Here is a 72,089-nt window from a genome sequence, read left to right as displayed (position 1 = left end):
ACTTCAGAACTATCTGTGTGCGTCTCCTGGACACACAACATATGTCAATAACACCCATATAGCAGATTCCATATGCAATTATGATACACATATTTTGACAGAACAATGAGTTTCTGCAGATCATGACCTTTCATATGATACTATGCAAGGCACGTTTGGTATGAAATACCACAGCCATATACCAGTGATTAATATGGGTGCTACTTTTAGGTACAGTGTGTCACAGTATGTCTGTAATAAGAAGGGCAAGTAATAAGAAAGGAACTATATCCCAACAATCTCCACTAGCATATAGTTTATAAGCAGTAACTGCAAGCAAGTGTAAGTTACAGCAGACTTCACTTGTGTTGGGGGCTGGTTCAGCCAGCCCCAGATTGTACACATTTTGATAACTCACAGAAGGTATGTTCTAGTTGTTATAGCGTTATGCCAGATGCCAAAGAGTTAAATTACAATTCAAAACAGGCTGTGCTCCAGAACAGAGGAGGAAGCCTAGCAGTTAACTACAGGGTACCAGAATACTCTCACATCCTGATGACTGATTTTTATAAAACTCTTTCTACAAATGAATTTAATGAAAATTTACCTATCCATAAATCTAGGGGCATTTACAAATTACTTCAATTTGTAATTGTAAATAACAGTCACAACTGATACCATTGGACCCTAAAGCAGACACTCTTCTTCTTTAACCACCTCCACCCTTTCCACACCCTTCAAAACCCTGGAAAATACATGTCAATGGACTCTGTGAGAAAGAATGAATACTAGTGCCAAGAACTGCTCCCTGAAGCTCCCTTGAAAACTCCCTGCCATGAGTCTCTACCATTTTAAAATAAGTTTCTCACCGAGTGATTACATGAGAAGAAGGGAGTGCGTGGTGCTTCCTGGGGGCACCTGTTCTTAGTGTGCGAGAGCCTTCTCTTTGTCTGCCAGGAGTCAGTACCCTGATATCCCCAGCCATATGCAGTACAAGTACTCCCCACACAGGTTCCACTACCCCTCATGCAGGTTAATGATAAACTGTATCTTCTGAACATCCCCCTGAAGTATTCAGACTCTTAACCACAGAAAGCTCACAGAATTACCAGATCCACTATTCCCAAAGGAACAGTACACCACAACTTACCCAGTGCATTGTTACCACATAGCACTTAGATACAATTTGTAGTGAAAAGAAGAATACAATTATTTCACAAAGAACAGAGATTCAAATGATAGCAAGTAGGATTAATAGAAACAAAAAGTATAAAATAAAGTCATAACATGCATTTGGGAGCTTAAACTTAACCACAAGATGCCCTCTTGTTTAATAAGGAATTACTTACACACACTCCTTATCACAGTGTTTTTCAACCAGGATAGCTGAGATCCTCCTTTCTTGAGACAAAGTCTGCTGGCAACTTATCTCCTCCAGATGAAGGATGCCTGTGTGTCCTTCTTCACCCTTCAATATAGTAGATTGGTCCTTTGTTCTTTACCTGTAAACAGGGCTCACTCCTCCACAGCTCATTTCTTCCTTCTATTTTTTTTCTCTGGAAGTCCCTGCAATCTTAGCATTTAACTCAGTATGCAAATCAACTTCCATTGTAAGACACAGAATACACAACGACCAGCTAGGAAGATGTGTCCCCCCAGCTCCAAAGTGTCATATAAGGCTTCTACTGAAAGCCGCTGTCATGCTGGTCATCATAAAGGGGTCACCTGCTGTGACATTACCCAAGGTACAATCTGGACCAATGAACAGCTGTGTCCCCTCAGTTCTCCAGCCTGGGGTACATTTGTGATGCATTGCTGTGAGAGTTACCACTCCTGGTTTGCTCACACAGAGCTTCCAGCATGTAAGTTACACCAAGTTATATTGCATGAGTGCTATAGCCAGCCATTCTTGAATGAAAATGCAGGGCAACATCAGCAAATTTGCAGTTCCAGACTTTCCCCAAAAATGTACCTCTTGTACTGCCCAGCTCTCTCGTGAACAATACAAGCTCATATAAAGTCTGTCATTTTATTAACAGAAAATGATATGCACAAATACAGTTATCTCAAATGCAGTTTCCCAAACATTTCAATCCAAACACACTGGTTTAGATAAAACAATAAAACAAACTTAAACTCTATCTTTCTGTAGTTAATAAGTGGCTACAAGTTATGTGGCATAAAAGTCAGAATTGGTTACAAGAAAATAAAAGTAAAACACAACTAATGCCTAACTTAACAAGCTAAATTTCAGAGTAGCAGCCGTGTTAGTCTGTATCCGCAAAAAGAACAGGAGTACTTGTGGCACCTTAGAGACTAACAAATTTATTAGAGCATAAGCTTTCGTAAACTACAGCCCACTTCTTTGGATGCATATATGATGTAGTCCATGAAAGCTTATGCTCTAATAAATTTGTTAGTCTCTAAGGTGCCACAAGTACTCCTGTTCTTTTAACAAGCTAAGTAAATTTAAAGCAATCTCTCTCTCCAGCAGGCTTATTGGCTCAATTTCTTTGACAGAGCCCTTCCCCCTGTCCAATACTGCTTCCTTTGTTCTTCAAGTGTTGTTGATGCCATTGGTAGAGAGAAATGGAGAGATAATTTGGGGCAGCTGCTCTCCCTTCTTATAGTTCTTTCTTTTCTTCAAGAATCATCTTCAGCCGGGGTTCAGGAGACAGAGAATCTGTGATAGGAACCCCAAGATGTTTCTTTATCAAGATGTAGATTTTTTCGGCTCCACCTTTTTTCCTGCCCAAAAGTGGCTGGTTATCCAGGTGATGGACCCTTTGATTTTGTTGCCACCTGGCTGAGGCATCAGCTTTCCTTTTGTCTCTGAGGAACTGATTTGTAGCTGCACTCCAGACTTGGAACTTGTCTTAATAATACCATACAGAGGAATCTTCTAGCTTTATGTGCAATGTTGCCACACATACTTTACCAGGACAATAATGATCAGCAAATTGTGAGTTTTCAAATGATACTGCACAAGGCATACTTTGTGGAAAAATTTTCATAGTCTTGTAAAAGGAGTGAACATGAAGGTAAATGCAGGTGTGACAGTCTGTACCTCTTAGTCCTTAAGAACATAATTTCATATATCTCTCTCTATATATATACTTACATATTATCTGTCTATGCATTTGGCAAATATGTGACACAAACTTTCAGTAGAAACTTTAAATGACACTCTTTGAACTAAAATGTAAATATCAGATACCAGGGTATTTCCGTAGCCTTTGCTCTCTGCCGGTTGGCATCAAAGTGTCCTTGGGTTACAGGTTGTCAGAACCAAATCCATTTAGAACTTCACAGTTCAGAATCCACACCCTGAATTGCACCAAGAAATGGAGTTAGGAGCCTTCCACATGCACACACTTGCCATTCCATGTGACTTATTGATAATGGTGAGCTGTTGTAGACCTCCTGAATATAATTGTGGAGAAGTGGGAATCTTCTGATATATATTTATTAAAAATTGTGTGATTCTATTCCCCCTCACCATATATTGTTACCTTCTAGATGTAGAGGGATAACTATGAGGAACTATCAGCCTGTGAACTGAGTTATAGACTCAGACTATTCAAAGACCTGTGTATCAATCAACTTTATAAGTGTTAAAAGTGTCTGTATGGGCAATAGGGGTGTTACAGGAGCTGCCGGAAGGATCTATCATCAGGAGTTAATGGAAATCCTGAGGCTGGTAACCAATCTGAAGAAACATTCCTCCCTTGGGGGAAATTACATATTCTGGTTTGACTTGGTAGGAGAACTCTGGCAAGCAAAGAACTGGACTATATACAGTGACCACCCAGATATGGTGATAGTGGTTACTCTTACCTGATCCAATCACAGTCATCAGGAGGGATGGACCCTGTGGAAAGGATCTGAATGACTTTGAAATTCACAGGGGTCTCTCTGAGATAAGTCAGACATGCATACAAGCTGTTTGTTGTTTTCAAGATGTGTTTTCTCTGTACTTTTTTTTTCCTGAATAAATAATACTTTGATTTATGAGGGCTGGCTAAGTTGTCATTGTCCCGAGAGAGAGTACAGAGCTGCAGGTGCTCAACTGAACTCAGATATGTTAGGATAACACTGGTCTACAATTTTTGAGAAGTCGTCTGCTTCAGAGATAAAATGTGCTATTTATTATGTATTTTGATGTGCTGAATTCAAATATGACAATTAAAACAACTGATTGGCTACTGTTTCTAAGATATTTAAGTTTTTACATTTTATGTCTATGTATATTGTGTAGATAGTAGAGTGTTAATCATAAATTGTAAACCTAAGTCTTTTCATGTGTTTATGGTTGCTTTACATGATAATATTTCATAGACTTTAAGGTCAGAAGGGACCATTGTGATCATCTGGTCTGACCCCCTGCATGCTGCAGGCCGCAAGACCCTTCCCTGGACTCTGCCGTTGAAGTCCCCAATCCTGTGTTTTAGTGACTTCAATCGGCTGAGACCCTCCTGCTAGTGATCCCTGCCCCATGCTGCGGAGGAAGGCGAAAAACCTCCAGAGGCTCAGCCAATCTACCCTGGAGGAAAATTCCTTCCCGACCCCAAATATGGCGATCAGTAATACCCCGAGCATATAGGCAAGAGTCTCTAGCCTGACCCCTGTTGGCCATTATGCTATTCATGTACCATTGCTTGGTTTTCCTCGGCTACTATGTTTTACCATTAAACCATTCCCTCCATAAACTTATCCAACTTAATCTTAAAACCAGACAGGTCCGTCGCCCCCACCGTTTCCCTCGGAAGGCCGTTCCAATATTTCACCCCTCTGACGGTCAGAAACCTTCGTCTAATTTCAAGCCTGAACTTCCCCCCGGCCAGTTTGTATCCATTCGTTCTCGTGTCCACATTAGTACTAAGCTGGAATAATTCTTCTCCCTCCCTTGTATTAACCCCTCTGATATATTTGAAGATAGCGATCATATCCCCCCTCAGCCTTCGCTTTGTCAGACTAAACAACCCAAGCTCCTCTAATCTCTTTTCATACGACAGGTTTTCCATTCCTCTGATCATCTTAGTCGCCCTTCTCTGCACCCGTTCCAGTTTGAGTTCATCTTTTTTAAACATTGGAGACCAGAACTGCACACAGTACTCCAAATGAGGTCTCACCAGCGCCTTATACAACGGAAGCAGGACCTCCCTATCCCTACTAGATATACCTCGCCTAATACATCTCAAGACTGCATTGGCTTTTTTCACCGCCACGTCACATTGTCGACTCATAGTCATCCTGCGGTCCACAAGGACCCCTAGGTCCTTCTCCTCTTCCGTTACTTCTAACCAATGCGTCCCCATCTTGTAACTAAAATTTTTATTAGTCATCCCCAAGTGCATCACCTTACACTTTTCACTATTAAATTTCATCCTATTTCTGACACTCCAATTCACAAGCTCATTCAAGTCTCCCTGCAGAATATCCCTATCCTCCTCCGAGTTTGCAACTCCTCCCACCTTCGTATCATCCGCAAACTTTATCAGCCCACTCTTGCAATCGGTCCCGAGGTCAGTTATAAATAGATTAAATAAAATGGGTCCCAAAACCGAACCTTGAGGCACTCCACTAGTAACCTCCCTCCAACCCGACAATTCCCCCTTTAATACGACCCGCTGCATTCTCCCCATTAACCAATTCCTTATCCACCTCTGGATTTTTATATCGATCCCCATGTTTTTCATTTTAACCAATAATTCCTCATGGGGTACTGTATCAAACGCTTTACTGAAATCCAGGTATATTAGGTCCACCGCATTTCCTTTATCTAATAAGTCAGTTACTTTCTCAAAGAAGGAGATCAGATTAGTTTGGCACGATCTGCCCTTCGTAAAACCATGCTGTAATTTATCGCATTTACCATTAACCTCAAGGTCCTCAACTAGTTTCTCTTTCAGAATGTTCTCCAGCACCTTGCACACCACTGATGTTAAACTAACAGGCCTATAGTTACCCGGGTCACTTTTTTTCCCTTTCTTGAAAATAGGAACCACATTGGCTATTCTCCAGTCTAACGGGACCACCCCCGAGTTTACAGATTCATTAAATATAGTCGCTAACGGGCCTGCTATTTCCCGCGCCAATTCCTTCAATATTCTCGGATGAAGATCGTCCAGTCCACCCGACTTAGTCCCATTAAGGCGTACTAGTTTTGTTTCTACCTCGGATGCGGTAATCCCCCATCCTGTATGCCCCTCTGTAACGATGCTAGTATCCCTAATACCTTCATTGGCCTCATTAAACACCGATGCAAAATATTCATTGAGATATTGCGCCATGCCTAGATTATCTTTAATCTCCTCTCCGGCTATAGTCTTCAGCGGTCCCACTTCTTCTTTCTTTGCTTTCTTCCTATTTATATGGCTGTAAAACTTCTTACTATTGCTTTTAATTCCCCTCGCTAAGTCCAACTCTTCCCGGCCTTTGGCCTTTCTCACTCTATCTCTACATTCTCTGACTTCACTAAGGTAAGTTTCCCTACTGATCCGTCCCCTCTTCCACTCTTTGTACGCTTTCTGTTTTTTCCTAATCGCCCCTTTGAGTCGGTCGCTCATCCAGCTCGGTCTAAATCTCTTGCTTAGTAATCTTTTTCCCTTTTTGGGGATACAGGCCTCCGACAGCTCATGCATCTTTAACTTACAGTAATCCCAGGCTTCTTCTGCCTTTAGATCCCTTAATACGTTTGCCCAATCCACTTCCCTTACCAGTCCCCTTAATTTGTTAAAATTGGCCTTTTTAAAATTATAAACCCTAGTCTTTGACTTAATTCTGGTAGTCCTTCCATTTAGTTTAAACCGAATTAGCTCATGATCACTGGAGCCCAAGTTGTCCCCCACTACCACTTCCTCAACAAGTTCCTCACTACTTACCAGAATCAAATCTAAAATGGCCTCCCCCCTCGTCGGCTCAGCTACCACTTGATAAAGGAATTGATCAGCAAGCACATCTAGGAACATCTGAGCCCTATTATTGCTACTAGCGTTTGTTCCCCAATCTATATCTGGGAAGTTAAAGTCCCCCATAATTACACAGTTTCTATTAGTATTTACCTCCCTTAACACATTAAATAGTTCCTTATCCATATCCTGGGTCGATCCCGGCGGTCTATAGCACACCCCAAGCACTATCCCCGGAGAGGCTCTAGTAGTCCTTTTACCCAGCTTGAGTATCGCCCAGACGGACTCCGTGTTATCAATTCCATCCACTATTATTTCTTTACAGCTTAATTCACTATTGACATACAATGCCACCCCCCCACCTTTACCTTTATCCCGGTCTTTCCTAAACAGCGCATACCCCTCCATACCTGCGTTCCAGTCGTGACTGCCATTCCACCACGTTTCAGTTATTCCTACGATGTCTGGTTTCAATTCTCGGACCAAGACCTCCAATTCCTCCATTTTATTACCTAGGCTTCTCGCATTGGTGTACAAACACCCTAATGTATGTCGTTTAGCCTGTCTCCCGTTAGTAGCACTGTATGTTGCGGGCCTCTTTGTGTCCATCCCCCCTGTCCTTCCTATGTCCCATCTCATCTCCCCGGCTATGTCTCCTCTAATTACCCTCAGCTTTTCAATACTGGAAACTGGCGTGGAGATTAACTGTGCATCTCCCAACCATCTCCCCAAACTTCCTAGTTTAAAGCTCTTTTTATAAGATGAGCCAGCCTCCCTCCCAGAATTCTATTTCCTTCCCTACTCAGGTGAAGCCCATCCCGCGAGAACAGGTGCCTGTCCCCGAAAGCCTCCCAGTGGCCATACATCCCAAAGCCCTCCTTATAGCACCACTCCCTTAGCCAACTATTTATCCTCACAATCCTATCAGCCCTTTGCTGCCCTTCCCTCGGAACAGGCAGAATCCCACTAAAGATAACCTGAGCCTCTATCTCCTTGAGAGTCTTCCCCAGCCTGGCATATTTCACCTGTCCTGTTTATGTAACACTTTAAAAATCAGCAAAAGGGTTATATAAATAAAATTGATTATGAAACAAAGGGTAAAAAACTATTATGTACATAGTTTAGTCCTATTCAGTGTCTACTCGGCGCTTCTTGGCGTGTCTCTTATATTCATTAAATGGAGCATCTCTTGCATCATAGTCTGCAAGCATTGATGGGCTCCATTTGCCCTGATAGCGTTTCTCCATTGTTGCAATGTCCTGGTGAAATCGCTCGCTGTGCTCGTCGCTCACTGCTCCGCAGTTCGGTGGAAAAAAATCTAGATGAGAGTACAAAAAATATATCTTTAGTGACATGTTGCAACCAAGGCTTTTGTAGGCCTTGAAGAGGTTTTCCACCAACAACCTGTAGATGTCTGCCTTGTTGTTTCCGAGAAAATGTATTGCCACTAACAGGAAGGCTTTCCATGCCGTCTTTTCCTTGCCACGCATTGCATGGTCAAATGCATCACCTCAAAGAAGTTCACGAATCTGAGGACCAACAAAGACACCTTCCTTTATCTTAGCTTCACTTAACCTTGGAAATTTTCCACGGAGGTACTTGAAAACTGCTTGTGTTTTGTCAATGGCCTTGACAAAGTTCTTCATCAGACCCAGCTTGATGTATAAGGGTGGTAACAAAATCTTCCTTGATTCAACAAGTGGTGGATGCTGAACACTTTTCTTCCCAGGCTCCAATGACTGTCGGAGTGGCCAATCTTTCTTGATGTAGTGGGAATCTCTTGCACGACTATCCCATTCGCAGAGAAAACAGCAGTATTTTGTGTATCCAGTCTGCAGACCAAGCAAGAGAGCAACAACCTTCAAATCACCACAAAGCTGCCACTGATGTTGGTCATAGTTTATGCACCTCAAAAATTGTTTCATGTTGTCATAGGTTTCCTTCATGTGGACTGCATGACCAACTGGAATTGATGGCAAAACATTGCCATTATGCAGTAAAACAGCTTTAAGCCTCGTCGTCGATGAATCAATGAACAGTCTCCACTCATCTGGATCGTGAACGATGTTGAGGGCTGCCATCACACCATCAATGTTGTTGCAGGCTACAAGATCACCTTCCATGAAGAAGAATGGGACAAGATCCTTTTGACGATCACGGAACATGGAAACCCTAACATCACCTGCCAGGAGATTCCACTGCTGTAGTCTGGAGCCCAACAGCTCTGCCTTACTCTTGGGTAGTTCCAACTCCCTGACAAGGTCATTCAGTTCACCTTGTGTTATGAGGTGTGGTTCAGAAGAGGAGGATGGGAGAAAATGTGGGTCCTGTGACACTGATGGTTCAGGACCAGAAGTTTCATCCTCTTCCTCTTCCTCGTCTGACACAAGTGAGAATGATTCTGGTGCATCAGAAACCGGCAGTCCTTCTCCGTGGGGTACTGGGCCTATAGCTGATGGAATGTTTGGATAATGCACAGTCCACTTTTTCTTCTTTGACACACCTTTCCCAACTGGAGGCACCATGCAGAAGTAACAATTGCTGGTATGATCTGTTGGCTCTCTCCAAATCATTGGCACTGCAAAAGGCATAGATTTCCTTTTCCTGTTCATCCACTGGCCAAGATTTGTTGCATATGTGTGGGGCCCACCTCTTGTCCTGATCTCCAATTTTGCAGCCAAAATAAAGATGTCAGGCTTTCTTAACCATAGTGGTTATACTGCGCTTTTGTGATGCAAAACTCACTTCACCACAAACATAGCAGAAGTTATCTGCACTGTTCACACAAGTACGAGGCATCTCTGCTCACTTTGGCTAAACAGAAATGTGTCCCTTTGCAAAATCAAACACTGAGAAATCAGAGAGCACGACACTGTATGATTTCTAGAGCTGATATAGCGCAATTTGTTCAGCAGAGTCATGTAAGCTTCATTATGATTGCATCATTCATGACTTCTGGGAATAACATGATGCAATTCATATCATGTATGATGCAATACCAGCTTCAGGTTGCATCATTCATTGTTTTGCCTAAAAAGCAAGTACTGTCCAAACTCAGTCATAGATTTATTCATAGATCCAGTCAAAGATGTATTTTAGTCATTTCTAGTTTAAATTGAGATCCTTTCCCTTTATAACTCACTTATCCTCTGCCATTCCCAAGTCAAGTGTCGTATATACTGACCCAATAGCATATCTTGAAAACTAGAGCCAATCAACAATTTTAAGCATCGTTTTCGTTCTCAGTGACCCAGAATTAGTAAAGTTTGACTACATTTATTTCAGAAGCATTTTGGCTGTAGAGCAGTGTAATCACAGCGAATTTCAGGAGGAATTGCAAGCTAATTCCCCAGTCTAGAGGAAGAGAGTCATGGGCTTCTGCCCTGAGAAAGCTGTCTGCTAGAGCTCTAAGAACAAAGTGGGGTGTACTCAAGGAGGCCACAAGGTGGTCAGAGATGCAGCTACCTTGGGAACTGTGACAATAATTGTCACAATTTCTTTTCCAATTAAGTGTTGTGTAACTTCCACCACTGAAGCAGGATTACCATATAACCATCCTCACAGTGATTACATTGCCTTTTAAAAACTTCAGACTTAAGCTTTGTTAGATCCTTCTTTGATTCTCTTTTAATTTGCCTACACTACAGGATATCTCCAGAACTTTATTTTTCTACACCCAACCCTCTGAATAGCAGAGAAGTATATGGACAGTTTAAGAGTGCAGCTCATTGAAACCTGCCAAAGCAGGATGATTGTCAGTGTCATTAATGCTAGTTTGATGGAATGAACTGACCAGGTGGTATAGTTGTAAAGATTACAATTGACTGTAGATATCTGGAACAGACTCTTTATTGGCAACTAAAATTGAGTATCCATGGGGGATCATTTTTAAGTTTGGGGGCTTCATGTGGACTGTGTTCAGCAGGACCTATTGGCTTTTTAAATCAATAATTTTTGGTTTATTTGGAGCTTTTTTTTTTTTTTTTTCTATTGGGTCTTCTTTCTTTCAGTCATGAAGACTGAATGCATAGTTTCCTTATAAGTAAACTGTACCAAAATACTTGATTCCTGCACTAATGTGATCATAAGTAGTTACTATGACATCCCTTCAGTAGAGTCTCAATGAAGTGGATCTTTATACAGATTTTCTCTTTCTTCACAAATTATCATATTTTAATTAGTGTTCTACAAAGCAGGTGTGTGTGTGTGTGTGTGTGTGTGTGTGTGTAATATCTCAGAACACATTTTTCTCCTGAGGTGGGGAGGGAAATTGATTGATCATCACAATTGTATTCATTCTTTTATTGAAAACCAAAGTTTTCAACACATTTTTGTACAATATTTACATTTTAGTGAACCATTGATTACTGTTACATATGATATATGACTTGCTTTGGTATTCCAATCAAATACTAAGAAAGTTCCTGCACAATGTATTACTGATATCTGTTTTTTGAATAAAAATAGATAAGTCAATAGTCATTGCAAGTTATTGACAGCAGAAAGAATAGCACCTGTGCCTCTAGCTTGCAATGTCCTTTTGATAATATTGCATATTCCTTCATCCACTAACTTCTGATTATAAGAAGCTTATAAGAGACACTCAGTTATATTGTGTAATTTTATTGATGGATGTTGCTATGGTGTCATTGCATCAATACTTCAAACTTACAATATAACTTTAATTGAACAGTTTCAACTTGCCAAAAGGGATTACTGATGTTTATAGGAATGCTAAAAAAAATAAGTGGTTACTGTGCATGCAAAACAGAACATCTCCATATATTTCTATCTAACAAAGCGCGGCATAAGTGCTTTGTGTAAGCAATTTTGATTTTCTTTGCAGCATTACTGTTATCAAAGTAGTGAAGTCTTGGATGTGTAAGCGTGGGTTGTGAGAAAATCCACCTCCATTTTGGCTCTCACATATCAATATTATCCATTCTCTTAAAGGTCTAAAATGATACCAAAATATGCAGAAAGATTGAACCCAATCAAACGTTTTGGATTAATCAGAACTGTTATAGCATTAGATACAGGTGATGAAGGATTATGGAGCTACTTCCTAGATCTGTTTCCTAGAGCATGATTATTTCTCCGATAATAGAGGGGCATAGAGGAGATAGGGAGCCAGTGTGGGGAACTGAGATCAGATGAGGAACTGAGGGGCATGAGGACTTGGGCTGGTAACCAGTGGGGTGGGGAGGTAAGAAAGACACTGTGCAAGGGAAGAACTGGGAATAGCTGGACAAAGAGACCGGGGTGAGGAGGAGACAGGGAAAGTGAGGACACTGAGATTAGATGAGAACCTTGTAGAGGAAGACTAGGACTAGGAGCCAGTGGAATGGGGCACATGGATGGGCGACTGGAGGCTGGGGAGGAGAAAGAGATAGATCAGGGAAGTAGGATTGACTGGGCAAGAAGAAAGTCCCACTCCCTGAGTAGGGGAGGTTGAGATGAGAAATCTGGAGGGGTGACATTAGGATTTACTGGGCAAGAAAACTAGGGTTGGGACCAGAAACCTGAGGCATAGAGACTGGGAATGACTATGTATGGAGAATGGGAAAGGGGTGAGGAGCCAGTGGTAGGATAGTGACAGAGCTGGGGAAGGTACAAGTTGGAGGGAACAGGGCAGAAGCTGGCGGGCGGGGGGGGGGGGTGGAAATTGGTAGAAGAGTCTGTGCCTGACAGAGCACATTCCCCTCAAGAGCCTGGAATGGAACCCAAAAACCCTGAGTCTCACCATTCCTCTGCTGTCCTAGTGCTGGTCCACATAGAGGTTATTAACAATATGTTAATTATTACTCTTGTTATATATTGTAACATATAACTATGTTAATTATGACTATATTATTACTATATGTTAATCCATTACTCAAGTGAGGAGGTCAGTGTGGTGGATCAAAAGGTTCCAACCCTTTGGATGAACCAAGTGAGTACCAAGATGATGGAATTTCTGCCTTTTACAGTTTATATTTTAAACACATACAAAAACAAAATGATAAAGTATCATTAAAGTTGTAAAGTCAAGCACTCAAAGTTAGGAAATGCCAGAATTAAGTTTGCCCATGCAAGTGTAAGTGACCTTTTTCAATTCACATTCACTGGCAGTTCGGGGTGGGAGAGGGGATAATATATCAAGTCCGGTCAAATGAAAACTGAAAGTTATTTTTTAAAAATTGGCAAATCGAAAAGAAAGAAAAAAAATTTTTCGGTCAAATTAAACATTTTTTTTTCAATCTGGGCTAGATTCGCAAAATGGGTGCTGATGAGATGGTAGTAGTGGTCCCCTCGCCCTTATGACATTTTAGCCCATTGGTTACAATGAGGGTGACCAGATGTCCCGATTTTATAAGGACGGTCCCTGTATTCGGGGCTTTGTCTTATAAAGGCACCTATTACCGCACACCCCCGTCCTGATTTTTCATACTTGTTTTCTGCTCACCCTAGTTAGGACACTTACCTAGAGTGTAGGAGACCCAGCTTCAATTTCCCCTTTTGCTTGATGTGGAAAGGGAATTTGAACTTGGGTCCCCCATCTGTCTAACCCACTGAGCTGTCAGGTTTTGGGGGGCAGGAATCTCTCAATCTCTGTTTCTGAAGCTGTTCACATTTTGTATAAATAATTAGTCATTGGAGCACAGGACTAGAACCAGAGTTTTTTATATCCCAGGTGAATTCCTGCACCACTGAGCTATAGAATCATTCTAAATTTTTTTTTTAAATAGCCGAATGTAGGACTTAGGACTGGTCTATATTACGAAGTTAGATCAGCTTAACCACATTACTCAGGACTGAAAACTTCTGTGCCCTGTGTGATATAGTTAAGCCAATTCAAGCCCCAGGGTAGACACCATAGGTCGATGGAACAATTCTTCCATTGACTTAGCTACTGCCTCTCAAAGAGGTGGATTTGCTACAGAACCATTTCCATCGCTGTAGTAAGTGTCTGCATTACAGTGATGCAGCTGCTGTTGTGTTTCTACTATAGACATGGACTTAGGCACGTAAAATGTCTGTTAGGCATCTAAGTCCCCCTTATGAATCCCTCATAGAATTTCTATGTGACGTTGGGCAGGCACTTATTCTTTATTTTATGGGTTCCTGATTTGAGATCTTGGGCTCTGATTTGTACAAGTGCTGAGCACTCAGAGCTGCAGCTGAAATCAATAGGAACTGTGATTTGAACAAAGTCCAACATAATGCGAAGTGCTCTGAAAAATTCAGGCCCCAAGTGTCTCATAATTGGGCACCCAATATTGGTGAATATTTTTTTCCTTAATCTATCTTTGCCTCAGGTCTCTGTCTGTAAAAGGGTGATAATACCTACTCATCTCACAGGAATTTTGTGAACATGAATTAATTAATGTTTGTGAAACACTCAGATCTATACTGATGAGTGCCATAGACAAGTCTCTGAGAAAAATAATTCAGTGTTCAGAGTAGAGTATGGATGGGTTTTAGTAAATAAGACATGGAACAAAGAGCTGCTTATTAAGTGAGCAGTATCCTTTCCGTGCACTGTATGAGGCAGGGGTACTGTGGGAAAAATAGTATGTGATCATGTAATTGAAGGGGGTATCATAATACATATGCACAAGGGGGTTAAATTATGGATGCATGGGCAACCTTAACTCTGCCATTTCCTAACTTTTGAATGCTTGACTTTACAACCCTAGTGATCTTTTATTGTAGTTTTTGTGTGTGTGAGATATAGTATAGCAAGAGACAGATTGATTAAATGAAAGTGCTCTGATTTATAGGAAGTGGATATTTTACGAATAGGGAAACTGAGGCACAGAGAGGTGACGTGTCTTTCCCAATAGGCAAGTGGCAGTGCTGGAAACAAAACCCAAGTCTCTCCTGAGTTGCAGTCTTGTGCTCTATGCACCTGGCTACACTGCCAGCATTATTGCCCCAAATTTGCTTATTGTCCAATTATATGGGCAGAATAATTTCTTTCTAGTAGATGATGAAATAGCTGAAAGCTCTGAAAACAAAGGCTGGGCAAAGAAAGGCTATGGATTTTAGCTAATGTGACTTCATTGCTGAAGTGCAGCCAGCTGGAGGTAAGAAAAGCTAAACTGGGGACAGGGACAAGACAATGATTGATATCCTTGTTTGAGAGCTGGATAAGATCAGTCTAACAGTTTCTGGCACAAGTTGTATTTCCTGCTGTTCAGGCAACTTAATTTCATTTATGACAGTTGGATGTATGTTATTTTCTCTCTCTCACCTCCCCCCCCCCTTTTTGTGTGCTGAAGCTGTACCTTTATTTATTAAATAGCATATCTTTGGAAATATGTAATTAAGCCAGTGTTCACATACTCTACATATCTGAAATTTCTTCAGTTTTCTTTTTATGTACTCAATAAGAAAGGAGGAGTACTTTATGTGTTCTTTGTTATCTTTCTGTCTAGAGACATACCAGCTTATTGAAACTCGCCTGTGAAATATTTTTCTTTGGACCAATTATCTCTCTGTCTTACACTTTCAAGATCTTGTAACTTCATAGCCACAGAAAATTCAGTCAGCTATCAGCTGGATTGCTCCCCCCATGTGCGAAGTATTAATGCATCAAACATGCAATCATTAAGGTAAATTATATCCTTTTGGTGTGAACATTTAAGTCTCTGTGGGTTTGGGGTTTTAGTACAAAAAAGATGCTCTGGAATAGGTTATATATAATGGGGATAGAAAATGTGAATATCACAGAAAAATGCACCAATTTCTTTCTTGGAGCTCTACGATAGCAAAAATTGAACATGTTGACAGGGTCTGGGTATACTGCTGTGTCTGGCTAAGTATCACTAGTCTTAAATCTGAGTTGGTATTCACACTGCAGTTCTCAGGCCACCCCGGAATACAAAAAAAATGTTGTTAAAACTATTTTAAGGTCATTAATTTAAGCTCAAAAATCAGGAAAGGGGAAAGTTAATGTTCTAGTAGTATCATTAATTCCCCACACATTACATGCGTGTATATATTTAGATTACTAATTAGATTATTCAATATATACCTAAATATACCCAGTATGTGCCATGGGAATGAGTTACTTTGACCTAGACTATCACAGGCCCCATTCAGACACACAGAAGGAGTAAACCCTTCCACATATACACCTTTACTCCCATGCAAAGGTGGATATGGGTTGTTCAGATTAAGGCAATGTCTACACTAGCACTTTTGTCAGCAAAACTTTTGTTGGTGAATCCCCCTCCCCCCCGACCGACATAAGTTTCACCACTAAAAGGGCTGGTGTGAACAGTGCTATATTGGCAGGAGACAGTCTTCCTCTGACATAGGTACCACCGCTCGTTAGGGGTGGTTTAATATTGCCGGCAAGAAAGCTCTGTCCTGCTGGCATAGATCAGCTACACAGGAGACCTTACAGCGGTGCAGCTGCAGTGGTACAGCTGTGCTGCTTTAAGATCCATAGTGTAGCCATAGCCTGAGATACTGGCCATGGAGAAGGGAAAGCCAGGGCTGCTTAGCCAATAGTTCCCCTTGCAAGCAAGTTTGTGGCAGGGAAAGAGAGGAAGAGGGAGTGGGAGGAGATCTGGTTCTACCCATCCTCCTCACCTACCAGCCAGGGTAGCAGCTTGTGCTCAGAAAACACAGTTAATTGTTCCATGAAGGGTAAAGTAACATATTAATCCCACCCCCATCCCGGTTGAGGAGGAACTGGGGAAGAATCAAACTAAGTCACAACTTATTCTCTGGTCTACTTATGGGCAGTGCACCTACACATCAATCCTTCAGATCCAGCTCCCATTGAAGTCAGTAGAAGTCTTTCCATTTACTTCAGTGAGAGCTGAACAAGGTCCTTGTAGCGGGGTGGTTACCCCGCTCCTGTCCTGAAGGGCTTAAAACAGCCCTGGGAGAGGGCTGTGGCAGGGGAAAAGCTGGGCTGATTGGGAAAGCAGCCACAGTTGTAGCCAGTGGAATCAGGGCCCAGCTGGCCCTAATAAGAGAGCAGTGGGCCAGAAGGAAAGAGACTCTCTCTCTAGCCTCTTGAGAGAGAAGGACCTGGCTGCCTGGGAAGGTGAGGAGGGTACCTAGGGTGGAGCAGTGCTGGGGAAGGGCAGAGGGAACTGGGGAGCTCCAGCCTAGCAAAGCTGCAGGCCAAGTTAAGGGCCCATAAAAGGGTACTAGGGCTGCAGAGGGGTAACGCAGGACTAGGCAGAGGCAGCTGATCCAACCCCCATTGCCGATGATGAGTCATTTACAGACTGCAGTCCTTCCCAGTGAGCAGGGGCTAGATGATGACTGGCAGTAGCAACTAAGGCAAGGTGGGGATAGAGGGTTGGGGGTTCCCCTGGGAGCGGAGACCCAGAGACAGTGGGTTGCTGCTGGGGGCAGAACCCTGAAGTAGAGGGGCACTGAGGTCCATGAAGGACATGGGGGCCAGTGGTGGGCGAGCCACCAGCTTGCAGAGAGCGCTCTGAGCTGGAAAGAGCTAATTCCAGAGACAACCAGCAGGAGGCACTGTGCCAGTGAGTCGTCACCCCACCACAGTCCTACATAAACAAAACAATGGCTAACATATAAACCCACTATGTAGAATAACCTGGTAAGAAGACAACACTACGTAGATAAACACACAAGAGAAAAACTCACATCAAAGAAAATTTCACATGTATTGGACACAACCCACAGAGCACTGCTGAGCAGGAATATGAATGGAATTTCTACCCTTTCCCAATAAACCCAAAGAACAATAAGGTAACAGAAAAACATTGGCAGGTGAGAGCCTTATTATATTAAGAATCTGCAGAAAGTATAAAGTTTTCCCTTTGACATCTTTAGGGTTTGGATCAGGCAATGAATGAGGCCAACTTCTATGGAGTTACACCATGGATGAATTTGATCGAGTGTTTTGGGTGTCCTTTTTTTTAAGGTGTATTAGTTTCAGTTAAACTGAGAAACAAATCAGTAGCCTTAGTTCTGTTGTAACTCTCAGGAGAAAAAAGTAAAACAAAGAGTCTGCTAAAATTGGTATATCATTAGTTTCTTTGATATGTCATTAGCCATGAAAGACAGAGGTACTAGTGAAACTTATTACAAGGATTAATGCAGCTCTAACAGAGCAAGAAGATGTGTGAGGGCTTTTGGTTCTAGTCCCCAAAAAACTAAGCATACTTTTTATAGGGCTACTGTAGTTTGTGAATCTGAAAATTCTGGTCAGCCAGAAGGTCACAAAGCATATATTCTCATCCACTACATTTTTTTTTTAGGAAATTCAGACTCTTGTGTGGAATAATTTCTTATGCTGGCATCAACTTATGGCCCCCATCATGTCAGCACTTGTGCACATGAGTAGTCCCCTTGAATTCAAAGGGAATACTCATGAGTGTAAAGTTTCCCATGTGCATAACTGTTTCCAGAATCAGGAGCTAAGTTAGTGGTAATAGTGTATCCCATACTGATTTTTCTCACTTCAGTTTCATTGTAATGTTTAAGCAGCAAAGAGTCCTGTGGCACCTTATAGACTAACAGACATATTGGAGCATGAGCTTTCGTGGGAATATTCACCCACGAAAGCTCATGCTCCAATATGTCTGTTAGTCTATAAGGTGCCACAGGACTCTTTGCTGCTTTTACAGATCCAGACTAACACGGCTACCCCTTTGATAATTGTAATGTATAAATGTGTCAGATGAATGGCACAGTTAGAAAAACATCCATATGACTTCTCCTCCCACAATGACCTATCTCTGGTTATGCTAACTTAACAAATGTGGAACTTCAGCTGAGAAAGCTGCCAAAAAAGCACTTTTATCATCTTAAAAGGAAATTTAAAGTATTCCATAATGTATTTGAATGCCAATTTCAGGTGTGGTCATTTCATGTTTGAACTAAAACACATCTTCTAACCCAGAAACACACATATTCAAAAGACTTTGATTAAACAGAATCAATGTTCAGTATAGTTGTCACTTTATAAATGGTCACTGTACTGGACATAGTTTGACCTTATAAAATAATATGGAAATACAATTAGAAGTATGAGCATGTGAAAGCCTGTTAATAATCAAGGGACTATCCTTGTTTTATGGTTGTTATCCAATAGGATGTTGCCCACTACAAAACACGTGTAAATCTTGATCCAAGGAAATTATTGTTCTCCTGTGCATGCAGACAAAATGTGACCAATACAGATGTGAGAGGGCATAGGATTTATTCATAGTTCTAGTAGCTGCAGCACGAAAGGGAATGAATTGGAAGTTCAATGTAATATTAATAGCCAGAAAATAAAATTTTATTCTCTATTAGAGCTCAAGCAAATGTTTGCTTAACAATCTTTAAGAGCTATGGTTGCTTTTTACACATAAAGCAAAGGGAAACTTCAGTAAAAAGAGGAATTCCAATAATTTGGTCTGGTCGAACTAAGAGAATTTGGTCTAGATTTTAATAGTAAAACCTCCTTCTATAATTTGATGAAATTAAGGGGCACTAGATGTTCAAGGGTTTTAGTAATGGAGAGAATGAAGGGAAGATATTGAAGGACTTGTATAGGGGAGAAAGGGAGAAGAAAATCAAAGATTTTTACAAGATTATGGGGCTAAGAGATGGGAAGCATAATTGTGTCCTAAATGGAGACAGAAGGAGGGGGTAAGGAGAAGGATTGGGATTGGAGGAATGGTTTGAGTCTGAGATGGTAGTTGGCCATCCAAAATATATCATATTTGGGCCTGGAGACTTCACTGAAGCTATGTTGTGAAAGGCTTTTTGTTCTGGGCCTGGCTACTACAACTTCCTATTGACCCATTAAAAAGAGCTTGAAGGTACATGGGTATCGATCTTGACAATCCTCTCCTTGTATTCATTCCCAGAGGTATTCCTCCATAGTTTAACCAAGAGATCATATCATGTGGAGCTGCTATCTCTCAGCTTAGCTTCTCCCTTTCTAGCTATGGTAGCCCACCCCCCTGGAACTTGATATGAGCCGTGTCTCTGGGCTTGTCTTCACTATGAGCTAAATTGGTGCTGCTGTGATCGATGCAGCAGGCATTGATGTAGCCAGTCTGGTGAAGACACAATAAGTCGATGAGAGATGCTCTCCCATCGACGTAGCATGATGTAGACACTGCTGTAAATCGATCTAAGCTATGTTGACTTAGGTTGAATATCTATACCTCGTTAGGATAGACTCGGCCTCTGTGCTGGGGCTTGCACATATTCAGAAGGAGGGAGTAATGATACTACTTAGGATCAGCTCTCTTCCTTCCTATAGGATTTGACCCATTGTAGCAGGATTTCAGCAATTGTTATGATCTCTCCGGCTAAAAATGAAGGGTATAATGTGGCCCTGAATATTTAGTAAGAATAATACTAGTAATGAATTATAGTAGTTACCTTACTAATTTACTAGTTAACAACTAGCTGCTAGTACTGTGTCCTAATACAAATTAACCAGTGTCTTGAGTTAGCATGGTCCATTCCAAAAACCTGGTGGTAAGTCTTGCAATGTCTTTACAGGTCACTTCTGTATAAAATGCATTGGATTTCTACAGTTTTCTCCTATCTCACTTCCATATTATATTGCACCAATGAAATACAGTGATTATCCTGGGGGGAAAATGTCACATAGTAAGCACATAAATAAAACTAAAGTGCAACCCATTTTAAACCACTCTGTTCAATCAGTAATATTGGCTTTACTCTTGGGGATGCTCTTCTGTATCATGAATATATAAATGTAGCACATTTGGTAGTGCCTCCTCTGCACTGGATTAGACAGGCCAAGGTAGATTAGGAAATATAAGGTGTAAATTCTCTCACTATATCTAACACTAGGCTCTATTCTACAAGATACTGAACACTCCTATCAGAAGGAGAGTAATGTCCACGCCTGCTGTCTTCAACAGGAGTGGAAGGCACTCAACAACTTGCAGAAATCGCCCTGCTATATTTGATTCAAGCAAAATGTTTGTTTTTTAATTTCTATGCAGAAAGTGGACAGTGTATTGGACTTGGATTTGGGAAACCTGAGTTCAGTCCCTGGCTCTGCCATTGACCTGCGGTTTGACCCTAGGCAAGTTACTTCACTTCTGTGTCCGTTTCCCCTCCCATCTTTTTTCTGTCTTTTCTATTTAGATGGTAAGATCTTTAGAGAAGGGACTCTTTCTCTCTTACTATGTATATGTAGAGTGCCTAGCAAAATGGACCTCTTATCCCAGCCAGGGCCTCTAGGTGCTACTGGAATATAAATAATATTAAAAATCATTTACAATACTGCAACATTTTTTCCATCACCTGATACTCTTACATGTATCAGATACGCTGATATTTCACATGAGGCTCTAATTCTGCAATCATTACTCACATAAAATTTGCACTGAAATCATTGGGGTTTTACTCGAGCAAGGACTAGATAAGGATGACAAGAAGAGGCCCTTATTAAAAATTTATGTTGCAGTGATCAGGTTATGAGACTGTAATAAAAATTCCTACGTCCTTTTATAGGGTCCAATCTAGCAAAGCACTTAAGCAAGGGTATGAGTTCAAGCATATAAGCATCCCTGTTGATTTAAGCATGAGTGTTTTCTGGATCAGGGCCAGAACACAGAGATGTAAGAGGCGAGAGTGAAGGAAGTGGTCAGACTCTAAGCTCAGAGCCTAAGAATTGCAGGAGAAAATCAGAATTTTAGGAATACTTTAACACTTTTTTTAAAATGCTGAACTACACATTATGTAACAGAGTAAAGGCTTGCCTCCAATAGATGGAAAAAATTGAATAAATAAATTAGACCATTTAAAAATGTTTGAGTACTCATGCAGCATAATCTGTCTAATTCAAACTTTTTCTGTCCTCTTTGAAGTTATTTGTACAATATTATTGAATGATATGAAAGAGAAAAAGCACAAGGTTTGAATTTCCCAGTGATGGGGCTTTTCTTATTAATATTTCTCTCCTTATATTAATTGTAAAAATGCAGTTCTGTTTCATCTTTAATACAAGGCAGAGATATGGAAAGTGAATTTTCTCCCTTAGCAAAGAGATTGCTAATAATAAAATTACTGTCTTCTTGCAGGTACCAATTTGCTATTTAGTAATATGCTAACACATTGTTTCAGACTTCTATAACATACTGTACCAGCAGGGAGAGAATATGATTGTCATTTACATTTTTGCTATATCTTCTCATATTATATCAAAGAGAGGTGAAGAGTTTTACCTCGGCTGATGGCATGCCACATATAATAATAGCATTGCCCCCAGTACATTTGTTTTGAAAAGTACATCGGATACCTGCTGCCTGAAGGAACAATCTGTTTTTGTTCTGCTGAATAGAAACAAATAGATTAAATATGGGACTTCAGTTATCTATGTGCAAAGAAGGAGGGGAGTTGGTTGTGCCTAAGCATGCATCCTCTTTCTACTATCCATTTGGTATTCCTTCCATGCAGTTTAGGCTCTATGGACAAGAAAATGTCAGCTGTGGGGGAGGAAGTGGAATGGCATTTGAGCAAGCTGGGCTTGGATAGCAGGGACTTGAACTTTGGGTCTCTGGCAGCACACATAAGCAGCCTACTCCCTGGGCTGTTGGCTAGTCTGGGGTGCCTCTAGTGCTTGTGGAGGGGGAGGGGATTGAAAGGTCTTGGTTTTCTGATGTGAAATGAAAACTAGTTTTGAAACCTCAAATTATTGTGTGTAACAGAATTCTTATTTTCCAGCTAGCCTTAGTACTGACCACTCTCGACTGCTGTAGAAGTCAATGGGAGTTGGGGGTGTGAAAGACTGACAATATCCCGAACAAACTTTATGAAATAAAGATAAACTTTATTGAATTAAGTTGCACCCTGTTGAATTAGGGTTAATACCTAGGGTTACCATACGTCCGGTTTTTCCCGGACATGTCCGGCTTTTCAGCAATCAAACCCCCGTCCGGGGGGAATTGCCGAAAAGCCACACATGTCCGGGAAAATGGCCGGCACTTCCTCTCCCGCTGCGGCTCTGCTCCACTCCTCCTCTCTCAGATTTACAGAGCCAAGCTGCCCGAGCCAGCGCTACTGGCTTCGGGCAGCCCCCCCCCTGCCTCCGGACCCCGAGCCCCCAGCCAGGCACTTCTCCTACGCGGCTCCAGCTGAGCTGCTCCCGCGGTGCAAGGTCCGGAGGCAGGGAGGGCTGCCCGAAGCCGGTAACGCTGGCTCGGGCAGCTCGGCTCTGTAAGTCTGAGGGGGAGGAGCCGAGCAGCTCAGCTGGAGCCGGGGAAGGGACGTGCCCAGCCAGCTCGGGTCCTGAGGCAGGGGAGGGCTGCCCGAAGCCAGCAGCTCGGCTCTTACATTCTGAGAGGGGAGGAGCAGCTCAGCTGGAGCCCAGGTAGGAGAAGTGGGGTCCGGAGGCGGGGCTGGGGGGTGCTGAGCGGGTGGGGGGGGCCAGGGGGTGCTCAGCCGGGGTCCGGGCCGGGGGGTGCTGAGCGGGCCGGGGGGCCGGCGGGGCTGGGGGGTGCTGAGCGGGCCGGGGGATGCTCGGCCGGGGGTCCGGGGGCCGGCGGGGCCAGGGGGTGCTCGGCCGGGGGCCGGCCCAGGCTGGAAACGCCGGGGGGGGGGCAGCCTGGGCCGCTCCTCCTCCCCCCACACCCCCACTTACCTGCTTCAGGCTTCCCGCGAATCAAATGTTCGCGGGAAGCAGGGGAGGGGGCGGAGTTGGGGTGGGGACTTTGAAGAAGGGGCGGAGTTGGGGCGTGGGCGGGGCTGGGGGTGGGGCCGGGAGCCGGTGGAGTGTCCTCCTTTTGGAGGCTCGAAATATGGTAACCCTATTAATACCTTTGAGGTTCTTTGTATTAAAAAATGCAATTTTGTATGTGTTCTTGTGGCATTTTATATACCTTCTCTATTAGGGTGAGGGAGGCTAATGTACTTCCTCCATTATCAGCCCTTTGAAGCCACCCCCTGGAGAGGTAAACATATATGAGTTTAAAGTGGTTTCTTTAGGGAACAACTAACAGAAAGGGATTTTTTTGATAAATAGCCTAGTTTTAAATTGGCTCAGGATCTTCTTTCTGATCCAGCAAATCGACAGAACGCATGGTTCATCAGGGCCCCATCCTTAGAGTAGGTTTGGAAGGATGGGGCCTACTGAGGCATCATAAGACTGATTGCTTGTTTTAAGCTGAATTTGTGATTAATTTGTAAGCACAAGGAATCCCCTTGGGTGGGGAGGTGGGGTGGGGGTTAAAGGACTGCTCCTACCAGAATCCATGTTAGGATGAACTCTGATAAATTTATTAGTATGCATATAGCTGCTTTCATTGTTTTAAAATGTTATCTCTATTGTGATTTTTATCTTAAGATTAAAGTAGGTTTGGAAATGCTCTGTGGTACCTCAGAACTGTAGCAATTACACCTGCTAGCATCATTGTCAGGATGATCTTTACCACAGATTTACTTACGGATCTTGAGATGACCCAGGAGTCCGATCCTGGAACCACAGACCCACCCGCTGTAGGTACAGACATTTCCTGGTGGGTCAGCTGCCTGCTGGGAGAAAGTTCTTTCTTTTTCCTTCCTTCTCCCTCTCTTTTCATCATGCTAGCAGTCTCTGAAGAGAAAGCAAGCAGGTATCTTTGGGCTGTCTGTGCTGGGAATAACACAGTGAAGGCAGAGAACTATGCAGCCTGGAGATACCCTGGTCAAAAGGGAGAGAGATGTAACTCTCTATCACAGAAAGGCAATGGCTGGGAGCAGGAAGCATGAGAGTGTGTGCCCTTGCTGTCCCATAGAGGGGAATACAGATGTAGTTGCCCTAAGCTGTAACAGTGGGTTATCAACACTTTTTCAGGACTGGGGACTTTCCAATTGGGAGAACAACAAGGAGTCTGGTGGCACCTTAAAGATTAACAGATTTATTTGGGCATAAGCTTTCGTGAGTAAAAAACCTCACTTCTTCAGATGCATGTGAGGTTTTTTACCCACGAAAGCTTGTGCCCAAATAAATCTGCTTAGTCTTTAAGGTGCCACCGGACTCCTTGTTGTTTTTGTGGATACAGACTAACACAGCTACCCCCTGATATCTGACACCAATTGGGAGAGTCCTCCTCATATGTAGATTTCAGTGTATTCTCCATTATGAAACCACCCATGTCCTCCCTTCATTTGCAGCATTGGCATGTCTGAAGATTCAGATTCTTGTTCTATTCCAGCAAATAGAGTGTTGCCAGCTCCATCCAAATCTGAACTCCATAATACCAGTGCCAAAAAACTTTGGGCTCAGACCTTGGATGAAGTGAGCTACAGAGCCCCTGGAAACTCTGATGCCAAAATTACAAAATGAATATTCCATCTTCATCATATTTATTCTTTGAATTTCCATTGAAGAATCATCTCTGTAAGACTGGAAAAAGCATGTCTGTAGTGACCTCTTGAGATCCAGCCACCTGGATTTATAAGACTATTTTCATCCTAAACTAAATTGCTTCCTTTGTCATGTCAGATTTTTTTTCTAGAGTTGCAAAGCAGCTATTTTATTTTTTGTTAATAACTTTGGAGTCATGGCTACATGTTGCCTGTAACTACAGAAATTGCTGTGGTTGGGATTCTGAACCGGAGAGGTGTTAGCACTGAGAAATGAATCAATGTCTCTTAACAAGCTGTCAAGATCTTTAACAGATGTTTTGTTAAATCATTCTACACCATTGCGCTAAGTCAGTCTGAAACAAAACTTGCCTTTTTAAAGATATGAATATCTTCCTTGAAATTATGTGGCTTATTGTTGAAGACAGGGGACAGCGTTCAAGAAAGTAGGGAAGAACTGTATAACCTAATGTAACAACTGTGATGACGTGCTTTCAACAAAAATAAAAGAGTAACAATATGAAAGTAGGAGAGTTAGAGAGGTTAACAGATGCACAAATGTTCTGGGTTTAAAAATACTGATTTTTTCATCTCTGATCAATAAACTAGATCCTGTCCTATATAGTAGTTTTGTAGTTGTCAGATCCCAGAAAAATAGCCTTATTAGCTAGGGTGACCAGGCATCCCGATATTATAGGCTTTGTTTTATATAGGTAACTATTTACCCTCTCCCAACCCTGTAAAAAAAGTGCCCCAATTTTTCACACTTGCTATCTGGTCACCCTATTATTAATAAATGTAGACAGATGGCACTTCCATCAGTTTTCTTCCACTGATTCTCCAAATAGCCTGAGGAAACTGCATATACCAAAACCTCCTCAGTTGGTGTTCGGTATCAGAATCACAGTCGTGTCTTTAATATCATAGTTTGAGCACATCCGGTAATCTGACCTGTCAGCATGCTAGCCAAGTGGAAGTGACAGTGAATGACAATAACAAACAAAATAAGATGGCTGCCAGGTGTGCAGAGAGACCTAGGGACCTCAGTCAACTGAACCACAAATCCATTAAATGATTTAATTTTATGTATCCAACTGTGGGCTATATTTACAGCAACTGTGAGAAGTATGCAAAAATAAAACATGCATGTGAATAAACAATTGGACAGACGAACAGAGGTAACCCACAGAACAAAACCCACACATTTAATTATTCCTTCGTTATTTGGTAGACATAAGATTAAAGGTTAAAATCACATATATAAAATAAATTCTTGTCTAATATCACCTTAAACTTTAAAAAAATCTTTCTTAGCAAAATTGCTTTTGACCATTAATGCTGAAAGGAAATATGCATTGTGCTCCATGAAAATAGGCTAGTCACTTTGACTTTTGTTTTAAGCCATCTCCTAGTCACTTTCACTTTCTGGCTCACAAGACGATGGAGGCAAACACAAACCAGGAATGTGTAAATTCACACAAAGCATTTAGGCAAGATGATCTGTCTCCATGGCACTTAGCAGGACCCTGCATGGATCCAAATGTAGGAGTGCAGCTAAAATCGTGGAAATGTTCTTAGGCATTTCTTAGGAAGTGATCTTAGGCTTTTATAAAATTTCTTCCTTCCCACTCTCTGCTTAAAAATCCTTAATTTCAGGCTAAATCAACTCCTTTAAAGTTACTGTTTAAAATATAAATCTAGTAATTAAAACCAACAAAAGCGCCTGTTATTCTACCTAAGGTACTTAGAGGGTGCCCATTACTGTAGTCTGAGAACACCTCACAATCTCATCTGAAGAAGTGAGGTTTTTACCCACGAAAGCTTATACCCAAATAAATCTGTTAGTCTTTAAGGTGCCACCAGACTCCTTGTTGTTTTCACAATCTCTAGAGCATTTATACTCAAATAACCCTCTGAGGAGGCAGTATTAGCCCCATTTCATAGCTGAGAGAAAGAGTGAGAGTCCTGCCCAAGGTCACACAGGAAATCTGTGGTAGAGCAGGGAGTTGAACCTAGTTGCAGGTGCTCACCCTAACCACTGGGCTATCCTTTTTCTTAGTATGAGTCTCACTATTATGCAGCTAGATAGCAGGTAAACCACAGGACATGGATTAACTGTAAAAGGGAATGGCTAAAACATGCCTTCAGTAACAAATCAAAATAGATGTCAGTCTACATTTATAAAGGAAAACACCCTTCTTTGACAAGCAATTTTCATTGAATTAACAAGTAGTGTGTATTCCCTCTCAGGGGCGGCTCCAGGCTCCAGCGCACCAAGTGTGTGCCTGGGGCGGCAAGCCGCGGGGGAAAGCCTGCCGGTCGCCGTGAGGGCGGCAGTCTCACCTTTGTATGTTAGTTCACACAAACAAATAAATCAAGTTATTTGGATCTTTTGCTGATTTTTTTTTCTCTCTGGGATTCCTAATCAACTGCCTTTTGTAATTAAGAGGTCTCTGTTTCCGTTAAACCATATTATTCAACACCTATTATTATAAATATCGTCATTTCTGGAACACAAGGGATTATCACCAATTTTTGATCCTTGGGAAAAAAATCCTGACTCGTGTATGACCAAAACTATGTCTGTGTGAAATGTACCCCTTCACCCAGAACAAAATGCAAATAAACTAGCTTTGTTTAGGGGGGACATTGTGAGTGTTGAGGGGGCACAGTGTCCATCTCCAAATCCATAAGCAGGTTTGTGGCAGCCTGATCAGACTTCTGCAGTTACTGCTCTGTTAGCAGGACAGGCAATGATCCAATGTGCTTTGTACATATGGGATCAGATTTCAAAAAAATCTCAGCACTCAACAAGAGCAATGGGATATGCTATGTGCTGAGTACTTCTGAAAATCTCCCATGCAGATTGTAATCATTGGATCCATGTAACTTCAGATCCAGTATCAATGACACAACAGTTTCCTAACTCGTATCTTCTGGACTGGGCTTCATGGAAATGTTCCCCCATGCACAGTGTATGCAAGGTTGAGTGTCTTACAGGCTGTGTTTGGTCTCTACAATGAAGCATAAATTTCACCCTTAAAGCATAACCTGCTTTCTGTGAAATTGGAAGTGTAAGATCAAGAATTAATGAGGTAGTCATTTTAAAATAATCAGCAGAGGTCGGAGACTGGTTCTGCTTTCTTTAGAGAGATTTAGGTTTAGAGAAAAAGAGGTGAAAATAGATGACTATGACAGTCCTTTTATGGTTCTGAATTGACTGGTTAGAGAAAAGTGTTTGGACAGCCTGGTTTAAACTTAGTAGAAGGATATATTAAATAGGTGAGGTGGATGATTAGACATCATGGAGTGATATATTTATTTATTTAATGCCAACAAAACGAAAACAAAACAAACAAAACTTTGATGCAATATTAAGCCTGCCCTGCTGTAATCACGAAATGCAACAGTTAAACGTCCCATGGCAACCATATTACATATCTTGTGGGACATTTCCTTCACCCCTCAAGGTCCCTTTTCACCTCTCCAGCAGCAAAAAAAGGAACATAAAGATGCTTTAAGGTAGCAGCTAACGAGTCTTATTGTTGGGAATATTGAGCATGTGTGTGAGCTACACCAGCTTCTTCTGCGGCTTCCTGATAACGGGGCATTCCAGGGCATGCTGGGATGGGGGTGGTGCAGTTAGGAGAGAGTGAGTTTGAGTGCAGTGCTTTCCAGTGATACTGGCCAGAAGAGCAGCCCCTTGAAGACAGTTACCTGCTGATGCAAGTGAGGGGAGGCCTTAAGTTGTTCTAATTTGCACTGGAGGCTGTTCTGGTCTACACATCAGAAGTCAGAAAGAATATGTAAAATCACCAACGGCTTTCTCCATCAGATGCATTGAGTGCTGCATAGGTGCAATGATCCATTCCTTTGAGAAATATATTTTGACTGCTTTATGAAAAGAATTACTGGCACTCTTGCTGGACTGTAGACAAGATTTGGAGGCTTTGCAATGGGTCAGCTTCCTATTAAGTATTTTCAAGTGAAATATATTTATTTATTGCTTTTCACATTTTTTCCTATTGAGGAAATTCCTGTCCTCTTGCAGGAAATCTTGAAAATCTGGGAAAGTTGTTTTGTTTTTTTCAATTTTCCCACACAATCTTATTGTTTCCCAACTTTTCCAGTTTGGAAATAGTGAGAAAAGGAATATTGACAAAACTAAATAGTGATGACTTTTGAAATGAGGCTGCCTGATCAGTTTAAAAAGTAACCAATCCAAAATTAATATATGAAATATTAATAGATATAAAACACCACATTTAGTCATCTATGTAAACAGCTCATAGCTAGGTAACTATTTGCTCTATTTCCATACTTGAGTTGACACCATATCTCTGTTATATTTTGTTAAATGTATTGCATCTGCCTGGGAAGGGGATAGACATCTCTAAAAATAAAATCATTTTACACTGATTAATAAAGACTTGCTTTAGCATTTTCTACAAGGTAAATTAGTGTGGCATCCCTTCACACTATTTGTGGTTAGGATAAAAACCTTATGGCAAATCCCTGTATAATTAGCTGGGAAGAGACCAGTAGGCTTCTAAAGACTTAAATGTTCTAGAATTTGATAAAGCTAGAAAGAACCACTAACTCATCTAGTCTGAGCTTCTGCATAACACAGGTGATGGAATTTCACCCAGTGATTCTGATCTTTAGCACAACAACTTGTGGATAAATTTAATATAGAGTTAATTTCTTTGTATAGGTTTTTTTTCTTCTTTTAAACCATCCTATGGAGTTTTGTAACAGGATTATATTTTTTTTCCTAAATGGTTCAAAAAACCTAGAAAAAGGTTATCAGTTTCTTTTAAGTTTTAGCCCATTTCCCAGTTTTTAACAAAATGCAGAATAAAATCAAACTTAGAGTAGTTGGCTGTTAGCTTGCTTGTTTGTTTTTGTACCTTTCCTTACATATGTTTGACACATCTCTCTGTGGGCGCCTGATCCTTCACAGTAATCTGTGTTGGCCCTGTAGTAAGCTCTACTGAAGTCAAATAGGGCTCTACATAAATGAAGCATTCTAGTGCCAGTGATCACAATGCAGGTTCAATGCCAAGATTTGGTAAAATTGAATATGTTACATATAGATAGCTTTATAATTGATGTAATTATATACAGCGGTTCCAGTGAAAAAGTTTCTGCTTGCCTGAAAGTTTTTTACTAGTTTAAGAGATTCCCTCTGCAGATATTAACTGAGATTTTCAAAAGAGCCCAAGGGAGTTAGATGCCAAATTCCCCTTGAAAACTCCAGCTATAATGGATAATCCTGGTGTAGCCAGTAAAATCACTCAAACACAAAGAAATTTAACTATAATCACGGTGAGATTTGTATTAAAGTCATGCACAAATATTTTAAATGTAATAAGTATGGAAAATATTCCCCATGTGAATCTATATCAAAATACAGTATGGAGTATAAAGATACATTAAGAAAAGGACTGAGTTCTGCAAACCATTACACCAACATTTAAGAGTTTGCAGCATCAGCCAGACGTTGATGTTTATATTGTTTTTCCCTTCATGGAAAACATCAACTAACCATTCTAAATGACCACTGACACTTTGGTGCATATTAATCAATATAAACCTTTCACTCTTTAATTCTGAACGAATTAGCAGTAATTAAGTTTGCTAGTTTGTCAAAAATATCAGCAGTCATTCTGAGTATACTACCTGTCAGTCAAACATCTTTTAAATAAATCATGATAGCATTTTCAGCTCCAATTAACAGATCATAAAAATCTTTCCCTGTATAATGTTTGTCCCTATGTGTCTATCTATCTAAGGTGTGTTTGTTTGTGAAAAGGGGAATACATGATGTGGGTGCAGTAACTACTTACTCTTTGAACAGAAGTTTTATTGGCATGAGTTAAGAAGAGAGCATGTACCCAAATGACACAGCTCTTCTGAGTAGACTATAAATATATGATACAGTTGAGGAGGCAACTGGTTCAGCAGGAAATTTCACTGAGTTCTAGAAAGACCAGTGGTTATTTATCTTGAACCAAATCCTGCTCTCCCTTCTCAAAGGGTGTCTTACCTGAGCATGCAGAACAGAATTTTGGTTTCTAGACTAGCTTTATTTTAACTACCATTTCTTCCGACTTGTGCTTCCGAAATCACTGTCCAAGAGGAAGCTCTGTAAAGCAGAATGTTCCCTAGTCCAACTCAGAATGCTGGGTACAAAGTGAAAGTAGGAGGTGGGTTGTGGAGTCCCATCCTGGAAGCAATGAATGCTTAGGTTTCAAATGTTTTTTCAAATTGGTGGCTGTTACACCTACCAGGTTTGGGACATGTGTAATTTTATCTTCTAGGGTGGTGAAACTTCCATTTAATTACTAGTCAAAGCTGATATATAAACAAAATAATGTGCACAGTCGTTTATGTAGACTGGAACAAATCCTTCATATGAAAATATGGTTAGATGCTTTAGCTAACATAACTATTGGAGTGCATGACTCCAAGTTAAAACATTTCCCTAAACAATACAGTAATCTTTCTAGAAGTAGTGAATTCTGAGGAGAACAAAAAAAAGCAAACCCTTTTTATTCATTCAGCGGTAGCGGGCCTGGGGAATAAAAGAACATCAACAATGGCTAAATCTCCCCATGTTAAAGTTGATTGCTTTGGGAGAAACCATCTCACTGTTCTTTGGTAGCTGTTTGTTTATCTAAAGGATGTATTGGATAAATTAAAGAGAATAAGAAGACTAACCATTATACACATTTATGTTGAAAATTCTGTTCTCTCAAGAATGAAAACTACTATAGCTCATCAGTCTCTACAAATTTCCTTGGGACCTCAAGAAAATTGATCATCCCTGCACATCACTGATATCTGTGCAGGGAGAAGGACCTTTGCATATATATCTCCTCTTTCCAAGTGGCAGCGTGGGAAGGCCCTGATGTTTCTGTGGCACTTTGTATCTCCTTCCTCTCCCCCCTGTGGGGGATGCTTTTCAGGACCAGGGTCCATAGTCAGAGAAGGAATGGAAATAGTGTAACTTCAGTCACAAGGACAGCTCTAGCAATTGGGAGCTCTTGACAGAGTTGCTCCAATGCAGGTGCACTATCAAGGAGCCTGGTGAAGACAGCTGCCATGGGCTAGCAACAGCACAGAGTGCCTCCTGCAGATGGCTTTAGTCTTCTGGAATGCCCTTGAGATCTGACAGTTTGGGAGTAGACCTTTGGTCACTTCTGTGGGGACACAAAAGGGCAAATTCTAGGCCCTGCAGCAGGATGATGATGTGTGTATATGTGTGGGGATCCTCTTGTAGACATGTCCTTCCCTAGAGTTCTCTACCATGGCTTTTTACTGGAAGAAGGGATGATCTAGCTCCAAAGATCAGTAAACCAAACACAAAGGAAGCCACCTTTTAGAGAAAGGTAAACGTGTACCTACTACACAGACAAATAGATGTGTAAAGTTTCTTAGTGTTACACTCTATGTTCTCACAATCTGGCAAATCTGAACTATGGTTTTGGTTTTGTGAAAGATGTATCTCCAAGGTCATGATTCTGTCTTTAAGAAGCTACAAAACTCTAGAGCCTTAGATCGAGTGAAAAACTTTCTTTCCATGTTTATTACAAAGTACAGAAAAAAAAAAATAAAGACAATCTCAACACTGACATGCAATGTCAACACTTTTCTTCAGAGTTGCTATCAGAAACAGGTCCAGAAAAAAAATGAAATCAGATCTTGATTGGTGAGTATGAGAGCCCTTAACCTTGGAGCATAGTTGAAAAAATGAGGCACTCCGTGGAGGGGCTGGGAAAAATATGTATTTCCACTAGTAAAATTTGTTCGATCACTGAAATATAATTTTTTTTTTTAGTGCAGCTATACCCTAAATGGTGACACTCTAAAAATTGTATTATGGGAACCTATGATTATTTCTCAATATTTTCCAAATCAAACCTGTTTAGCTTTATTTAAATCCTTTATATAAAAATTACAATTAATTACAATCAAATAATTGATCTGGAATCATTTGAAAAGAATTAACAAAAAAAAATAAAAATAAAAAAAATCCCAACATTTATTTCTCACAACACACTGTAATCCAAGAGGAAAAGAGAAGAAAAATTCTGTCAAACAACAGTTCTCTAACATACTACATGAACCTTTTTTTAATAATAATTACTTAGAAGAAAGACTGATGATATAGCTAACAGTGATATAGCTAATAAATTACTGCCATTCTGCAGAAAGGGAATACTTGAAAAATTCAAAGCAATTTGAACTGAATTTTTAGAGGTCTATGATTAACATGGACCCTGAAGATAGATATGTCACTCCCCCTTCCCTCCCTTTATCGTAAACCTCTTTATTTACTTTGTATTTTAATGAATCTCATATTTTGCTATATTTGTTGTATTTGGAAACATTAATAAAAATTATAAATAATAGTAAAAAAAATGATATCAGGATAAACCTAATATTTTGGGATAGGACTTATCAAAAATCTGAAGTCCTCATAGTCCTGCACATCTTTCTCAGAAAAAAAGATTTTCTGAGTATAAATGTAAAAAGAAGTTGTGTTTTTGTTTGAACTGCCAATCCTGTAAACTCCCAGGGATCTGAAGGTCAAGCTGGGTATATTAATTCACACCATTCATACACAATAATAAAAATTCTGCAAACTAAATTTTTCCCTCATATATAATTTTGAAATCACACTATTTTCTGATTATGTCCTTACTCATAACTTTGCAAATTGGTTGAAGACTAATGGAAATTAATGAAGTTATACTAGTATACATTCAGTGTAACTGAGTGCAGAATTTACTGTTCTAAAAGTAACTGGAGTTTATTTATATAAAAAAATGTTTTTAAATAGGAGCCTAAATTTTGGTCCTAAACCATAAATAAACAGCCTGATTTTCAAAAGTGCTGAGCACCCTGCAGTTTCTACTGACTGCAGTGGTCTTTTGAGCATGTCCTGCACTATGGCTGGAGAGTATTTATACCTGCTGATTTGGAAGTAACCAGAAAAGACTATGTTTTTTTTTTTTCTTCAATAGGGATTTTTGCACATTTCCTTAATCCAAAAGAGATATCAAAATGGGTTGTTCCCCCACTTCTTGGGGCTTAGTAGTTTCAGCTTGGAAATTAAAATGAGGAATACCAAACTATTAGTCTCGGGGCTTGTCTGCATGAACAATTAGTTTGTGGCAAACTCGGGTGTGAATCTGTCCTGATCTGGTATGGAACAACTGTCTTCGTGGACCCTCCTGATGCACATTAGCAGTTTATTAATGTGCTTTGATCTAGACCTCTTTGAAACAGGAAAAGGGTCAGCAGGGGCCATATGGATAGTTAATCCATGGCAGGCTAGTGCAGGGTAAATTCACACCCCAACTTGCTGCAGACAACTTGTCCATGTAGACAAGGCCTCAGTTCAGAGAATGGATCCCTGTGGTCTTGAGCAACTTACTCATTCCAAATTTTTCAAGTGTTCGCTGACTGAGTGTTTCACTGGGGGTACTCTGCTCTGGTATCATTAACTATTAGTAAGGGGAATAATAATATTCACTTACCTCAAAGGGCTGTTGTGAGGGTTAATTAGATAATGTTCCTAAAGTATTATAAAGATTACAAGCACTATAAAAATGCTTTTATTCCACTTTCTTGTGGCCTGCAGACGGACAATTTATTGTACTATTTATTATGTTGGACATTTTCCAAAAGGAGGGCTAGAAACATTGCTACAATATTTATAGATAACTACATACATATATGAGTACAATTGCAACAGCAGACTAATCAGAAATAAAGTGAAACACAACAAAGAATTACTAGAGCAAGTAAACATATAGTTTTATTGAGGCTATATAGTTTGTTTCAAATGTTTCCCTAATTGAAAAAAGAAACACAGAAATCACCCTGAACACACATTTCATCACATCTAAAGATTTAAATCTTCATCACAGAAAGATCCCATCTGGACGTTAACACCCGAGTTATTCTTCTGATAATTTACTGGAAGGAATAAGGTAGAGTTACAGGACTAGAATCCAAAAACCAGAAATGCAAGTCACATCATTTTCATAGCTAGCTCACAAAATCATAATTGGGTGAATTAAGCATGAAGTGGCGTCTTTAATGTTTGATTTCCATTCCTAACTCAGATGAAATTAAATCTTTCACATTATTTTAATAGTTTAGGTAAAATTCACACACAGTTCATTTTATATTCACGTTGTATACATATTTAAAGTACACTGCTTTAATTTGAATAAATTAATTTCTTAGGAGCACTATGAACTCACACTACACTATACAAGTCACTGAATTTTACACACACACACAAACAAATTGATACCCACGAGGGCAATGAAGGGAACTACTATCCCTGCTGTATAAGTGAACACTGTCAAGCCCAGTAACTTCTGGAAGTATTTTGACCCTTCTCTTTCCGATCTTATTGGATCCTGATAATGCAAGGAGAAATATCATACTGGGAAGAGGTAACTAAACAGTTTTGAAACTCTGAGTTTTGGTTGATGGCACTTGAATTGCCACAGGAAGTGTTTCCTGTGAGGCAAACTTAATTTTGGAGTGATGTTCCTGCCAGTTCTCTCTGAAAAGCACTTGATTTACACATTTGATTCTATTCTTTTGTTTTAGAAATTTGTCTTTCCTAAACCAATAAGTAATATGATCAGACATTACAGCTTTCCTTATGAAGAGGAAAATAGCCATGAACTCTCTGGAGAAAAGACTGCCTTTTAATTATATGTGCATACTGTGTCTAGTACAATGGGGCACTGATCCTAAGTTGGATCTGTAGGAGCTACTGCAATACAAAACTAAATAATAAAAATAATAATCAAATAAACACATTAATTTAACCTTAATACAGAGAGAGCTTGCATGAGGCCCTGTGTACTGCTGAAATGCTTAGCAGTATCTTCTGCCCTCATGCAAATTAATAGAAAAACTTCCACTGACTTCACTGAAATCGGGATGTGTCTCTGAACACTAGAATTAAGTGCTACATAAGGCCTTAAAGAACCATATGCACTGGGAGCCATGTGAAACGCACCATTTGAAGTGGTAGTGAGGAGTATGTGAAATGCACCCCTATGCAGATAGCTCACTCAAGGTCTGTTCAGAAATCATCCCACTCAATCCCTATTATTCAAGCTTAAGTAGGGCTTAAGTGGCACTTAACGGGTACATGCATAAGTGGAAAATTTCACCTACAGATAAATTGGAGCTGAATGAATATAGATACTAAAGGAAAGAGTATGTGTGTGTTGTATTTTACATTTTATTACTTTTTTTTTTAAGTGTATCTGAGCTGCCTATTTCTTCTTAATGGGATCAGCTTCATTAAGCCTTCCTCACATTGAAGAGTACTTCATTCCACCAATAATCCATTGAAGTCACTGGAACTACTCACAGAGTAAAAGGCTACTAAGCCAAGGGAAGGGCATTCTAAACTGGCTCTTAGGAAAGAAGCAAAAAAAATTCTGGAGGAAGGGACTGTCTTTTTGTTGTGTGTTTCTACAGCACCTAGTACAATGGATTCCAGGGCAATGACTGGGGCTCCTAAATGCTACCACAATGCAAATAACAAATATTCTGTTGGCCTTTAAGTTATTATTGTTGACTGAGCAGATGACCTGTGACCCAGTTTAATGTCATCCTCAGTAGAAGCAGGAAGAGATGAACTGATAAGTCATTTATTTAACAGAACCTACTAAATTTTATGTTATCATTGTCTGTGCCTGATTTGCTGAAACTACTCAAGGACCCTCACAAACAAGTCAGCTTGTGAAATTTGCCCAAAAGTCTAATAAACTGCAGTTCTATCAGTTGTCAAGTTCCAGTTGATGGTGGTAGTATTATGCTGACAAGCCAATGCAAAAAAAAAAAAAAAAAAAGGGGGGGGGGGGGGCAAATTATTTGTGTTGTAGCATTTTGCAAAAATGCAAGTTAATTCTTGACTGGGGCTGAGGGGAATGTGACAAGCCCACTACAGAAGTGAGGAATGAAAGTAATACTATGGGGAAGGAAAATTTGCTTTTATACTGTATTACTTATAAAGAAACAATTTCAATATACTTACTTAAGCCTTATAACTTGCTAGCTTGCCCATCACTTGTCATGTGACAATGGTGAAGAATCACAGAAAGGGTGTCTTACTTCTACCACTGACTAAGGAACTTGATTAGAATTAGGAAAACAGGATTATCCCTAAAACTACCCTGATCCTCGCTCTCTTATTTTCTTCACTTCAGAGCATCTGCCTGGAATGCACCTCTGTTGCCTCAGTTATTGTCACAGAGCAGGACATGAGCAGTCAGGCCTAGTGGTAAGATCCAGAGTCAGGAACCAGGAGGAAGTCTGGGACAGGGGAAAGGTAAGACAGCAATACATAACAATACTGGCAATAAGACAGAAACAGGAGAAACCACTGCTGCAGGCAAGTGCATTGAGATACCAGAGGCCAAGAGCTGTTGCTGAATTTAAGAGTCTTGGCAAAAACCATTCAGCCAATCAGGTGATCTGGCCAATTTGGAGATTTAGCTGCAGTTAGCTAGCTGATCCCAGGCCCATATGCAGGCCCTCATTCCCATCTTTTTTTTTTTTTTTTTAAGAAACAGTGCATACATCTTCATACCACTTTGTACTCCAGTAATTGTATATCTGGGTTAAAACTGACTATACTCTCTAATTTTAACACTCTGGAGGGATCAATGTCCAGAGTGATTCCCCCTCCCCCCCTTCAAAACACAATGGGGATGATTTTCTTTTAACTAAACTACTAATTTGACTATTATTATTACCCTTAATTGTATTATCACATGCAAATAACTAATAATAATAAGTAATTAGTAAGCTGCTGAATTCCATCTATTGAACCTATTTTCCTTTTTTCCAACTGAACACATAAGTCACAGCTACCAGGACTAGCTGAAGAACTAGACATATATGGCATTTGTATAACTCTATGTGAAGGTAACAAGGTTAATGTTGCTATGTTGGAATGAATGACCTGAAGGTGAGACAGTGCTTCTGCCTGTTTTGACTTAAGTGTCAATAAATGGAGATGTAGTGAGATATTTGGTTAACAAATAGCCCCCTCTAGTTCCTTTGCAAAAGCATCCTGTCTCATTTTCTTTCTCCCTTTAAGCTAGAAATAAATAGTGAGGCAGCAGTACTACACCAGATGAATCTGAACTTCAGAGCATTGAAACAAGGCCAAACCCACAGTGTAATGTAATGTTCAGAATTAGGTCTCTGTTAGGATTCCATTCTACATGTAATGTTCGTCATTCTTCTTTCTTCATGGTACATTTCTGAGTGTGACCATCAGAGACAGAGGATAGAAACTGGAAGCAATGAGGAATGTTACTAAAGACTTTGTTACAACTGTATTGACAGGCACAAACAAAGAAAACTGAAAGAGAATAAAGAAAATGATAAGTAAGGATACCAGACTGTCCTCTGCTTCCATGACTGGAAGAAAGCTAAAAATCCAAGGATCTACACTAGGGTTAGCATGGAAAAGGGGAGTACCAGTTCCACGTCATATATCTCCCTTCTTCTACTCCTGAGAAAGGTTTTGCTTTGGGATCTCCTTGAGGATTCAGATTCAGAGATTGGGACAATATAGGACTATAGGGGCTGCTCTGTTCAGCTTGTTCTACCATCACACCCAACCTCTGGGCCATGCACAAGTTACTTTGCATCAGGCCCTCATTAATTTTTGTAGGTTCCCTCTGCATTATAGAATTCCTTGTCTCATTCTTCCACACATAGGTGTCCTGGGGACAGAAGTGGTTAGGGAGTTGCAGAGGCATGGGATATCTTGGGAAGATAGCCGTTGCCCTTGCAGATCATGGAGGAAGTAATGAGCATAGCCTCCTCTATGGAGCTGAACTCATGGAAAACTCTGCCTTCACCTATAGAAAAAAATATACAGAAATTCCACAATTGAAACACACAGGCATTCCAATCAGGTATATGGAAGTACCACACTTAGAAAAGCATGAGGCCATGTGTTGGGAACACAACAAATAACTTGGAAGAATAAGGGATGTCTTTTGGAAAGGAGTCAGCCTTGGCATTTGAGTCATAACAAAGGTTGTTGGTGTTTGAATCTAAGCTTTTGTTTTAGAGCTCAAACTACCGCTTGCCAACTATATCAAACCACAGGTGCCTAATCCTTGTCTACAACCCTGTGGTTAGTGGTGTCTGCCTTAACTTTCACATTTTGCCTAAATTTTGTCTCCCCAGTAGATGACATTTCTATTTTTGGGGGCATTTTAATTAAGTTGATGGTAAGTGACAATGGCAAACTATAGCTTCCTTTAAAGTCTTTCTAGAATTAAGTATTTATTTTTAATTGCCTTGCTATTCTATTTTTTATCCATTTAAGTTCCCCGTTGATTTTAATTAGGCTTTCCCACAGGTTAGAGCTTGTTCACCAAGCAGGTTTTCTCAAATGCTCTCAGCTATACCTTTAGCACTATTTAAAGAAATACAAGAAAAAAGTTGCTGCCCTCAGTGGCACAGAATAATTAATAATAATAGCTATACAGCAAAGATGGAATCAGGTTACTTTCATCCTAATTAAGGGCTGTGGTAATGCAAATCATTATTTGCATTTGAAATGGCTTGTGGCTGCAGCAGCTCACAGTAAGGCGCCATATTCTTGGTAAGATCTCAAGACAGGAATAAAATTAATTTATGACATGCACACATGATCTACTCTGAGAGGTCATTCTGAACGTTGAGATGCCAGATGCAGTGAGACAGCAACAGAGTCTCTGATAAAGAGGACTTTAGTACGAGCTGAAGTTAGGTGCTGAGAGAGTGAATGGAAATGAGTGACTATCAGAGCTGAGAGTTAACTGTTCCATAGACAGTCAAAAAGATAACTCAGCAACTGCATAGGGAAATATGGTACAACTCAGCATGAGAACAAATGGTGGCAGAATTGGATCCTTAATTAGCACTGCAGAAAACAGGAAGGTAGCCAGTAGAGGAGTTCCAGAATTAATTGTTCTTGAGAGCTTACATAGGAACGTAAAGATCCTGTAATCTGTGTTGTGACCTAAGTTCCCTGTAAGTTGTGGGGTCACGCAGCTGTGCAGCAGCCTATGTAGCACCGTTCAGGGAACCAACCCGGGGACCTGCAATGGCTGGGGGAGGGGTGCCCCTCCCCTGGCCCCAACCTGCCACAGCTGGGGTGGTCCCCCAGCCCCAACTATGCTGTGGCCCAGACCTACCGCGGCCAGGGCACTCCTACCCCGGCCCAAACCTGGCCGGGGAGGCGCAGCACAGCCTGGCCCCTGCCACTGCTGGGGTGGCATGGCCTGGACCAGACCCAGCCTCGGCAGCCCAGCTGGGACCTGAATTCGGCTGGCCTGGCCGGACCGGACCCAGCTGCTACGGCCTGGCCCAGCCCCAGCCACAGCTGATGCAGTCCGGCCCAAACCCAGGCGGCCTGGCCCAAACCTGTTGCGGGGTGCCCCTCCCCAAACCCAGCCCCGGCCTGGACCTGAGGGGCCGGGGGAGAGGCACCTATCCTGCAGCCCCAGCCCCGGAGTTGCCGCGATGGGGAGAGGTGCCTCTCCCATACTAGCCCATGTGCTGCTGCATAGAGAGAGCTGGGGGGAGTCATCTCTCCCCACTGTAGCCCTGGAGCAAGCTCCTGCACCCCAAACCCTTCATCCCCAGCCCCACCCCAGAGCCTTCACCTCCAGCCGGAGCCCTCCTCCCCACCCAAACCCTCTGCCCCAGCCCTGAGCCTCCTCGCACACTCTGAATCCCTTGAGCCTACCCCAACCACATGATGTGTCACACATCACCTCCATATTGGTGCACATAACAAAATTCATTCTGCACATGGGTGGGAAAAATTAGAGGGAACACTGGTGGTGAGTGGCTGAATCCAGTGCTGAATTGGGCTGTGCGTATTTAGAAGTATTGTCCACCTGAGTGCTATGTCTAGAACTGGCTGGTGATCAGCATAATGGGTTTGTTAATGTGGGGAGACTAGGAAAGCAGCTTGGAGTATATGATTTTTTTTTTTAAATGGGATGTTGTGCTTCTTCCTGGGAGTCAGAACATGAGCTGGGTCAAGAAGAAAAAAGGATTTCCTGAAAACTCTGGAGCTCTTTAAGTGTAGTGCATGAAGGGAGACGACAAATGTATCTGGAAAGAGATTTTGAAGAGAGTCAATACTGCTTAAGTAGACTGATTGAAGGCTGCCATCTTGGATTACTGCCATCACCTGTTCTCATGAGATTTTGGCCACACCAAACTGGAGCTGTAAAATCAATCTTTTTCTTTGGTCACAAGGTGGCCCAGGGTCAGGAACACCTGGAGGCACTGATTCATAATCACAGGTTTGGATCCAAATGCTGCTGCATTCAAAGGGCTTACGGTTTGATAGACTGTTTTGTCCCATTTTCAGTATAAAGATCAAAATAAAATGCTCAAAAATAAAATTAAAAAAAATTCTAAGGGATCAGATGTTCCCAGTATCTATGTTTAATAATTCAGAAGAATAATTAAGGCTTCTTATTTAGAATGATGTTGTGTATAGTTCCAACGTACTTTACATTACATGGTATAATATGCAGATAGGGTCAAATCTTTCTCCCTGTGCCTAGCCTGTGTAGATGGGTATGACACAGAGGGCTCCCCTTGTTTGTGTAATTGGGCTGGATGGAATCCTCCCTCTGAGACCAGAGAGCACCAGTGGGTAGTGAGGAGGACTTGCCCCTTAAACCTAATCTTGGGAAAGATACAGTATAAGGCAAATCTTGCCCCTTCTTGATACAAAGCGTGCTTGGATGCAGTGGAACCAGTGTGATTCAACTGCAGAAAAGAGGACAAGATTTGAAGAGCACATTCAGGGAGTACACCATACCTGTGTACTGTGAAGCTGTGGGACTACCCGGGTCCACTAGCCAAACACCATGCCCGCTTCTAGACAGAACTCTGGATTCAAACATCTTGGACCTGGGAAAGTTTGTATCTAGAGGGCAAGATCTATATCCTTCTTCTGTTTTTTATGTTCAGCTGGATCCAAAAGTAAGGAGAGGCGAGTTGCTGTTTCTGGGACCCAGGATCCCCATGCACCCACCCTTCCCAGCTGGTTCCCACCTCACCATTGCTGAGTTCTAGCCACCGACCTCTGGCCACCACCCACTTTTTTTGCCTCTTCTGGTGACTGCCAGCTCAGGTCACCAACCCTGCCAATCCAACTAGGGTCTTTCAAGGGGTTAAGCTAGCCGGTGAAAAGGCTTCTAGTATTTGAAGTTCCATCAGCTGCTGCTAGCAACAAGGTGAAGATCAAGCCAATCCCTGCTGTTTCAGGTAGGGGAAGTAGAAGTGGGAAGCAGTGACCATGAGATGATTGAGTTTAGCTTAAGGAGAGTAGCAAAATACAGACCCTGGACTTCAGAAAAGCAGACTTTGACACTCTTAGGGAACTGATGGGCAGGATCCCCTGGGAGGCTAATATGGGGGGGAAAGGAGTCCAGGAAAGCTGGCTGTATTTTAAAGAAGCCTTATTGAGGGCGCAGGAAAAAAACATCCCGATGTGCAGAAAGAATAGCAAATATGGCAGGCTACCAGCTTGGCTTAACAGTGAAATCTTTGGTGAGCTTAAACACAAAAAGGAAGTTTACAAGAAGTGGAAACTTGGACAGATGACTAGGGAGGAGTATAAAAATATTGCTCAAGCATGCAGGAGTGTAATCAGGAAGGCCAAAACACAACTGGAGTTGCAGCTAGCAAGGTATGTTAGGGGTAACAAGAAGGGTTTCTACAGGTATGTTAGCAACAAGAAAAAGGTCAGGGAAAGTGTGGGACCCTTAATGAATGGGGGAGACAACCTAGTGACAGATGATGTGGAAAAAGCTGAAGTACTCAATGCTTTTTTTTTGTCTCGGTTTTCACAGACAAGGTCAGCTTCCACACTGCTGTCCTGGGCAACACAGGGGAGGAGGTGAGCAGCCCTCGGTGGTGAAAGAACAGGTTAAGGACTATTTAGAAAAGCTGGACATGGACAAGTCCATGGGTCCAGATCTAATGCAGCTGAGGGTGCTGAAGAAATTGGCTGATGTGATTGCAGAGCCATTGGCTATTATCTTTGAGAACTCATGTCAATCGCGGGAGGTCCTGGATGATTGAAAAAAGGAAATGTAGCGAGGCAAGACTCACCCGGTACAGCACCTCCTGCTGGTGATCCTGGGAATTAACTCAATTTCAGCCTAGAGCACCCTCTGCAGGCTGGTGGCTCACCTGCCTCAGGCCCCGTATCCTGCCTGGACCCTGGTACCCTTTACCTTGGGGTTCTGCCCCTCCAGTACCCCTGCTCTGAGTCTCCTCTCCCAGGGAAACCCCCAACCTCTAAATCCATCTTGGCTCAGTTTCTACTGCCACTGGGGCAGACTGCAGTCTGTAAACCACTCATCATTGGCAAGGGGGGGCGGGTTTGGACCTGCTGCCTCTGCCTAACTCCAGGCTGCACCTTTGCAACCCCAGTACCTGTTTTGGCCTTTGATCAGGCCCGCAGCCTGGGGATTTGCCAGGCTGGAGCTCCCCAGCTCCTCCTCCATTTCCCCAGCACTGCTCTGTCTCAAGTACCCTGAGCTCCCAAGCAGCCAGGTCCTTCTCCCTCCAAAGCTGGAGAGAGACTGTCTCAGCCCCTGCTTCCCAGCCCTTTTATAGGGCCAGCTGTGGTCTGATTGGGGCATGGCCCCAGCTGTGGCTGCTTCCCCAATCAGCCTAGCCTTTTTTGGCTCACAGTCCCAGCCCTCTCCAAGGGCTGGCTTTTATCCCTTTCTGGGCCGGAGTAGGGTGACTGCCCTGCTACAGGCAAATACAGTGCCCATCTTTAAAAAAAGGAAAGAAGGAGAACCCGGAGAACTACAGACTGGTCAGCTTCACCTCAGTCCCTGGAAAAATCATGGAGCAGGTCCTCAAGGAAACCATTTTGAAGCACTTGGAGGGGAGGAAGTTGATCAGGAACAGTCAACATGGATTCACCAAGGACAAGTCATGCCTGACCAACCTGATTGGGTCTGTGGATATGGGGAAATTACTGGACATGATATATCTTGACTTTAGCAAAGCTTTTGATACAGTCTTCCACAGTATTCTTGCCAGCAAGTTAAAAAACTATGGATTGGATGAATGGACTATAAGGTGGATAGAAAGCTGGCTAGATTGTCGGACTCAACAGGTAGTGATCAATGGCTCGATGTCTAATTGGCAGCCGGTATCAAGAAGAGTGCCCAGGGGTTAGTCCTGGGGCAGGTTTTGTTCCACATCTTTATTAATGATCTGGATGATGGGATTAATTGCACCCTCAGCAAGTTCGCAGATAACACTAAGCTAGGGGAGTGGTAGATACCCTGGAGGGTAGGGATAGGGTCCAGAGTGACCTAGACAAATTGGAGGATTGGGACAAAAGAAATCTGATGAGGTTCAACAAGGACAAGTGCAGAGTCCTGCACTTAGGATGGAAGAATCCCATGCACTGCTACAGGCTGGGGACTGACTGGCTAAGCAACAGTTCTGCAGAAAAGGACCTGGGGATTACAGTGGCTGAGCAACTGGATATGAGTCAGCATGGTGCCCTTGTTGCCAAGAGGACTAACGGCATATTGGGCTGCATTAGTAGGAGCATTGCCAGCAGATCAAGGGAAGTGATTATTTCCCTCTATTTGACACTGGTGAGGCCACATCTGGAGTATTGCGTTCAGTTTTGGTGCCCCCCACTACAGAAAGGATGTGGACAAATTGGAGAGAGTCCAGCAGAGGGCAATGAAAATGATCAGGGGGCTAGGGCACATGACTTACGAGGAGAGGCTGAGGGAACTTGGCTTGGTTAGTCTGCAGAAGAGAAGAGTGAGGGGGAATTTGATACCAGCCTTCAACTAACTGAAGGGGGGTTCCAAAGAGGATAGAGCTCGGCTGTTCTCAGTGGTGGCAGATGACAGAACAAGGAGCAATGGTCTCAAGTTGCAATGGGGGAGGTCTAGGTTGGATATTAGGAAACACTGTTTCACCAGGAGGGCGGTGAAGCACTGGAATGGGTTACCTAGGGAGGTGGTGGAATCTCCATCCTTATAGGTTTTTAAGGCCAGGCTTGACAAAGCCCTACCTGGGATGATTTAGTTGGGATTGGTCCTGCTTTGAGCAGGGGGTTGGACTAGATGACCTTCTGAGGTCTCTTCCAACCCTTATCTTCTATGATTCTATGCCTCTGGATAGAGAATTTCATACCCAGTATTAGCCCTCGAATGACATTCTTTGGACTGGTGGGTGAGGTGTAACCGAGCATTCCCCAAGAAGTCGTAGTGGAAGGGGAGTAGTCAGCCAGCACCTACCTGTAAAGCATAGAAAAGGCTAGGGGCTGACAGACTTTGTTCCTCACATAAGACGGCAGCGATGACTGGTGACCTTGCGAGAAGATGAGTACAAGAGGAGGCTGCAAATCTTAAAAGGATATTCTGATTCCTCTAGTGAATGAGGATGTGGATGCAGGCTATTGCTGGTGTTCAGTAACCACTAAATTCCAGTTTTGGTGGCATCTGTATTCTGATGGGAGCATATCATCCGATCTTTATTAACATTTTAGTTTCATTTTAAAAATGTATATAGTGTTTAGAGGACTTTACGAGGATACGTAATTTGCAGCCTTGTGATTTGCTTGTTTTGTACTATGAAAATTATAGATAAAATACATTAAAATTTATAATTGAAATGACAAAGTAATTCCAAAAGGATTACAAAGGTACTACTACTACTATAACGTCTTTGTCTTCTGCAAAGAAATAAGTAAGTATTTAGGTTTCACAGGTTGTTTTGATTGAGCACAATACTTAACCGAAATCAAGCTCTGCGATAAAGCCCCATTAACCATGCCTTTTATAGTTCAAAATAATGTGATTTTAAGTACAAATTTGTTGATAGTTGATAATAAAGAAAGCAGTAAAAAAACCAATAATCATGAATTAGAACTATAAGAGATTTAGATAATACCATCATGTGAGCATTTTAGTTAATCTCTAAAGAGATTTTATGACCAAATAAATAAACAATGTTTGGTATAATTTTTCCCCAAATGTATTCCATTAACTCTCCTATCAAAGAGCCATATTCCTAGCTGGTGTAATCTGACTGCATTGGAGCTATGCTGAAGATATGGCACTAAGTGCATAGTGAACTTAAATACACAGTAAACACATAACATATTTTTGCCTTACCATTGTAATTTGTATACATCAAAATGAATAGCAATCAACCAAAGTCCTTTTATTGTTTTACTATGGTCCTTGCTTGAGGTTTGTATTACTTTTCACGTCTGCGGTAACATCCTAGTAGTACTAAAATAAGAATGGCATAGCTCATACTGCATTGTACTGGAGCATGCACGTTATACACCACCTTTGTGGTATATAGTGCTACTGTCTCTGAGCATGTCATTTGCAGTATTTCCAAGCTCATGGTTTGTGTTTTGCCTCAGTTCTGTGACATACTTACCTATCTGTTCTTCCCTTAGGTGTGAGTGAGACTAGAACTGGTAATGTTCTTAGGGTCACCATAGTGCCTAAGCATTGCTGAGAACTCATCCAAAGTGGGAGGATTTTCAGTTGGCTAATGTACAAATGTGTTATAAACTTCCAATGCCTCCTCTCTCACTGGGTGCAGTCAAAAGGCTATTTTTATGTCCTCTTCTGCTTTAACATTTCCCGAAGTTTCATATAAAGGTAGAAGCATAGTTACCGACTCCTCCAATTCTCAGCAAGAGTACCAAGGAAAGATAAATGTGTGGGTGGCTTGCCCTGCATCTTCAGGTGTTTTTAGTTTGTTTCACTTGTGTGTTCGGTATGTCCACGCTGCAATAAAAGACCCTACACACAAATGCAGCTGACCCAGCTCATCTGACAGGCTTGCGGGGCTAAAAAACTGTAGTCTAGATGTTCACGCTCAGGCTGGAGTCCAAGCTCTTGCCCCCCACAAGGGGGGGGGCAGTGTCTTAAAGCTCAGGCTCCAATCCATGTCCAAACATCTACACTGCAATTTTATAGCTCCGCAACCCAAGACCATGAACCTGAGTCAGCTGACTTGGGCGCTGAGACTCAGTGTCTTGGGTTCTTTATTGCAGTGAACAGAAATCCACTGTGCCCTATGGGCATGTCTACACTAAAAAATTATGTTGATCTATATTACATCTTCACCAGTGATTCAATCACTTTTGTGTGTCTATCCTATGCTCCTTGTGTTGGCAGTCCTCTCGTGGAGGTGTAGTTATTAAATCGGCCTAGCAGGGCAGTGACGTCAGTGAGAGCAAAATTTTAGTGTAGACACTTACATAGGTAGGTTGACATAAGCTACCTTGCATCCACCTAACCCTGTAGTGTCTCAGTGCTCTGTAGTTTCTGTGTGGTTTTTGCTGATCTGTGGACTGCAGTTTCCTTTTTATGTAGCGCTTGGCACACTGTACTGATCCACTGCACCCCTGACAAAAACAGCCATAGTGTGGCCACTTCTAATACCATGTTGTGCTTTCTAGCATGGCCAGGCAACCAAGAGTACCTTTCTTGTTAGTATGTTGCAGCCTCTGTACTTCAGGAACCAGAGACTAGCATGTAAAGTTTAAGCCATGACTCTCTTTATTAGTTACATTACAGATAGGTCCTACAGACTCTGAGCATGCAAGCCCTGAGCATGTCTGCCTCATTATCAGAGTGAGATCTTCAGAATGGGAGAGACCCTCTGGTGAGTACACCTGAATAATTTTAAAGAGACGGTATTTCCTTAGCACTGGTGGGGGACTTATGACTCTGTGCCCTTGCAGCTATAGATTTATGCTTTTGGTACATCTGGGGTAATTAACTGTAATTATCAAAGTACATGTAATCACAGTCCATCTTAATCATAGCTGTTTTCCTTAACAAATAACTAATATCATCTTAAATTAAGCCAAAAACGTATGCCAAGTGAGTGAAATTAGCAAAATGGCATTTTGCTCCAAATGAACCAGTAGAATATATCCATGTGACAATTTACAAAGGAGAGAGAAATAGAAATGAAGGAAACCAAAATAACTATAAAAATCAGAATAAAAAGATTTGACAGACAAGTACTAGATGCAGTTGAGAATATGAACATTTGGCCAAATATGCCATAAATAAATGGGAATAATATTTCCCTTGCATAACACAGTTAAACCTAAGTGTAGAGCTGTTAAGAGGACAACAATTCCATTTTGCCACAACTTTTGACGTTTCAAAATTTGTTTTCAATCCACAATGGAGAAGCCAGGAGATATTGAAAAGGCAGAATGAACAACAGACTGGGTTAATTCCATGGTTGTAACTGAAAAGTAACGGACAGTAATAACTGATTCATATGACTTAAGTAAAACTATAAAACAAGAATATTTTATTTGCCACTGAACATGGCTTAATGTATTTTATTTTAAACGAATGTCCAGTAAAATCCAAATTTGCAAGAATTTTTCGTTTGGCTTATATTTTATTCTCTCCATTATATCAAGAGTCCCCAATAAGTATGAGTTAGGCCAGCGGTGGGCAAAGTATGGCCCGTGGGCCAGATCCAGCCCACCAGCCATTTTAAACTGGCGCTCGAACTGCTGCTGGGGAGCAGGGTCTGGCACTTGCCCCGCCAGCCAGGGAGCAGAGTCGGGGGTAGCTCCATGCAGCTCCTGGAAGCAACAGCATGGCCCTGCTCTGGTTCATACATGTAGGGGAAGCCAGGGGGCTCTGCTCTACACGTTGCCCCTGCCCCAAGCACTTCCCCCCCAGCTCCCATTGGCCTGGAGCCCCCTCCCACACCCTGAACTCCTCATTTCTGTCCTTACCCTGGAGTCCACACCCCCAACCACAGTCCTCACCCCCTCACACACCCGCAGCCCCAATTTTCTGAGCATTCATGGCCTGCCATACAATTTCTATTCCCAGATGTGGCCCTCAGGCCAAAAAGTTTGCCCACCCCTGGATTAGGCAAATGTGACCTAACAATTATGTACTAGGATTCCGATCACCTGAGTGAGGGATGTCATTTGTCTAGCTGATTTTCAGTTGATTAGAAAACAAATAGATTTATAAAGCAAGATTGATTAAGAGTTCTTTATTAAATGCCCAGCCCCAGAGGCATAGTACTGTATCATATTTGACTAGGCACTAAAAAGTTTGGAATAATATTTTTACAGTATTTATTTAAATACTGTATGGGGACTTACACAACTTCATGACAGTGTAGTAAAAAATACATCATCTCATATCTCTACCTGCTGTTAGCCCTTGTCACAGGCTCTCTTCAGCACAGCATAGCTGCTCATCAGTGGACCACCCTGTCGCTTAGAACTGTACTGTCTAACAGTAACCTTTGAAACATTTGGGAAATCAAGCCACCTGATATGCCTAGCCAATTCATAGTCAGTGCTCCTGAAATAACACCCAATGTTTGGATCGGGATAGGAAACCAATGGACGTTTTGGCCACTGGAACCCCCACAGCTTCAATGTGTACGTAAACTCAAACCAGGTGAAATTGTTACTGTTTACGACTGTTTGTTGGGAGGGCCTGGGACAAGGAACTCTCCTACAAGGAGAGATGCTCTTCCAGGCTAATAACAGTTGTGTGTATGTTTCGGTCAATATCATACATGATGCCAATTTTAACCTCACTACAACCGCAGACAACCATGTTATCTACTGGCCTGTGGATAAAAAGTTACAATCAACCCTCAGGTATCAGGTGCCCTTTAACTGGATGACCTTAATGCCTGACCACTTCCAAAATCTGCTCTCATTGTTACCTGAGGTCCAGAAAATTTCTGACTTGCAGGGACAAATTGACATCCTTGAAAATGTATATCAGGTGGAAAAAGGTGCCTTTCAGACAGCCTATAGATGTCTTCTTTGTGTACTAGTCAAGATGTGGTGTGTGCAATAACTAAGATTATGCGTAACCCCCAGCCCGTATTGTTACAATAGGTGGACTGACTGCTGTAGTAGGGTTATTTGCTTTGGTGTTGTGCTTTTGTTATTGCGGTTGTAAGGGATATTGCTGTGCTTGTAATTTTTCTGCTAGGCCCAATGCAAGGGAGCAGGTGGCATTGATGGTTGTTAACGAAATTTATGATAAAAGTTGGGATGAGAAAAGGGACAAGGAAGAGGAGGAGATTAGTGGGCTCATGAATATGGAAGTTTAGGCCAAGGTGATGCCAAATCGGCATCAAAGGAGGGGATTGTTGTAGAAAAATGTGCTAGGCCTAGATTTTGGTTGGCGCAGGTCTGTATTTTGGCAAGTTGACTGGAAGAAGGGGATTTTTGAAGGCAGGGTGAAGTACAAAAGCAGAACTATCTATAATCACAAGGCTTGTGATTCATAACTGCCCACTATTAGTTTTAGGGGAAGCTTGTAACCGCAAAGGGCAAATTGAGAATAACAGGAAAGGTAGGACAAGAAGTAATAGGTTTAATCGGCAGCCAGGGAGACTTAGGTTAGATATTAGGGAAGAAACTTTCTAATTGTAAGGGTAGTTAAGCTCTAGAATAGGCTTTCAAGGGAGGTTGTGGAATCCCCATCATTAGAGGTAATTAACAGGTTAGGCAACCACCTGTTAGAGACAGACTAGATATACATGGTCCTGCCTCAGGACTTTATGACCTCTGAGTCCCATCTAGCCCTACATTTCTATGGTTTTATTATTCTAATTTCATCAACTACTCCATAGATATATGCATGTTGGTTAAATCACCAGTAGGCTAGGTATTGTTCACGTAACATCAAAAGGAAATTTGTCATTTACCTCAAAGAAAAGAGGTTTGGATTCTAAGACTGGAAAGTCTCCTTTAACCCACACTTTCTAATATTTAAGTGTACAGGATGTAAAAACATTTAAGTTTCAGATATAGTGTCCACATCAGACATGAAGTTTAAATCTGGCTTTCAATACAATACGTTAAATATAAGTTGATTTTGTTTTTAATTGGAATGATCTTTTGAAACTATTTCATATGGGGATCGTTTTATTACTACCATTATATGAATGTATATTTATTGATGGAGGAATAGATCTGTAACAATAATTTGTTCTTTATATGAATAACTATAAAATACTAATTTAGTGTTCAACTGAGGATTTGTTTTTCATAAATGTCCCTTGAATTGGAAAGATGTTATTTAAATGAAATATTTATCCAGTCCTTTTTTACAGTGCAGGTTTTGGCCAAAAACACAGACTCTTTAATGAGCAGGATAAAGTTTAATGAATATATAACAGATCTTCTCATAAATATAATAAAATTCAATAACAGATATTGCCAGTTTAAATTAAACCAATAAACTACAATAGAAAGGACTACATGAAAAATTGATGGAAACAAAATGAGAGATGTGCTGAACATGTCGGTAAAAAAAAAAAAAAAAAATCAGGAATTGTATCTGCACATATTTAAGGAGAAACTTACCTGACATGTTGTAGTGAGCCAACCTACTGATCTGTGACTTCTATTCAGAACTTGGTTGTGTAAATTTAGCAAGATACCATTGTGCCCAGTAGAGTTTTATTATGTAATAAATATAAATAGAGACAATCCATCTCTGTTCTTCAATTTCCTATCTGTAACACTGGAATAATGGTCATATACCTGCTTGAGAGAGACAAGGTGAGTGAGGTAATATATTTTATTGGACCAACTTCTGTGGATGAGAGAGACAAGCTTTTGAGCTTACACAGAGCTCTTCTTCAAGTCTAGGAAGTGTACTCAGAGTGTCACAGCTAAATACAAGGTGGAATAGATTGTTTAGTATAAATAGTTAACGCATATTTCAAGGGATCACTGAAAGCAAAGTGGCCCAGGAACACCTCTCCATCATGAGCTGGGAGAAAGCCACGGAGGGTGAGGGAGTTAAATGGGTTATAGATAAATGTAATAAGCCACAAACGCAGTGTCAATATTCAGTCCATGATTTTTCACATCTATCAAATTTATTAATTTAAGCTTCCAGTCTTGTCTTTTGAAGGTGTGCAGGTTGCTTCATAAATGGAGTGTGATTACTTTATGGAAAGCATTCACCCAAGACAAAAGCACCGTATCACCTGTAGGTGATCACTTTTCACAAATCAGTCACTCCATATCTGATCTCTAAAAGGAAAACCTTCACAACACCTTGAAAAGATGAGCCTGGGAGCTTAAATTCATAACTTTGCTAAATACTAAAAATCATAGACTGAATAAAGATGCTGCATTTATAACTTATTACAACTAATACGCTTTCCGCAACTTCCCCCCCCCTCCATGTCTGGAGACTTGTTAACAGGTCACTTCACCTTGAATAGTCCCTTGAAATATGTCTTAACTATTTGATAAACAATCTGTTTCACATTGTATTTAGGTGTGACGTGGTCCCTGTGCCTACACTGCAATTAGACAACCGTGGCTGACCCATGCCAGCTGACTTGGGCTTGCGGGGCTGTTTAATTGCAATGTAGAGGTTTGGGTTCAGGCTGGAGCCTGAGTTCTAGGACCCTCCCACCTCACAGCGTCCTAGAGTCTGGGCCCCAGCCCGAGCCCAAACCTCTACACTACAATTAAACGGCCCTTATCCTGAGTCTCATGAGCCTGAGTCAGCTGGCACAGACCATCCATGAGTTTTTAGTTGCAAACTCTGAGTATATTTCCCAGACCTGAAGGAGAGCACTGTGTAAGCTCGAAAACTTGTCTCTCACCAATAGAAAGTTGGTCCAATGAAAAAATATTACCTGATCAACCTTGTCTCTCTAATATCCTGAGACCAGCATGGCTACAACAACACTGCATGTAGCTTCTTTATAATGCATTTTGAGAGCTGTGTATAAAAAAAAATCACTAGGAGCACAATGTGATGCACCCACATAAGGGAGCAAGGGTGTGTGCAGTTTTCCCCTACATTGGCTACCTCTTTAATAGTACGAGAAAAGAAAGCAGCCTCCATAGGACTGCTGTGCCCATGAAGGGTGGACATGAAGGGGTGATCTGAAGTGAAAAATGGGGCAGTTCTTAGCTCCATCCCTGCAGCACATGAGCCCAGCACAGTTGGGCCTGTATGGAGGGAGAAGTAAATTGTGCCAGGTGTAGGACTGGTACAGATAACTTCCCCTATTTGGGCAAAGGAGGAACCAGAGTCCAGATGGAAACTTCCTGAGGAGCCCTACTCTGTTAATGCGGCAGAACAACTACGTATTGCTCCTTATGGAGAGCTTGTGGCTAAGGCACACTCTAGTCTGTATGAATGACATTAATAATTACCAATCATGATAGTTATATTATGAATAATAGACTTTAAGATTTCTTCTTATTGTTAGCTTCTTTCCCCACACCTCCCACTCTCATTTCTGTTCATTATTATTTGAATTACACAAGAAAAAAATATTAGCCAGACTAACAATACTGTCCACCTGAAGCTTTAAAGTAAAATGACATGGGAGGCAGAATAAATGTCTTTTGTCAAATGAGATCCACACTGCTGCATTAGTTTGTCTTTAAGACAATGGTTTTAATTGCTTAGAAGTCAGTAAAGCATTATTTAAGAATTGTCCTCAGTAATTAAATTAGGTTACTCTCTTTGCTTAAACACACATTTATCTTTCATGGTGACATCAAATTTGCAAACACCCAGTGGAAAAATACTGCAGCAAATCATTTTTAATGTAATAAATATTTAATCTATAAAATAATAGAATCATAGGACAGGAATGGACCTCAGGAGGTCATGTAGTCCAGTCCCCTGCAAGGCTAACTATTATCTAGACCATCTCTGACAAGTAAATGGAGTAGAACACTTCAAAGAAGTTCTACTTTACTGCTCTGCTGTACTTGCCAGGAGCTAGTGAGCTCAAAGCTCTTTAACAATTCCAGAGTGGAAACACCTTTATCACGAGCATTGTACCAACTCCTTTTGTGGTTTTTAGCTTCTTTGTTTTGTGTTCCATTCTGTGAGATAGTATATGAGGACAAATTTGTAAAGAAGAGAATACATGGAAACTGCATCCTCTAGGTACAAATAAGGCAATTGATTCTTACAGCTCACCTGACCTGTTAATTATTGACAAAGTATCAAATGGCCAACTCCTAATTCAGTTTCTTTTGCAAAGAACTGATACTTTACTGACATGTATCAAAAGCCATTTTATCATGAGATAAATGTGTTCTCATGACAATTCAGGAGTTAATGTTTCTATTACCATTTCCCTATGGAAATATCAGATCATGGTTAAACAAGATAATTTTGATACATTCAATGGAAGCAAAATAAATATCTAAACTGGAGCAAGTCCTTTAAAAAAGTCTATTTAAAAAAGTGTGAGAGCAACATGTTTGTTCTTCAGATTCATTTTGAAACATCAAAATGGAAAACACAACTCAGTGTAACTCCTTAGATAATATTTAGCTTGACTACATGTAGAGGGGCGGACTCACCCCTGCGACACCCCCTGCTGGTCTCTTCTGGGAATTAGCTCTTCCAGCACCCTGGAGCACCCCCTGCAGGCTAGCGATCCACCTGTCCTCTGGCCCCCATGTCCCTCCCAGACTCCAGTGCCCTTGTATTTGGGGGACTACCCTCTGGCAGAACCTCTTCCTCTGGGTTTTCCCCAGTGGGAACCCCCACCCACTATCCCTACCTCACCTCAGGATAAGGCCACTGCCAATCACCAACTAGTCCCCACTCCCTGGGGCAGACTGCAGTATAGGCCACTCATCATCGGCAAGGTTGGGTTTGGACCTGCTGCCTTGGCCTAGGGGGCTGCCCTCTGCAATCCCCAGTACCCCTGGGCTGGGCTGCCCTCTGCAATCCCCAGTACCCCTTGGCCTTCTGCTAGGCCACAGCCTGGGGCTTTCCAGGCTGGAGCTCCCTAGCTCCTCTACCTTTCCCCAGCCCTGCTCCACTCGGGTATCCTGTCTCTAGATCCCTGCAGCCAAGCCCTTCTCCCTCTGAATACAGAGAGAGACTCTGTGTCCTTGCTCCTGGCTCCCAGCCTTTATAGGGCCAGCTGGGCCTGATTAGGGTGTGGCCCAGCTTCAGCTACTTCCCCAATCAGCCCAGTAGCTTTTCCCTTTGCCCCAGCCCTCTGCCAGGGCTGTTTTAAACCCCTTCAGGGCAGGAGCGGGGGACCACCCCGCTACACAACCCCTCCACCACTGGAGTTTTGATCAGTTATATTGATCTGCGATATGCCTTATTGGATAATATTAATCATGTTGCACTACAGCATGTCTGATTCTGTATAACTGGCATAATTCATCTGAGGCATCATGCAGTTATGTTTTAGATATGAAACAAAAACAAATATATTGTTTAAAAAAACTCATAAATTACCTTGACAGTTTAATATCTCACACTGCACTAACTTAAACAACTATTGTCTCCCCAATCTCTGCATGATCTGTTTTGGAAATGAGAGATGTTCTGGAAAGGATTGCACCTAATGGTGGGCTGATGGACGTTTGCAAGCTGTGCAGCTGTTACATGGCAGATAGGAGACTTAGCACTATTGAAACTCCTGGCCTGTGAAGGCTAGACTTGGCTGAAGTGATGTGGGTCACTGCTGGAAAAGGAATTAGCATCATCACTCCTAGAGTCTGTTGTTCTGCCTGTATCAGCTCTGAATGTAATTTCCTTTCCAAGTGGCAAGTTGAGGTATTGGAGCTTGACCCTACAAGGTGCTTTGGTAATCCCATCATCTCCCATTGGATTTTGCAGTGTTTGTGCTCAATATTATAATATGCTTACTACCTCTTCTGAGCTGCTGAGCATCATCAGTTCCTAATGACTTCAGTAGTAAGTTGTGGGTGACCAGTTACCTGAGAGTGCATCAGAACATAAAAATGGACATACTTGGTGAGAACAGTGGTCCATCCAGCCCAGTATCCTGTCTTCCAACAGTGACCAGTGCCAGACCAGTGTCAGACTGAATGAACAGAGCAGGGAAATTACTGAGTGGTCCATCCCATGTCATTCATTCCTAGCTTCTGGCAGTAGCTGAACCTGACTCTGTATGAGCAAGAGCATAAACAGAATAACAAACATTCAGAAAAATATAAATATGCATGTGGAAAGTGTCACATACTAAAATACAGCTTCAATTTAGATGCATGCATCTAAATTGTATATGCAAATGATTGCATCATATATTCAAATTCTTTGTGTGTATATAAATCAAGAGGAATTTTTTTTGCACATATACATTTTGGCATTTGTGTTCAGAAGTCATGGTACACAAAACTTACACCCAAAAGTAAATATATGATCAAAGTTACAAATACCTAACTAGAGACTGGGTTGAGATCCCCCTAAAATTAAGCAATTTTCAGGGGTGCTGAGTACCTGTATCACCCATTGATTTCAGTTTGAGTTGCGGCTGCTCAACACCTCTGTAAGTCACTCTACTTTTATTTAGATGCCTAAGCTTTAGGTACCTATGTTTGAAAATATTGGCCATCGTTTATAATCCAAATTTTACTGACAGTTCTAAATATTTTGGGAAGTCACCAGCTGATACTATTGCTAATTGTCTTACAAGTTCGGCTTATCTGAATGTATAAGCTGTTAGATCTTGGAGAAATGTCTATTATTAGGTATGGTACAGTTCTGTTTAGACAATGAGCATATCACTAGTAGAGTCTGCTATGCCTGAATCTCTCTCTGGCTATGTTTCATCAAACATTACATATTGTCAAACAATTACAGTAGTTTTGACTGCAGTTTGGAAGCAGTCTTTCAAATCTGTCGTGGAGATATGGATCAAGCAGTGTCACCAATACACATTCCTCTTTTAAACATTTTTGTGTCTCAGAGTCTGTAGAATGCTTTGAAGATTCAGTCAGTGTAACTGCAGCTATGTCTTCTTCGTTTTCAAAATCAATCTGCAATTGTTTTAAAGAAAGAGGAAAAAATGGTGGCAACACCAGGCTTGTATTATCACTGCTGCCTTCTCCTTCAGATGGAAACATGATCAAATTTGCAATAGTAAAAATGTTCTAGAGAATGGGAGCTGAAGGCAGTCTCTGCCAATCATTGCCATAATCCAATGCCATTTCATCACTTTAAATAGGCTGACCATATTTCCCAAAGGGAAAATGGGACACAATGCAGGGCTGGCCTGAGCCACTCGCCCAAGCGCCCACACAGGGCTGGCATTGCTGCTCACACAAGTCCTGCCTGCTCCCCCCGCTCGAGCCCTACCTTCCCTCCCATCCCCCCTGCATAGGGCTGAAATCGCCATTCTCCCCCTCACATGTTCATCCACACCCCAATTTTTTTTTTTTTTTTTTTACAAAAGTGGGCATTTGTTGGCAAGAGCAAACAGGACTTTTGCAAAAAAAAAGTTGGGACAGCCGGGACAGGACTTAAAAAAGGGACTGTGCAGGCCAAAACGGGAAGAATGGTCACCCTAACTTTAAACCTTGGATAGACTCAAGGGCTCACATTCTCTTGCTTCATGAAACCGCCAAAATCCATCCTATGTTTCAATTCTGCTGAAGAACAACAACATTGCACCGAACGCTTGAAATGTTAAAAATGTTTCTTTTCACTTTAGCAATGTCCCTCTTCTAGCACATTTAAAATGTGAATATTCACACTAGAATAAAGATGGAAAAATCAAAGAGAGATGCAGGGAAGAAATCCAAAATGATATAGAAAATGTGAGAAGAAAGGCCTCATCTGAATGACAATGAAAAATCTGACCATTTCCCTCCCCCCCCCAGTCGCTCTGTCACCCATTTTAAGTGTCAATGCCATACTGTGGATACCATTTTAACTGGCTAATTCTAGAACTAGTTTTGGGCCAGGAGTCTTTCAGTTAGCCAATTTGGATTTTCAAGGATAAGTATAATTAAGAATGAGTATTTGTTTCTGAAACTGAGTGAAATTAGTCATGGGTGAAATATGATTATTAAACATTATTGTTTAGTAATACCTAGGGATTCCAATAAGGATTGTGGCGTCACTGTGTTAGGTGCTGTACAAACATATAAGATGACACAGTCTTTACCTTCGGGAGCTTACCATATAAGGAAAATTTCAGTTCAAAGGACATGTTATGCGGCACAACTTTCAATTAATAATTGTTTATGAGGAGTTCAGCTCCAGCCACTCCTATATTTAGATTACTCAAATTGTTTTCTCTAATCCTTAAGAAGTGGAGATCTGTAACACAGCAATGGCCCACATGCTGTCTTATATCTATCAGGCTTTACATGATATCATCATAGAAATATCCATTTGTGGAATTGAGGTAAGGCATCAATTTATTTGTACCATCTGATGTTGCTTTACCACAAGAAAGATTTAAAAATGAAGGGCTCTACCAATGGCTTTCTATTTATCTAGTTCTAGTTGCTGGTTTTATGCATGAAATTTGTGCTAATTGTCCTTTCCCTGGCTTCACTTGTGCCTCCATAATGACTCCCTAGTGCTCACTACCATGTAGCCAACTAAAATCCTTTATAAGATCAAAGGATGGAGCTGGTCAACATTTCTTATTTGATATTTTGGTCTGAAAAATGGTCATGTTCAAAAAAAGTTGAATAATAAACACATAAAAACTTACTAAAAATTCTTCAACTTTGGAAAAGTTACAGAGTAGTAAAAGGAAATACAAACCTCTGTAATTTAGCCACTGTAACTTTTCCAGGCTGCAAAAGTTTTGAAAAGTTAAAGTGTGGCAGAAAGAAAAAGTGAAAAAACCAAACAATCAAAAGAACAAAACTAAGCCCTGGTCATCATTCATTTCATTGTGACCAGTGGCAAAAAGAGAGGAGACAATTATGGGAAATTAAAATGTTAAATGAAAAGTTCCATGACAAATTTTGAAAAGAAGGAAAAATTGTTCCATTTCAAAAGCTGCAAAGTGGAAATGACCTTCCCATTTTAAAAATGTTGTGCAATAGTTTTTCCAGTTTTCAACCAGTGCTACAAAAGGTAATTATGGCCACTAAGGACAGGTAAAGCAATCGTCTCTTGTAGGTTGAAAAGAATCCTTTATTTGCATATTATTATAGTATATTCATAAGCAAAACTAACTTAGAAATCTACAAGGAAAATGTCTTGGGTAAACTCTTTTGCTGTGCAGGAAGAGAGTGAATAATGTAGGTTAAGAGGCTCTGAGATGCTAACTTCTTTGGGGAAATGGATGATCTCACTTTCCTCAGTTCTTCAAATAGAATTACACTGGAAGGGATGTTTTTTTGTGTTGGTACCTTAGGGAAATGGGGGAAGGTAAACAGATTGGAATTAATAGCTTCAGGATCTGTAAGAAAATTCTGATCCTCATACTCCAGGAATTCTGTCTAATAAATATTAAATCCTTGTAAGAAGATTTATTTTTAATACCTACATTCTATATAAATAAAGACATGCCACGGAAAGAGAAAAGTGTAAATTATATGCACATCTGACCAGGTAGAAATGCAACATATTCATAGAGCTGAGCAGAGGATGACAAATCTATTTTGCAGCAACTTTTGTGGTTTAGAAATTTATTTTTGTTCCATATTAGAATGAGACCAAAATCCTTGAACCTTTTAAACATTTTTGTGAAAACCAAATTTTGTTGAAATGTCTATTTTCAGACCCCACTCAAAGCTGTGTGTGTCCTAGGGTTTAGAGCATTGCCCTGGATTGTGGGAAATCCAAATTCATGTTCCTACTTTGTGTGACTCACATCAGTTTTTCATCCTATATCACTCTCAATCAGGTTAAGGAGGGTCTTAAACCTGGATCTCCCAGATCCCAGGCCAGTGCCCTAACCACCAGCCTACAGAGTATCAATCTTTCTTGCTCCTTCCCACTGCTAAAAACATTGAAGAAACTGATACATTGCAAAATATTTCATATTTGATAAAATGACTTTTTGTTGAAAATATACCAACCATTCATCATACTCTATTCATCATATTCTTGCTAATATTACTTTTGCTGGTGAGTCCAATTCTGCTTTCCAGAGGGAGATTGTCTAAGAGCTTGTCATAAACATACAGCTAAGGGTAGCATAAAATCCCTCCTTTACCTGTAAAGGGTTAAGAAGCTCAAATAACCTGGTTGGCACCTAACCGAAAGGACCAATGAGGGGAGAAGATACTTTCAAATCTGTGGGGGAAGGTTTTTGTATTGCTCTCTTTGTTGTTCTCTCCAGGTCAGCAAGGAATCGTGGCAGGGAAAATACATCTCCCAAAGCCATACCTGAACTAAAGGCATCTAAGATTACAAATTGTAAATAACACTGGTCTACAATTTTTGAGAAGTCGTCTGCTTCAGAGATAAAATGAGCTATTTATATGTATTTTGATGTGCTGAATTCAAATATGACAATTAAAACAACTGATTGGCTACTGTTTCTAAGATATTTAAGTGTTTACATGTTATGTCTATGTATATTGTGTAGATAGTAGAGTTTTAATCATAAATTGTAAACCTAGGTCTTTTCATGTGTTTATGGTTGCTTTACATGACAATATTTCACCTGTCCTGTTTATGTAACACTTTAAAAATCAGCAAAAGGGTTATATAAATAAAATTTATTATGAAACAAAAGGCAAAAAACTATTATGTACATAGTTTAGTCCTATTCAGTGTCTACTCAGCGCTTCTTGGCTTGTCTCCTGTATTCATTAAATGGCGCATCTCTTGTCACTGTCCAGGAATAGTCTGCAAGCATTGATGGGCTCCATTTGCCTGATAGTGTTTCTCCATTGTTGCAATGTCCTGGTGAAATCGCTCGCCGTGCTTGTCGCTCACTGCTCCGAAGTTCGGTGGAAAAAAATCTAGATGAGAGTGCAAAAAATGTATCTTTAGTGACATGTTGCAACCAAGGCATTTGTATGCCTTGAGGAGGTTTTCCACCAACAACCTGTAGTTGTCTGCCTTGTTGTTTCCGAGAAAATTTATTGCCACTAACTGGAAGGCTTTCCATGCCGTCTTTTCATTCCCACGCAGTGCATGGTCAAATGCATCATCTCGAAGAAGTTCACGAATCTGAGGACCAACAAAGACACCTTCCTTTATCTTAGCTTCACTTAACCTTGGAAATTTTCCACGGAGGTACTTGAAAGCTGCTTGTGTTTTGTCAATGGCCTTGACAAAGTTCTTCATCAGACCCAGCTTGATGTGTAAGGGTGGTAACAAAATCTTCCTTGATTCAACAAGTGGTGGATGCTGAACACTTTTCCTCCCAGGCTCCAATGACTGTCGGAGTGGCCAATCTTTCTTGATGTAGTGGGAATCTCTTGCACGACTATCCCATTCGCAGAGAAAACAGCAGTACTTTGTGTATCCAGTATGCAGACCAAGCAAGAGAGCAACAACCTTCAAATCGCCACAAAGCTGCCACTGATGTTGGTCACAGTTTATGCACCTCAAAAGTTGTTTCATGTTGTCATAGGTTTCCTTCATATGGACTGCATGACCAACTGGAATTGATGGCAAAACATTGCCATTATGCAGTAAAATAGCTTTAAGACTCGTCTTCGATGAATCAATGAACAGTCTCCACTCATCTGGATCGTGAACGATGTTGAGGGCTGCCATCACACCATCGATGTTGTTGCAGGCTACAAGATCACCTTCCATGAAGAAGAATGGGACAGGATCCTTTTGACGGTCACGGAACATGGAAACCCTAACATCACCTGCCAGGAGATTCCACTGCTGTAGTCTGGAGCGCAACAGCTCTGCCTTACTCTTGGGTAGTTCCAAATCCCTGACAAGGTCATTCAGTTCACCTTGTGTTATGAGGTGTGGTTCAGAGGAGGAGGATGGGAGAAAATGTGGGTCCTGTGACATTGATGGTTCAGGACCAGAAGTTTCATCCTCTTCCTCTTCCTCGTCTGACTCAAGTGAGAATGATTCTGGTGCATCAGGAACCGGCAGTCCTTCTCCGTGGGGTACTGGGTGTATAGCTGATGAAATGTTTGGATAATGCACAGTCCACTTTTTCTTCTTTGACACACCTTTCCCAACTGGAGGCACCATGCAGAAGTAACAATTGCTGGTATGATCTGTTGGCTCTCTCCAAATCATTGGCACTGCAAAAGGCATAGATTTCCTTTTCCTGTTCAACCACTGGTGAAGTTTTGTTGTACAAGTGTTGCAGCATATGTGTGGGGCCCAACTCTTGTCCTGATCTCCAGTTTTGCAGCCAAAATAAAGGTGATAGACTTTCTTAACCATAGTGGTTATACTGCGCTTTTGTGATGCAAAAGTCACTTCACCACAAACATAGCAGAAGTTATCTGCACTGTTCACACACGTACGAGGCATCTCTGCTCACTTTGGCTAAACAGAAATGTGTCCCTTTGCAAAATCGAACACTGACAAATAAGAGAGCACGACACTGTATGATTTCTAGAGCTGATATAGGGCAATTTGTTCAGCAGAGTGATATAAGATTCGTTATGATTGCATCATCCATGACTTCTAGGAATAACATGATGCAGTTCATATCATGTATGATGCAATACCAGCTTCAGATGGCATCATTCATTGTTTTGCCTAAAAAGCAAGTATTGTCCAAACCCAGTCATAGATTTATTCATAGATCCAGTCAAAGATGTATTTTAGTCATTTCTAGTTTAAATTGAGATCCCTTCCCTATATAACTCACTTATCTTCTGCCATTCCCAAGTCAAGGGTCATATATACTGACCCAATAGCACATCTTGAAAACTAGAGCCAATCAACAATTTTAAGCATTTTCGTTCTCAGTGACCCAGAATTAGTAAAGTTTGACTACATTTATTTCAGAAGCATTTTGGCTGTAGAGCAGTGTAATAGGAAGGAAATGCATTAGATTATCTTTTGTTTTAGTTTGTGAATTTTCCCTATGCGAAGAGGGAGGTTTAGTCATGGGTTTGTTTTTTTTTTTTTTTTTTGGTAATTTTAAAGTTTTGCCTAGAGGGGACTCCTCTGTGTTATAAATCTTATTACCCTGTAAAATTACCTTCCATCCTGATTTTACAGAGCTTCTTTTACTTTTTTCTTTATAATAAAGTTATGCTTTTAAGAACCTGATTGGTTTTTGGTGTCCTAAAAACCCAAGGGGCTGGTCAGTACCCACTTTGTTAACCTATTTGGTTGGTATATTATTCTCAAGCCTCCCCAGGAAAGGGGGTGAAGGTGCTTGGGGGGATTTTGGGGGAACAGGAACTCCACGTGGTTCTTTTCCTTGAATCTTTGTCTAACTCACTTGGTGGTGGCAGCAGTACTCATCCAAGGACAAGGAAGGATTTGTGCCTTGGGGAAGTTTTTAACCTAAGCTGGTAGAAATAAGCTTAGGGGTCTTTCATGTGGGTCCCCACATCTGTACCCCAGAGTTCAGCATGGGGAGGGAACCCTGACAGAGCTACATCACAGAACTTGCCACGCAGCTAAGGTAACTTTAAGTCTCTTCACTTCATAGTGATCTGGGACTGCTGCAGAGACTGGAGAGGCCTCCAATGCAACTTGTACAGTGCTGTCTAACTTACAGTAGCCTCCCTAGCTACACCTATAGGTAGGGCCCTACCACTTTCACATCCATTTTGGTTAATTTCATGGTCATGGGATTTTAAAAATAATAAATTTCATGGTTTCAGATATTTAAATCTGAAATTTCACTGTATTGTAACTGTGGGGGGTTTGCAAGGCTATTGAAGGAGGTGACGGTATTGCCAACCTTATTTCTGTGCTGCTGCCTTCAGAGCTGAGCAGTCAGAGGGCAGCTGCTGGCTGGGCACCCAGTTCTGAAGGTAGTGTCACCTCCTCTATCAGCACAGAAGTAAGGGTGGCAATATCATATCATGCCACCCTCACTTCTGCACCGCTGCCGACAGCAGTGCTGCCTTCAGAGCTGGGCTCCCAGCCAACAGCCATCACCCTCCGGGTACCCAACTCTGTGAAATCTGGTCTCTCCTACAATAGCCAGATTTCACAGGGGAGCTCAGATTTCATGGTCCATAATGTGTTTTTCACGACCGTGAATATGATAGGGTTCCACCTATAGAAAGCAACACCTCCAGAAATCTTTGTATTTCTGCATCCTCTGGCCCCACTCACAACCTCACCCTGGTAAACTTCCTTCTCAGAACTTGCAACAGTGTCCTCAGAGGGTAGCCATATGGCTCTCTTCTACTGTGCCTGTATTGAAAAAATACTTCCTCGGCTGCAATGAGGCTTTTAGGACTCTTTTGTACAGCCCTTTAGTCTGACATAAAAGGGCCAGAGTAGATGTGAGGATCTTTACTGATGCACCAGGTTTATTAGTTTCTATTGGTTTAAATGAAGTAAGTGGAAAAACTCCCTATTGATTTTAATCAGACCAGACATTGATTTGCATGAGAATTTTATCTGAGTAAGGGCTGCAGGACTTCACCCAATAGTTGTATGTTTATGGAGATAAAAAGATTTGTTGGAACAAACAAGGAAGACTGGAAGAAAATTTGGGATTAAATAACAGGGTTTTTTTGGTGAAATAAAATAAATACACTACAACAATATATATGCTACGTCAGCGGTTCTCAAACATTAGTAATCCGAGGAACTCCATTTTGATTTAATTTTTTTCATAGATTCCCAAGCCCCCACTCAGCTCCAGGCCCCGTCCCCACTCCACCCCTTTCCCCAAGGCCCCACCCCACCTCTTCCCGCCCCACCCCTGCGCCTCCGCTTCCCTGCTTCTTTCCGCCTCCTTCCCCTCTCTCGCAGTGCCTCCTACATGCTGGGGAACAATTGTTCCATGGCATGCAGGAGGCACTGGAAGGGAGGGGGAGGAGCTGATCAGTGGGGCCGGTGGACCTCAGAAACCCCCAGGGAGTCCACAAACCCCAGTTTGAGAAATGTGCTACATAATAATAATTAATACCAAACTAATGGGGAGGAGGGTCACTTCCTTATTCTGAGTCCCAAATAATTGGACACATGAACAACTAAAAGTACAAATATCATTTATACCTAATTGCGACAGACAGACAGACAATGGTATGGTAGTAAATTATTTCATAACTAAGGAATATGAGGGAGAAGAGTTTTAGCTATAGACAAAAAATTGACAGATCCAGATTTAAACTACCTTCCCCAAGAGCAATGGGCAGGCCTCTGCAAAAGTAATCAATTTAATAAGTTGGGCAGATGCTCAGAGAACACCCCATGAAATGTTGTGCTTAAGGCTTGGAAATAGGAAATTTCCCATTGAGATGGAGTTGACCTACCTCAGGGCATTCGATAGATCTAGTTTTGGTGAAAAAGGTGATCTTGCCTAATATGGTAATGGACTGTAATACATAAGCCTTGAAAAACAATCTCTCTCTCTCTCTCTCTGACTCTCTCAGTGGACACAGAATGGGGCTGGAACTCTGAAAGAAGTGGTCAGAGCTATGATTTGGTCTTTAGGCACATTAATGAGTTTGTTGGTGCTTTACTGTAACTGCACTAGATATGCCTTAACTAGTTTAGCTTATGGGGAATTCAAATCTAGCTATGTTAGGCAAATTCTTTCTTTGTTTTAAATCCATTTTCACAGTTTTTAATACATCTTGTTTCAAAGAAGTCTACGGTTGTATGTGTGTTCCAAGCAGTTCATCCCGAAGGAAAAAAGAACCCAGGAGCAGTGCTAAAGGATACAAATTTTACCAGACCAAAAGTACCCACTCAGTCTTGGTTAAATGCTATGATCAGAGATGCTTCTCTCATTGAGCCGTGTTGCTTTCACTGTGGTAGGTGAACACTTTTGGAGACTTCAACATCACCAAGGAAGAGACATGAATTGGGTCATACTAACTTTGGGCATTTACATATAACTGATGATTAGCCAAAATATTATCATTCTAAATAACTGCCTTAAGATCTAAGCACTTTGGACATTGATAGTCTTCGGATAGATCAATTGAGCCTTGCATTGTATTACTAGTTAAGCAGGGAAGGGTGACAACACCCTCCTGCTAGATTAGAGCATCTCTGAGACACATTAACCCCTGGTGACTAACTTTCACTTCAAGGTGAAGCACACTTTCAATATAGTTACATTATTCCTTAATTGTTACCCCTACATACATCTCACAATGATTATAAATGTTGACAAGCTTATTGCAGACATCATACATGTTACTCTTTATGGATAAATATCCCACAAAACATGTGTTTGGTGTGGTGAGTTTGTTGGGTTCAAGATGAGAGTTGTTTGCAAAGTACTGGGGACCCTTTGCCACTGAATCTTTGTGTCACAGTGTTCCAGTTAAGATACAAGCAAGAAACTTGGTATGGATGTTGTTTTTCGGACTTGTGGTGGACTCAAAGACCTTGAATAGGGATGCAAGGCTCCTTTGATGATTCATCCTTATGTTGTTACCAGAAGATTTGGTTTAATAATCCTATGCCAATGATGTTGCCTAAAATTACTACTTTTAATTTAAAAACTTTTCCTTTATAACTATTTAAACTTGTAACCAAGGTTGTGGCCTGCCCTAAAGGAGTTGCCAGGAAAAGCCGCAGCTAGCTAGCTTTCCCTTGAAAGGATACTGATACAGCCCTCCGATCAAGAATAGACAAGTAGGCAGTAAATCTTTGAAAACAAAAATAATATATATTTAGAAGTGAGTAGTTAAGGTAAAAGAATAAGGGTTACAGTATAAAGAAATGAAGCATCACAGCAAATAAAGATGCAATACTATAATAACAATTTCAACTAACTTTATAGCATATAACGATGTAATCATTTACTTAATATAACAATATATAAATTAAACATTCAATACTATATACTTAAAGCTAAACATCCAGTAAGTGCTGGCCAGGCAATTACTAGATGGGTAGGAGAAGATCTCACTCAGACCACAGACATCCAGCTTTATTTACACTTGAAACCCATGTGCTCTAGGATGTTAAGCAAAAGGAAATTACATTTACAAAAAGCTTCTTAAAATTCCCTCTGAGACCACCTGAAAGGTCCTTCTGCTCTGTCTGGTGTTGGGGTGTGATGGAAGGGCGATCTCGCTGAGCCTGTGGCTGCTGGCATGGAATAGCTGCCTGCTACCGCTGAGGTAAAACGCTTCTTAGGTGAGAGAGACGGAAGCTCGCTTGGTAGCTGCTGCAGTGGCCTCCTGCTGAATGGATAGCAGAAGCAACCATTGCCCGGGACAACCTCAGAACTCTGGATGGGCTGCTGCTGCAATAGCTGCTTTTCAGGCAGCTCTCGACTTCGCAGGGTTCCGCTGATGCTTCTCGGGTAGCTTTTTTCACATAGGCGTTTTCTTCCTTGCAGATGCCTTGTAGCCTCCTCTCTCTTCCAGGTCCCCGATCCCGCTACAGGGTTTAGCCTGCTAGTTGTCACCTTTATATACAATTTGCTCTCCCAATCTCAGCCAATTAGCTTCCAATTTTTCTTAGCTCCGCCCACTACATAGACTTCTATGGGGCTACAATATATTTCTATGGGATTTTGCATCACGCAGAAGAGATGCAATCCTACCTCCCGATTGCATCATCCCCATACATTCCTATAGACTCCCATGTATTCCTATGGGGCTTCTTTTAGCTGATCTGTAAAAGACCCCTAGCTACTTCCTATCTGAGATCCCCATATATTTCTGTGGGCTACAATGTATTCTTATGGGGTTTCTCTCAACTGACGTGTGGATGACCCCTAGCTACTTCCTGTCTGGAAGCCCTATGTGTTCCTATGGGCTCCAATATATTTCTATGGAGTTTTACTTAGTCATTCCCCACAGGAAATGGAATCACATCACCCTATGGCTGCCATTACTGAATTTTCTAATTTGAACTATTATTAATTTCTTTTTAATTAAGGCTTTATTCTTGAAACTAATCACTATTCTAAGGATTCCAAATGGTCTTGATATTATCACCACTCTCTTTATATCCAATTGAACAAGTTCTATTTTTACCAAAATGTAAACCCCTTCTGAGATTTTTCTGCAAACCTTCAATTGAAAGTAACATCTCTGGTTCAGCTCTACTGGTTATGCCAGTTAACCCTGTAAATTCTATGGGCAGCACCGTAGAGTCTGCATAGAATTTTTTATGCAACAGAAACTTGCTAGTGAACTGTTTATCTACCAGTGGGTCTGTAAAGAACTGTTTGCCCCAGAATCTAAAAAAAAAAAAAAAAAAAAAAAAGAGTAGGCACCAGTCTTTAAAAGAATATTTAACTTCTGATTCAGGTGGTATAGCAATAGTTAATTATAATATGGAGTAAACATTCAAAATGTCCATGATTGATTTTTTAAAAAAAATGTTTACAATAATGATGTCATAAATAAAACCAGCGAAGCCATGGGCCTGGGAGAAATGAGGTGCTTATGCCATCATTTGGGTTACCATCAGCAGACTCAGAAAAAAACAATTATAATTAAAGGCATTAATTTCAAATAGAAATGGCCACTCCTACAAAGCAAGAGCTGCTTATCAACTTTCAAACTGAGTGCTTACTTCATGTAGTTTTCTGTTGATGATGATGTTTGCCAGTGTTAACTATGAAGTGAGCTGGTGACTGCCTCATTAATTTGAATGTATGCTAATTATTTGATGAGCACCTCTAATGGTCGTTGTATGTCCATATGCTGCAGGAATCAACGGATTTCTGTATCTTTAGTTGTTTTTCTGTCAGTAAGATATGTGTCATATATATTTCCTATATCCACACATTATATCAGAGTAAAGATGTTCTGGTTGACGACATGTTTGTTTCCAAGTGGACATTTCAGCAAGGATACCCTCCTAACCTGTTTCTGACAGGGCTGTATATTAACCCCACCCACCCCCTGGAGTATGATATTTTACCGAAGCTGGGCCTGTGAACTTGCTGTAGGCTTCTTGTCAAGTTGTGCAATTTAGAGCTATTATCATTTTCCTTCTTCCTGTTTTAATGTAATTTTTCTCTAAACTGATACAAAGAAAACTGCTCAATCTACAGCCAGTGAAGTTGAGGTTTTCAGAAAAAGCCATAGGAGAAAAAGTTACTTGAGTTTAGTCCTAATAAAGACTAGCTGATTGTGAGATGTTCTGGGTGGGAAGGGGCTGAGGAGCACAGAAATGAAGTGGACATTTCACCTCAACTTTTTACTAACTTGTTGAGATATCTTTCAATGCAGCTGCCATCTCTTGTGTTCTCACTCCAGGTCCTGTCTGTCTGTATGTGTGTTTCACTTATGTATTTACTGGACAGAGGGAGTAGCTGAGTGAACTTTGTGGCATTCAAGAGACAAGGTGGGTAAGGTAATATATCTTATTGGACTAACTTCTGTTGGTGAGAGAGACAAGTTTTCAAGCCACACAGGGTATCTCCCTCACCAACAGAAGTTGGCCCAATACAATATATGACTTCACTGAACTCATCTCTATCTAATATGCTGGGACCAACACAGCTACAACTACACTGTACACATCAAAGGCATTGGATGAGGCACTGTGGTTTAGCCCTGCAAAATTCAGATCTGGATTAGAGGTTCCAGGTTTGAGTAAAACAACCAATTTCCACCTTGGTCAAAAAGTCAGACAAACCTTTTTTTTTTTTTTTTTTTGGTAAGTTTCAAACAAATAAAAAATCCCCCCAAACCTTGTGTTCTTATTTTTCAGTAGTGTTCAGCTCAGTACTTCCAGGAGCTGAACAGGAACAAAGGCCCAGTCTTCAGTATATTGAGCACCTGTGACGTTGCACGCTACATGATTTTATGTAAGTATGCTGATGAGTGTGAATATAATGTAACTAAAATATGCTTCACGCAAAAGGTCTCTTGTAAGGTATCATTACAAAGCTTATAATCTACTGAGTGTGGTCATCCTATTTGCATAAATGTATCACTCTTGTATCTGAAACTACAAATATGAAATATAAGTCTGAGGGCCTATTGTAATTATGTAAAGTGTGGGCCATTAATGGTGGTTTGGAATCTTGATGGCTCCCATCAACCAGGAGAATTAACTGTGGATGCAGGCAGGCCCTCCCGTGAGTCAGGCTGGGAGGAATGAAGTCTTGGGGTCTTACAGTGACATGTGATCATGTCATCTAAACTGGAATCCATCTTTAACCTGGTGCTTTTCCATTGAGAAGGAGGGGTGGGAACCCAGAGGGACAAAGGATTCCCGCCTTATGCAAAAGATATATAAATTGGTGGAACAGAACAAAGGGGATGGCTATCATGAGAAATCCTCTAGCTACCACCTGAGCTGGAACAAGGGCTGTACCAGGGGAAAGGATTGTGCCCAGACTTGGAAGGCATCCAGTCTGTGAAAGAAATTTATTGAAATCTCTGAGGGTGAGATTGTATCTGTATTCAGTTTTATTACTGTACTAGGCGTAGACTTGCATATTTTATTTTATTTTGCCTGGCAATTCACTTTGTTCTATCTGTCACTACTTGGGACCACTAAAATCCTACTTTCTGTATTTAATAAAATCACTTTTTACTTATTAATTAATCCAGAGTATGTATTAATACCTGGGGGGGGGAGGGGGGAAACAGCTGTGCATATCTCTCTATCAGTGTTACAGAGGGCGAATAATTTATGAGTTCATCCTGTATAAGCTTTATACAGGGTAAAACAGATTTATTTGGGGTTTGCACCCCATTGGGAGTTTAGCATCTGAGTTTTAAAGACAGGAACACTTCTTAAGTTGCTTTCAGTTAAGTCTACAGCTTTGGGGCATGTGGTTCAGACCCGGGGTCGGTGTTGGAGCAGACTGGTGTGTCTGGCTCAACAAGACAGGGTGATGAAGTCCCAAGCTTCTCCCCAAAGCAGGGGCAGAAGTAGCCTTGGCACATGAGTTGGCAGCCCCAAGGCGGTTTCTGGGATCCAACCTGTCACAGCACCCTCAGCTCCCAACCCAAAGGGTGTGGAGAATGCATAGTACAGGACTGGGCCCCAAAAGGAGAAATTCTGCAATTCCATGAATCAGGCTCATATGAAGAGATTCCTAACCCAATTATAGAGTCTCGTGGTCTCCAAAGTTTGAATATCCATACAGAGGCAGATCCTCAGCTGGTGTCGTTATGTTGAGTCCAGTGGAGTTAACACAATTCCTGAGGATCTGGCCCCTTTTGGATGTTTTTTTTTTCTGACCTGAATTTTTAAACTTTTGAGATTTATCCTTCATTTGTATAAATTCAGTCATTTAAAATACACTCTTAAATTTCAGAAATTATTTTCTCCAGTGAGGAGAGGTGCTTAGAAAACCTGCATTTTTTTTATCATCTCATCACTGGGAGATGGGTGAAAACACTAACTTATTTTCTGGGCTGTCCATGTCACATATACTTGTGCCACATGTCAGAAGGCATGTCACATATCCCACAATTAAATTCAGTGCAAATAAAATAAAATGCAAAGAATTGCAAACTTAAAATAAAACACAAACAAACTATGAAGAACACATTTATTTATGATAGACCTCACTTTCTTTTCCTTTACTGAATAGTTTATATCAGATGTTCCCAAAATGTGGTATGTAGGTCTCATGGTGCTAGCTCCGCCTCCTTGTTCAGGTGTTAAATTGCATTAAAAACATGAATCAAATTCCAATTATTTCTTTTTCATGTAAGCAATTTCTGTACTTGGCACAGGGATATTTCCTGATCATGAATAAGAGGGGAGGTGGTCTGTCTAATATTGAATGGGAAGGCAGGTATTCATGACTCAGTCTTCCTCTTACGATGGGTCTGCCTTAGGAAAGTTGGTGAACTCATGGTTTCAGTTACATACATATTTCTCTCAAGATTTTGCCATGGTATTCAATTATTGGGCAAGATTCCCAGCTGGTGTTAATTGGTGTAACTCCATTCATTCTAGTGTGATGTTTGGCCCTGACTGCTTTGTATTGGAGCTAGAAATCTCCCTTTATGGGGGAACT

The sequence above is a fragment of the Trachemys scripta genome, chromosome 2 (genome assembly GCF_013100865.1).
Source record: "Trachemys scripta elegans isolate TJP31775 chromosome 2, CAS_Tse_1.0, whole genome shotgun sequence".
Taxonomy (NCBI): Eukaryota; Metazoa; Chordata; order Testudines; family Emydidae; genus Trachemys; species Trachemys scripta.
The sequence above is the reverse complement of the archived record's forward strand: the minus strand, read 5'-3'. Positions refer to the sequence as shown.